At 44.6% G+C, this 71,327-nt stretch overlaps 3 protein-coding genes across 4 annotated transcripts; all 3 read right to left on the bottom strand.

The window, feature by feature from the left end:
- Positions 1-31,280: 31,280 nt before the first annotated feature.
- Positions 31,281-44,533, bottom strand: BUB3 (BUB3 mitotic checkpoint protein). 2 transcript variants are annotated; one of them, XM_074908485.1, is made up of 9 exons: positions 44,470-44,533; positions 44,024-44,188; positions 41,675-41,869; positions 40,477-40,546; positions 38,960-39,111; positions 35,769-35,927; positions 34,189-34,366; positions 33,628-33,844; positions 31,281-31,615 (listed from the first exon to the last, which is right to left on the bottom strand). In XM_074908485.1, the coding sequence occupies exons 2-9, from the start codon at positions 44,030-44,032 to the stop codon at positions 31,606-31,608; spliced, it is 990 nt and encodes a 329-aa protein (XP_074764586.1). In that variant the 5' UTR covers positions 44,033-44,188; positions 44,470-44,533; the 3' UTR covers positions 31,281-31,605. The 2 variants fall into 2 exon arrangements, with proteins under 2 accessions (XP_074764586.1, XP_074764587.1); XM_074908486.1 differs by lacking the exon at positions 31,281-31,615 and having other exon boundaries at positions 33,624-33,844.
- Positions 44,534-45,897: 1,364 nt separating this feature from the next.
- Positions 45,898-48,074, bottom strand: HMX2 (H6 family homeobox 2). Its single transcript, XM_074908483.1, has 3 exons — positions 48,000-48,074; positions 47,322-47,599; positions 45,898-46,644 (listed from the first exon to the last, which is right to left on the bottom strand). The coding sequence occupies exons 2-3, from the start codon at positions 47,596-47,598 to the stop codon at positions 46,097-46,099; spliced, it is 825 nt and encodes a 274-aa protein (XP_074764584.1). The 5' UTR covers position 47,599; positions 48,000-48,074; the 3' UTR covers positions 45,898-46,096.
- Positions 48,075-56,412: 8,338 nt separating this feature from the next.
- Positions 56,413-58,283, bottom strand: HMX3 (H6 family homeobox 3). The gene is made up of 2 exons (XM_074908482.1): positions 57,377-58,283; positions 56,413-57,155 (listed from the first exon to the last, which is right to left on the bottom strand). The coding sequence occupies exons 1-2, from the start codon at positions 57,690-57,692 to the stop codon at positions 56,548-56,550; spliced, it is 924 nt and encodes a 307-aa protein (XP_074764583.1). The 5' UTR covers positions 57,693-58,283; the 3' UTR covers positions 56,413-56,547.
- Between the last annotated feature and the right edge of the window lie 13,044 nt (positions 58,284-71,327).

Raw genomic sequence — 71,327 nt, 5'->3', positions numbered from 1 at the left:
TTTTATGCATTAATAGAATCATCTAACATCTTTAAACTCTTTTTTCCTTTTCTTTCTCAATGGCACAAGATAAGTCAAAGACATTCCAAAACAAAACTCCATGTTTCTCTTCCTTGCAGCCATCACCGTATCTCACGGCATAAGGGATGCTAACTCCAGGGGGCCACCAACACTCATTTACTAAAGACTTTATTATCTTTTTGCTCATGGCTACCTTTCAAAAGCAATGCAAATGTCCATAGGGGCTGTGAAAATTCTGTAATGAGATTCAGTATGAGAGCGGTTTATTTCAGATTATCCCCAAAACTGACAAAGGGCTCCACCTCTCTGGCTATTTTCCAAGACATTGCCTATGTCCTGACAGCAGCTAATATGTCCTCACCTTGAGGAAGAGCACCCACAGTTATTTTCCTCTGTAAATAAAAGAAAGAAACATCTTGGAGCAACAGGCAGCCAGCTAGGACATCCCTTCCAGACCCATGGTTCTCCTGAACATGCTGCCAAACCCAGCAGTGATCTGAAGAACTGTGGCAATGACCTTCAGCACAGAAGTCCTGGGTGTAGAAAAGTCCTTTAAACTACTCCTGCCTCAGTTCCCCTCTCTGATAAAAGAGGAAAAGTGGTATCACTTTTTTTTTTTTTTTTCCAAAGCAATAGGAGTTTTACTTGTGAAAAGTTCCATCACTTCTGATCTTTTCAGCGAAGATCAAATATGCAGAGGTCTCTATACATACAGTGTTAGAAAAAAATGCTTGCTGTATTTACAAAAATGCAAAAACTTTAAGAACAAAACATGCAAATTTTCTGAAGAAATAAAAACCCACCTCTTCTCCCAAATCCACAAAAGATATTGGAAACCTGGGACAAAATTCAGTGAGAAAATTTCAAACCACTGTGTTCTTACTGGCCATTCTGCTTTATTAAATTAGAAAGCACCGAATAAATAGCAAGGAAATCCTACCCGAAATATAAGCATTAAATACACAAGAAGACAATGGGTATTCCCAGATATCTTCTTCATATAGGAATGTTTCCCCTGGCCACTTTGAAACCATGTAACATAACCTTCAAAGCAGGGAAGATGTGTTGTAGAAGTTCTGCTTAGCTAACCGTGAATACTAATTGCAGGAAGAATGATCTGCCCGGGGCCGGAGGGCATGAGCTCAACCAACAGGCACAAAAGTTCCATCATGCTACTGCAGACAATGGAGCAGGGTGCTGCTCGGGAGCATAAAACAGCCTCCCTGAAAGGGGATACCTTCCAAACCTTAACAAAACTCTGAAGGATGGAAAGAAATCTCCTTATCAAAGTAGCCTCGGAAAAGAAAGGATGAGTAATGAGGATTTTCACGTGAGTGTATACATGCTTTTACATGCATTTCTGTATTCCCACATCGCGGACAGCACTTTTATTATTGGGTTTGATTGTGAAAAACACAGTTGGCCCCAGTCCAGCCAAGCATCCTTGTTCCTTTGTTGATGTGAGGGAAGAACCACCCCAGCTGTTCCTCTCGGTTCACCAAGAGCTCAGCAGTCCCACCACCCCATCTCACTCATTTCTTCTTTGTTGGGAAGGTCGTGCACAGGGGTATCCCAGCAAGGGGCAGTGCTGGCACTGAAACAGAGCTTCAGCCACAGCAGCAGAGTCCAAATTTGTATGTGTGCCTGAAGGAAACTGAGTCAAATGTCAACTTTACCACCAATGAAGCACAGCCAATTACCAGCACCAGGTCAAATGAACACCAGAGCTATGATCCCATCTGTCCTGGTTTTGGGTGGGGTAGAGTTAATTTTTCTTCTTAGGAGCTGCGATAGTGCTGTGTTTTGGATTCAGGATGGCATTTGGTATGAGAATGTTGATAATACACCGATATTTTCAGCTGTCGCTGAGATCAAGGCCTCTCCAACTCCCCATGTCCTGCCCATGTGCAGGTGTACGAGAAGCTGGAAGGGAGCAGAGATAGAGCACCGGCCACAAACTGGCCAATGAAATATTCCACATCATGTAACGTCATGCTCAGTATATAAAGGATGGGCAGCTGGGAAGGGAGGGGTGTCTCTCTCACTTCTGGGATTGCGATTTTGGGATCTTGGTTTTTTGGGATCACTAGCCAGGAACGGGCTGGGTATCAGTCAATGGGTGGTGAGGAATCACATTGTGCATTATCCATTTGTACTTATTATTATTGTTTTACTTTATTTCAATTATTAAACTGTTATTATCTCAACCTATGATTCTCCCTTTACCTCTCCAATTACATCTCCCATCCCCCAGGTGGGGGAGGGTGACCAAGTGGCTGTGTGGTGTTTGGCTGCCAGCACACATGTTCCATCAGCCCAACGTTTTGTAAAAAGGACCAAATCTGTGCAAGATCTGCACTGAATGCTCCTCGACTCCTGCCTGCTCCTCTGGCCCAGAGTTTACCAAACCTGGACTACCTCCAGGTAGCCTAAGGTCAGCCTTCTTCCAGCCAGCTTGTTCCCAACTCGGCCAAAGGGAAGTTGCTTCCTTTGTACCCTCCACAGACCCTTTCTCCAGGATAAAGCCTAGGAGCCCGCGTGGGGATGGCCACCTGTAAGCAGGATCTGAGCTGAAACACTTCATCTGAATCCCAGCTGTGGGAGGTGGTATGATACTTTGTTGGAAGTGGTATGATACCTCTTAAGAGGTGGAAAGAGGAGGCCAATGTGAAAATCTGAAGAGGATTTGCAATAAATGTGAGACAAAGGTAGAGCAAACCTAGAAGAATCAGGAGCCAGTGAACTAAAATGGCTCTCGCAGCGTGCAGCACGACAAGTAGGATGAGTGAAGCAAAGCCTTGTGCAGTGAACCGCAAGGATGGCCACCAGGTCCTGTTTGCTCAGTTTACTACAGGTTTGCCTTCAAAACCAACCCATGCTAAAGCTGGTCTGCTTTATGTCATTCTCCTAACGGCAGGTGAGACATCCATCTTTAGTACCTGCTCTCTAAGTGCCTTTTTCAGAAGCTTTCTGTGTCAAGAGCAGAAATGGATATTGTTTGCTTGGTAGCCCAAGTGAAGACACTCTCCCTTTCAACTTGCAAGATGATCTGGTTGGCAGCTGCATTATGCACCTTGAAGTCAATAGATGTCACCGTATCGAATCCTGCCCACTCGTTAAGGGCTCTGCACGCTTCATGCAGGCAGGGCAGGAGATGTAAAATCCATACCCTACAATAACACGGGCAGTCCAGACTCTTAGGTTTGGATGAGGGGAGGAAGATGAGTCGGCTTTCAAACCTGAGGACACCATCTCCACATCACAAAAGCTCTGAGCAGTGAACTCTGAGGGGACGGAAGAGTATTCAGGGCAGGTGGGTCACCATGTCCTTGCACCAGTATACAATATACACTACAGACTGATGATGATGATGGGGATACTGGAATAGGTGGACCTTAGGAAGACAGCATTCATCTTTCTTACACATGACTCGGATACATTTAGTCCTTCCTTGAGACAAGGAATGAGCTTAATGACCTATTTTCTAGAGCTCCATTTATTTGAGAGTGCCAGATGGGAGACAATTTTAAAAGGCTTGATGTTCAAGGAGAGTTGCTGTCATTGTTTCAAAGTCAGATTCTTCCAAGTCCAGTGTTCAAAACTGCAGGACTCAAAAATCACATTTGAAACACGTGGAACACTTTTACCGTTTTCTAATTATTTTAATAATAATAATCCTACTGATAGCAACTCTCCAATGCCTGCCAACCAATACAGAACAGCAATACTATCAGCAAGAAGGAAGCTTCTATTTCTAGATCAGGGAATGTGCAGACAGAAGTAAAAATAATCAGAGGAACTAAGCCTGGAAAGCCAGCCTGTAATTTTTCAAAAGCAATGCAAGTGTTCTCCGGACCTTGTTTTCTAACATAGATTGGGATAGAATTCACTGTGCCCTGGCTAAACCCTGCTCCCACTGAAAGCAAGAACAAACCAATGCTGAGCGCTTTTGGAAAGCGAAGTTATATTTTTTCTTTCCATTTGGGATGTGTGCAATGAGACTCAGGAGAAACCAAAGCCAGACTTTCAGGCAATGACTAGGAAGTGAAGCAAACAAACACATAAACAAACAAAATATCCTGCTTGTCTAAATTCTAAAAGGGGGGGGTGTTCTTTTCCTTTTCTGCAAAGCTGGTGCTTGGGCGGAGAAACAGAAAGGGTGGGAGAAGCTGGGGGGGGGGACACTGTGTGTGGAAAATCATAGAAGTCAGAAGTTTTTGTTGTGTAGGGCTCTTTGTGCTCTTGTAGGTGAATTAACAGACCAAGTCTGGCAGAATACATTTTGTGTTAGAGCTTTCCTGTGAGATAAACAGCAAACTAAGCAGCACGCTGTGATGGCGCTGCTCACCTTCAAAAGAACGGGAAACCTAATTAGAGAAAGAAATGTCCTGGAATAAGTCAATTCCCCTGACAAAACGTCCAGCTGCCTGTGGAAATGATATGCATGAAGGTTAGTGGGATAATATTGTTAACTTAACCTGCTCGAACACATCTTCATAGAAGTTTGCTTTTTATTTGTTATTAAGAAAAATTGCAGCTGAGGTTTTCCCTCGTTCCTTGTAGTACTTGGATCTGTACAACTGAAGTACTTAAAATGACATTTATATGACTGCTAGCAATGGTTGATCAGTTAGTGTGACATGGTACAGATAAAAGCTCCAATTAGGCCTTAACTGTTTACTTAATAGAAAGACCTGTTAGGAGCAAGAAGGATTGCCTGTTAGCAGAAGAACAGAACTTTTTCACATGGCAGATTATCAGTATTCTTTAGATTCACACATAAACAAGGCTGAAATACAATTACATTTTCCACAAGGACCCAAATGCTTTTAACCTTTTCAAGGTAAAAGAGGGGGGGGGGGGGGGGGGGGGAAATAAAAAAATGCTGAAACTGCTGTTGAATTAGGTCCAGCTAGCTTTTTTTTTTTTTTTTTTTAAGTTTTTGTTTCATTTTAATAATGGTTTAGTCTGTTTCACAGCCTGTGGCCTCTTCAGACCTGTTACTTTTAAAGATATAGCAGATGCTTCCTAAATGGAAAGGAAATTGTAATGATGCAAATCCCTATTCACATGATTTTCCAAATAGGTTTGAGCACTACAAGCTGTATAGGGCAGGTGGGGTAGTGTTACTGACAACCAAAAAAGGTAAACTTGAATACAAATAGACAAATCAAGCACACGTGTTTGTTTGAAAGTTTGTAGTCAGCTCCCCAGTCTGAGAAAATAAGCTATTATAGGGACTGAGTGTCCTTGTCAGCCTCAGAAAGCTAGAAATTAACTTAATTGCTGAACTGCACCTAAAATCAGCTGCTTTAAACATTACAATTTGGCTTTTAGTCTCATCAAAATTCCAAATATGTTAAAATTCTAATTTGCAAATGTGCTAAATTAACACTTTGAAACCACAATATTTAACCTGCTGGCTAATCTGATGTCAAGTGAAAACAAGTCAAACAACATGGAAATCATATACTGTACAAAAAAGCCAGAGCAATTTACATAAAAATCTTTAGTATGGGGGTGCCATGAGGCATTCTGAAGTCTGGTTTCATTACAAGCCTTATTATGTCTTTCCTCATTTTAATAATTTATATAGATTAATCTAGATAAAGAGGAAATATTTTTTATTTTTGCGTTTAGGAGTTTGTTGAAATTTTCTTTGCTTTAGAAACATAATTTTGCAAATCCTTGTAGTTTTACATCTGAAAGAAAATTGGCTTCATTTGGCTACGCACACAGACATTGCGCAGCCCTGCAGTGCCACCAAAACTAACTGAGAGATGCGTGCTATTCTGAGTGCTTATTTGTAGGACTGGTCAGAAAACTAAAATAAAAATATCCCCTCAATATCTCCATCCCCGAGTATAATCTGACTTCATACCAACAGGTAAAGATGCTTCGGGGGTGGGGGGGATCAGGGAACAAAAATGACAAACCACATGAAAACACAACCACGCACTGTAGAGTTGGCCAGTAGTGATACTGCCATCAGTGAAAGATCTTCTCACATCAAAAACGAATAAAAATTTAAAAAAAAAAAAAAATCATGGAGCATTAGCCAAAAATGTTGCATTACAGAGGCTGTTTATTATTGCTGTTCCTATGAAGGAAGAGAGCAAGTCGGAAACTTAGCTTAAGGGTTTTGACAAACTTCCTAAAATCACTCAGAAGAGGTTGTTATAAAAGAGAGTGAAAGGTGAGAAATAAAATATCACCATGGATCAGAAAGTAATTTGCACTGATCAAGTTCAGAGAAACTGGTAAGTAGATAAATTGACTCCATGACAGTGGTGACAGCCAATATTGACAAACGCAAGGCGTGAGAAGAGCCATTTGGATTGACACAGAATTGTCTCTAAACACACACCTTATACTGAATTACCTGTGTTTAAAACAAAATAATAATCGATGCAATACCTAATCAACAGTGGTGCTAAAAACTTTTTTGTATAGAAAAAAAATCTCTACTCCTTTCTGTGCAATTTTTCAACTTCCCGTTTGCAAATCGCTGGCACGCCCAGTATCAGCACACTGCAGATGATGGGCAGTAAAGGAATGCTAGAGAAAACACTGAGAATAAAGAGATTATACAAACTGGTGTGTCATCTGTGTTTAAAACCCTGTATAGCTGCCTAATCACGGGCTCTCAATGTAGATTTAGCAGCTACTCGGCGCACTAAAATATGCTTAAACATTTACTAACATCAAGACTGCTGGGGTCTGTGTTCTTCAAGATCCTTATGTGAGCTGGGGCTCAGAAATCATCTCTATTTTGTAATTTTCCAAGGGCCACTGCTGGCTGTGCAGCTCGTCTTTGCTGAGCCATGTGCCTCTGAAGGAAGAGAAACAGCAAAGGCTTCATTTGTTCTTAACGTGAACATGGAATTGGATTATCGGTGTGTGCAATGCGATGACCATTAAAAAATTGTGCAGGCAAATTTGGGGAACTACAGAAACAGCACAACAAATGCCCGTCCTAACTGCTCAAAATGAAGAGTATGTTTCACCCAAAGACCAAGAAAAACTATTTATCACCAAATACTTTAGCAACAAAATTCTTAGCAACAACAAGAGAGCTTTTGTTAACCAAAACTTGGTCTAAACATTTTGTCGTTTTTAAGGTGGAGGTGCCAAGGCAGGCAATTCAAATAACCTCAGAAAATTGCTTTCCTATTCAGTTAGACTACATAATAATGGTAATTAAATACGTAAACACGCTGTAAGGAAAATATAAGCACTTACCTTACTGGTTAGAAACAGGTAAGGATGCCAGTGCTCTGCAAACACAGCAAACAACATCGCTGTGTAGCCAATCATGTTTTCATAGGAAATCTTATTTTTATTTTAATATTCTGGAAACAAAACAGCATCAAAAAGAAGGTCTAATACAAATGCAGATGTCACTGCCGTCTAGCCTCATTCAAACAAATAGCTTCTAGCACATGTGGCATCACTTTGGGCGCACACGTGCACTCAACTGTGTGCAGAATCAGGCTCATTGAAAGGAAATGAGAGTTAAAAAAGAAAAATTCCTGTAAACTATCAGACTGCCACTACAGAAAAGACAATAATCACAACTCATCTTTCTGATCTTGTTCGTTCTTCTAATATCTAACTAAATGTTTTCCAGCTTTTTTTTTTTTTTTAATAGGGTTCTATGAGACTGAATATTTCACTATCAAAGTGATTCTAACAGGAAATTGTTTTCTGGGGAAAATATTTCTGTTTATTTCAAATTTTAATCATTTTTCATTAATCATCCTTAAATAGGAAGCTTACTATACACAGAATTTACACATTTAGAAGGGAATTAATAAAGTTTCCAGTCTCATAACTTATATTGAACTTGTATCAACAGAACATATTAATAGAAAGTATCTATTCTGCTACTTATTTGGGCTTCTGCTTTTCAAACAAATTTTGGACTCCTCCTTATTACGTTATGGCATTTGAACACTGACAAGAGAAATTGCTTTTTGAGTAAAATACAACAGAGGATCTGTAGTTCTAAATACTTCTAATGAGTATCTAACGCAATGGTACCGTTAACAAAAGGATGCTTCCTTAGCCTAAAAACCTCTCCTGAAAAAATTTTCGGCAGAAAGGAACTTACAAAGCCTAGAGCCCTTGTTGAGCTGGGGACCAGCACGGGTTCCCCTCTGGACTGACATGATTCATGATCAGCGGGGCTGGAGAGGCACTGGCCTTCCTCCCGCAGCCCTCACCCTGCTACAATGGGATGCAAAGGGCAAAAATACCCCCATCAGGAAACATGACACCAAACTAATGGTTACAAATGTGTTTTCAAGAAGGAGGAGGGGAAAGGGCTTTAGAAAAGCTTCTATTCTACTGTATGGGAGAGCTTTTGTCTCTTTAAAGCAGCTTTTTTTTTTTTTTTTAAATCATCTCTAAAAACATCCCTGCTCAAGACTACATTTAGAAACGCCAGCTAAAAGAGCATAATTCATTTCTTATGCCAAAATCAACAGCAGCATTTTGCAAGCAGTGGCCAAATAAAACACGGCAAGGATTGAATCAATTTAACACCTTCTAGGGTTTCTACCAAGTGCTCCTAGAGGAAAACATGGTTTTGTTTTCCTGACTGTCTGTTTCCTTCAGTCTCTTTTTAATTTCACCCTGTGTCGTCTTTGCTTGTGAATACTCGGTGTTGTGAGCACAGCTGGGCAGACGCGAGACAACAAAGCACACCCACAGAAACTGGGGGCTGCATCCTCAGAGAGAGCGAAATTGTGCCTGGGCTGGTGCAGAGCTCTGGCCAAGCCAATGCCTGTGCAAGGGTCAAGCAGGACGAGGGTGTCGGGCCCGTGCCCCCCAAGCCCCAGTTCGCTGTGTAACACGTCAGATGTAGGTGGCCGAGGCTGGCGCTAGGGACAGGCTCCTCCTTCCAACCTCCAGTTTCTTCTGCTGTGAATAGAAATGGAAAGGAAGGGTGCTGCTTCACCGCGGCTGCACCAGCTTATAAGAACATCCCGACTTTGTTAGCCACAGAGCGTGCCTGTGCTGGGACCCAGCTATTTTTCTTAGAGCCACGTTTTGATGACAACATCCACTAATTCAACACCAAAAGGCTTTCACCCCACTGAATAGACATCTAATTCAAGTAAGACACTGTTTTCACACACCGCAAACATGGGCACAATCATAGAATTATAGAATCATTTAGGTTGGGAAAGACCTTTAAGATTGAGTCCAACTGATACCTAACACTGCCAAGGCCACCACTAAACCATGTCCCTAAGCACCACATCTACAAACCTTTTAAACACCTCCAGGGACGGGGACTCCACCACTTCCCTGGGCAGCCTGTTCCAGTGCTTGATAACCCTTTTGGTGAAGAAATTTTTCCTAATATCCAATCTAAGCCTCCCCTTGTGCAACTGGAGGCCCTTTCCTCTTGTCCCATCGCTTGTAACATAGAAGAAGAGACCGACACCCGCCTTGCCACAACCTCCTTTCAGGTAGTTGTAGAGAGTGATAACATCTTCCCTGAACCTCCTTTTCTCCAGGTTAAACCCCCCCAGTTCCCTCAGCCTCTCCTCATAAGACTTGTGGAGACTTCTCCACAAGTGGAGACTCCAGACCCTTCACCATCTTCGTTGTCCTTCTCTGGACACGCTCCAGCACCTCAATGTCTTTCTTGCAGTGAGGGGCCCAAAACTGAACCCAATGTTCAAGATGTGGCCTCACCAGTGCTGAGTACAGGGGGAAATCACTGCCCTAGTCCTGCTGGCCACACTATTGCTGACACACGCCAGGATGCCATTGGCCTTCTTGGCCACCTGGGCACACTGCTGGCTCATGTTCAGCTGCTGTCGACCAACACCCCCAGGTCCTTTTCCATCTGGCAGCTTTCCAGCTGCTCTTCCCCAGGTCTGCAGTGTTGTGTGGGGTTGTTGTGACCCAGGTTCAGGACCCGGCACTCAGCCTTGTTGAACCTCAAACAATTGGCCTCAGCCCATTGATCCGGCCTGTCCAGCTCTCCCTGTAGAGCCTTCCCAGCCTCCAGCAGATCAACACTCCCACCCAACCTGGTGTCGTCTGCGGACTTACTGAGGGTGCACTCGATCTCCTCATCCAGATCACTGATAAAAATATTAAACAGAACTGTCCCCAATACTGTGCCACTTGTGACTGGCTGCCAACTGGATTTAACTCCATTCACCATCAGAGAGAGGCTATAATGGCAGAGCACAGCAGTTTACTTCCTTTCACTTGATGCCAAAAGTAAAATTAGCCAGAATTCAGGGCCAAAAATACATGCAGTACCCATAGTTTTCTTTAAATTCCTAGCTATAATAATGTCATTTTCCTTTTCCAAACAAGGAAATTTCCCAATACCATCTCAAACTAGATGCCTGGCTCTGTAAAAGTGGCTTCATGCTGATCCAGTAGCACACAGAGCATTTCAGTGAGAGCGGAGCCACCTGAGGATGTACCTCTGCTTTCATCAAGGTCTGGACCATGTGGTCTCTTGAGGTCTCTTCTAAACTAAATCATGCCATGATTTGATACAAGCTTAACAGCAGGAATGGGCGTCAGCCTTTCCTTTATGCTTACTCAACGCAGAGACCACCAATACACAACATATTCCTGGAAATTAACACTTGCTGGGACACCTGACAAATGAAACTCACTGTTAGACACTTGCACCTAGCACTTAACTCATGTTTACTTCCAGAGTAGCTATGATAAGGTTTCCACTTCTGTTTAAAGTGGTCCTGATTATCTTTCTGCACAGGGGAGTAGATGGTGAAGAGTCTCGCCTAATAATGTGTTGTCTTTCCTTTCACAAACCATTAATTATTTTTTAAAAAATATAATGCTTATCCACATCTTTAATAATCTATTAATAATATATTCTATATATGTTAATTTACTGTTGAAGAAACCATTACCAGTCTTTCATGTTTGCTTCTTTACTGATAACACCTGTGGTTTATATAAATACAAGAATAAATACCAGGTCACTATGAAGTTAGTTCCCAACAGAAATTATGAAATATTCTCTCTCTGGGTACTTATATTGTCTCTGTAAAGTTAGATGGAAGGATTTCACCTGGTAGCTTGTGACTTTCTAAGACATTACGAAGCAAGTCTTCACCAGAAACGCATAGGGAACAGCACCCTGTAGTCAGTGAAGATGGAGCAATTACAGAAGTTGGTGATCTGAAATAGGAGCTAACACTCAATAATAGGTTACTAAAACTGTGATACAGTGGGGAATCACTCCAGCCTAAAGACAGCTCATCTGCTTTCCTCGTTTATATCCTCAGTACAGAGACACACTAAGGACTGTTGACTCTAGATCCCCTGAACACAACACAAAGCTCTCAAGGAAGTGGTTCGGGTGAATCACAGTTGGTTATACACCTAGTGACTAACAGATTGAGGCACAAGAAAAGGGTTTTCCTCCTTTCTTACTAGCTAGATCAAACCTCAAGAAGTCTGCCTGAAAAGGAATGCTACACGCAAACCCGTGCTCCAGGTAGCGTGTTCGCAGTGAGATGTGAAGTGACATCCATCTTAATTTAATGCCGCTCAAGAGCCGTCAGGATGCCAAGCAGCACTTGGACACAATCCAAAGGCGATGACTGTGCATTGCAGGCCTTGGAAACATGTCCCAAGACCACAGCTCTCTCCTTTCCACCAGTAAGGAAAATATATCCTAGAGGCTTCCTTTGTTATACAGCAATCAGGTTCTCCAAATCCATTTGCTGGCTGCAGTGCATCTCATTTCTCTCTTTCTTTCCCTTCCACTGTGCTTGCCGTTTCTATTCAGACCTAACAGCTGCATATCAGTCAAAAATCAAACTTTCTGCAGACAAGTTAGGCCTCAGAGATGAGAAGAAGGCATAAGAAATACCAAAGACAAAAGATAACCAAGCCTTTTACTCCTGCTTCAGCGTGAACACAACAGGTCAGATCCAAGTGCTGCCTGTCACACTTCCCTACGTTTCTTTCCACAAGTAATATTTTGATTAAACTAATTCATATACATCTTCTCATTATTTCCTTTCTTTCAAGCTTTTAGTCTGGCTTTGGGAAAAAAAAAAAAGGGGGGGGGGGGGAGGGGGGTTCTGACAGTTTGAACCAGACAGAGCTGGACATGGGGTAGAACAACTGGACTCTGAATTTCTCACACTGTAAATGTATTTCATAATTGAGTAAGCTTAAGGGAAGGAAGTCACAGGTTTGTGTGCCTCTGTGCGCATGGGTACACATGAACTTTCCTCTCGTCTTAGTTTTAAACTGCTAGAGGAGATCTTCAAAATGGGCAACAGTCACAATGCAATCAGACAGACAGACTGTCTGCAGCAGAACGATTTAATTTGGTCCTGTTGCCCCTTCTGAAAAATGATGTCGACAGAAGATAAGGAGACAGAGAGTTTAAAATTGTTCTATCAGAACCAGTTGCCTGTTAGGAAGCTTATTCAGGGCAATTCAAAATTGTTCCGTTTTTTTACAAGGCGATTGCCCATCAGGAAGACTGTTTGTAACTGAAGTAAAGGCTAAAATGGTTTACATAGCAGGAAGAGGTACTGTGGATTTGTACATATTCTAGACGAGAGACCCTCGTGTGCATATTTCCCTTACCCTGTTTTGCTGTTTCTTCTGTTTGCTGCTGAAGCTTTTTCTTCATGAGAGTCTGTTTATTAGTTGAAAATAACAAGAGCTTTTTCATTTTTATTTTCCGAGACAGGCAATTCAAATAATCTCAGAAAATTGTTTCCCTATTCAGTTAGGCTATATAATAATGCAAGACCAAATCTTGTCATTTACTAATGAGCTGAGATGAATTTAGTAGGGGGAGACTGAGAGATAGATATGGCTCTACCTCATTCTCTTCAACCTCACACAGACCGATGCGCTTTGCATAGGGACTGTGCCCTGCCATCAGCCAAGGATGGGGGCACCTCAGTAGTGACACTGGTTAAGAACTCCTTCCTCACTACTAAATGCAACCATTCCTTTCTAATCCATACCTTATGGTGGCCGTTGTATTGTTTTGCTATTATTTATACAATCATGCTTGTTCATGTTAAAGAAAGTAGACCTGAGATAATCAGTGTATTATTCTGTATATACTGTATATTAGTGCACAAAGCAATGGCATTTGGAAGTGCCTGCATCTGGCCAGTCCAGGTCTCTAACTCTCCGGGATATGTCTCAGCGGATGAAGAAGAGCTGCAAATAACACCAGGCAGCAGAGCCCCGAGGAGCTTTGGCCCCATCAGGAACTGGCCAGACAAAAGGGGTGAAGCCAAAAGTCAGCAATGGCCTTGAACACTTCATCCTTGTCTGTTTTCTGTTATTGTGTTCTCCCTCCCGTCTCTGTCCAGTATTCTTTCAGAGGAACATCACCTCGAAGTTTTGGGGGGCTAACCAAAAAAAAAAAAATTCCTTATTTTCTTAAAAGTAGACTTGGAAAGAGAAAAGTAGTTAATTCCTGATATTAGGAGATGGCATTTCCACCTGCGGGTCATTCATCTGAGGTCCTCCCTCAAGGTCTTAGCAGACAGTAACACCTGGACCCCAAACATCACCATCTGCCTTTGCCATCTAGAGGCAATGTGTCTCTGTTCAGCAAGGGCTGCATAGAAGCTTCTTTCTTTCCAGACCTGTTTTGCACCTGTGCATTAAAGGGAACGTGAAGTGACAGGGCAGCAAGGTAGCACAAGCAGAAGGTGTTTGGTGTGGGTCAGTTTGCTCATGGCTGAGCAGCGAAGGACGCAACAGAGAGCTGCACTACAGGACCCCCCTGCGAGCACCACAGCACCACCCATGTGCCTCGTAGGGTGCTTGAACAGGGCTGGATCCTGCCAACACGCTCCTGCACTGCTGCCATCACCAGTGTTTCCACAATGACTCACAGAAGGATACAAAAACGCTCTTGCCTACCAGCTCTTCCTCCAGAAAATTGACTTCTCAGAGTTAAGCAACTCAGAGAAACCCCTTGCAAGCCAATTTAATCCACATAAACACAGAACACCAGGCACAATACCATCTCTGCTGCCTCATGAAAAATGGCACAGAAATGTATCTGCATAGAAATTCATAACTTCTGCAGAACACATTATGTTAAAGACTAGTTAACCCCACTGGCAGAAAATGCAAAGATCTGTGCTGTCCTGTTGAACTAAGGCTAAGCATCTTCAACTTTAATGGGGCACGATTTATGCTTAAAAAGGATAACAGCTATTAAGTAAAAGACAAATGTTTATCAGCCAGAGTAATTTCTATTGATGCTCATTAGCCATTCAAGGCTATAGGGCCTACCCAGATATATTTTATTGTCTAATGTAATGAAATTTTCTATATCAGATCTTACCATAAAATAAAATTGTTCTTTAAAGAAGATTTATTTTATAAAGTTAGTCCGCAAAAACTGAATAAGGCATGAGACACTGGTGAGGCCATTCAGATTCAGACCAGTTGCAGACCTATAACTCAGTTTATGCGTAGATCATAGACATCAGTTATGAGTTTGATCTATGTATGTTTGGAATATCAGCAGGTAGACCACCTCAAAGACATTATCATAGACACTGTCCCATGTGGACAGGTTCTTAATAAAGGGGGAATCCTGGTCATATTTTGTTACTGTGAATGACACACATGAGAAACATAAGCCCTCAGTACTGAACACCAAGTTTTCCTCATCATTCAGTCATCTCCTACTCATGAAACAAGGGGGACTGTGGTTCCACACACAGGTTTGCTTTTAAGGACCTCATGGTGACGACTGTCTAAGTGCAATCTGTTTCTGGTCAGTATAGCAACACCAAGCCAGAGAACAACCGTTCAGGAAAGCTTACAGCTACAGACCAGCCCCTCCCCGATTTAGGGCAGCCCTGTGTCTGTCTCCCTGCTCGGAGCTGCACCAGAGCCACTTCACCCACCCACAGAGCAGCGCGCAGAAGTGACATCAGCCCTTGGTCACCACTCCTCACGCCTGGATTTAAGGAGGTGAGCACAACGCCCTCTTCACCTCCACATCCCTGAAGTCCTTAAGCAATTCTCTTCTCTGCCAAAAGGCTGAGTGCTGAAGGCTGTTTTATGACAGAGCATAAAGCAGTGCCAGAATGAGGAAAGTGCAAAGGTGGCTCTCATAGACTCATGGAAACAAACATTATTAGATCACCAAGTCTGCCCTTCTTCAGAAGGCAACATGGAATTTTATACAGCAAACACTTCACCGAGGCTAATAATTTGTGTTTGTCTCCCAGCAAGAAACTGAAGCCAGATCCATCCACGTTTGAAGGGTGAGCCTGGTTAGCTGCTGATGACAAAAATTTGTGGTGGATTCCCTGGCTCTTAGTGTTTCAAAGCATGTCTGAACATCTCTGAAAGGCTGGCATTAACCAAACACAAGTCATTTGTTCAAAACAGGGCGAAGTTCTCCATAACCTATATTCCACAAGATGACCTAATCGACAAGAAAACCTCTTTCTGCACCTTTACAAATATCACCAGCTATTCCCATGACAAAAGCTGCCACTAACTAGTGCAGTGTTCAGGGCCTGAGCATGGAACAGCTCAGGGTCTGATCCTGCATCTCACAAGGTCAAGGGGTGCTTTTGTCATTGAATTCAATGTGAGCAGAAATGACACTAAGATTTTTCCAGTTCAGATGTCAGCTATTAATTTAGATGATGGTTATTTGATTCCAAGAAAAGTCAGTGGAATCAAGTTAAAAAGACAGAGATATATTCATATATCCTTAAACTGGGAGACACCGCAACTCACTGATAACCTAAATTAGATTGAGCTAGTGCTATCTCTAATTAGGATCTTTCACTATGAACAAGGAAAGAGGACAAAGTGAATTAGCAAAGGAAACAGTACATACATCGGCTCAAAACAATAACCAGAAATGTTAGCTTCCATGTCAAGATGTCACGTACAAAGAAAAAACGTTTCAAAAATTATTTTGCTAAGGAAAAATCTGAAACTCTTCAGAATTAGAGTGGCTCACTAGAATGTTGGTGATATTTATTAACTAATTAGCTAAATGACCTTTGCGTCATTTTTATACACAGTTTTCTTTCATAAATATTTCATGAATTACATGTAATTATTAGTAACATCAACTTTAGTGAATTAATTACTGCCAATTCCTATTAATAAAATGCATCTTGTAATAAATAATGTTAGTTTATTACAGAGTATTGGTCTCGGAGGTATTCACATCTGTCAGTTCCCTTCTACTTCAGGCTAAAAGAAAGGTAATCAAATAACTGCAATTATTGTACTAAATATATCACCGTTTGTTTAAAATGTCAATGGGAATGGATAAAGGCATTTGTAACAATCTGAACTGAGCATCCTAATCTGCAGTGGTGTAAGTGCATATGACAGAGCCACATTGCCATTGGGATACCAGCTGATGTCTGGGACTAACAGACAGAAATGTCAACAAATGGCTACTTCTCTGATTTACTAACAGGTTTTTTGCCTATAGGCTTAGGGCTACTCGAATAAAGTAACAGTGAATTTAATCTGATGGCTCCTAATTGCCCCTTGTGAAAGGAGTGTTGGAGTTCGTCTAGTCTTGGCAGACAGGTTTCCACATACTGATTGATGCTACCATGACTGAGACTGTTGGACCACGTACTACAGGAGAGCAAAAACCAGCGAAATCCACCTTCCTTCTGCCTTACAAACAACCACCAGGCTTTTTGCCAAGTTTGCATGCAATCTATGACTTGCCAGGCTAAGGCCAGGCTGAAAAGCTCACTGTTGCTGCTCCTTTATGCTGCGCTTGGAGGGTGGACCCTTCTCCAAACAGCTGTTCCTAGTCTCACATCTGGCAGGCATGAAGAGCAACCATCCCAGCGGTCTGCTCAGCTGCAACAGAGAGCCAAAAAACAAAACGGGGGAGCTTTAGTCTATTTATCACCATTTTAACACAAGAACAGCGAATAACTCTCCCTCACTATACTGTTCAAAACTGCTTGTCATACCTATCCGAATGCTTAAACACTGGCAAGCAAGACAAGCTTAAATGTTGACAGAGGTCGCTGAGTTAAGCCCTGAAATAAAACACAAATTACCATGAATTTTCAGGGTTTTATACGGAAGCCTCTCAAAATGGGATTATCTAAAAAGGACAATATGAAGAATTTGTATAGACTGGGTTTCCTATTCTCCACTCCCACCCTCTTTTACTTTATTCCTTCATCAGATGCAGAAATTTCTAGAGCAAAATTAAAAAGAAGACTAAGATGGAGATGAAAATGGAAAATCCAAACATTGAACCTCAGGAAAAATAGTATTTGAAAAATAGCAAATCAGGTACTGATAAGCCCAGGCTCATGTGTCAGCCTAATTTACCTTTACTCCTCCTCTACTCCCCAGCCACTTTACAGTGGTTGCACACACACCCTCACCCTGCTGCCACGTGGTGACTGTAATGTTTGCTTTCATCATCAGCAGCCAGCTACATGACGGAGCAGTTGTAATCCTTCAGACTTCTACTGGGAGGAAATACTAAACAGCGAAAACTGCAAAGACAACAGCAGAACTTCAAAATTCTCTGGATTTGGCTTCTGGTGCAGGGATATCTGCAATGCCAGCACTTTCACGGCAAACCTGGGCCTGTCCCTGGAGTCTAGAGCTTCACAGGAGTCTCTGCCAAATCCATATTATTTGTTTTTGCTCTCTCCTTGGGCTGCTCACCATTTATTCTGGCCGAATCATGTAATATTGCAGAAGAGGAAGGGATAATCACTGCTCAGACAGGAAAGCCTGCTGCCTTGGATTCTTGTTTCCTCCCTTTTGCTTAAAGAGGCTGTGGCACTCTGCACCCCGCGGGCATCCTGCACACAGCCTGCCCCATCTTCAGCCCTCCTGCCGACCTGCCTGCAGCTGGCCTTGCAGGCAGCGACTGCAGGAAGCACAGATGATGGCTCCTTTGCCCTGGGACCATCATAGAATCATAGAGTAGTTTGGGTTGGGAGGGACCTCAAAGATCATCTAGTTCCAAACCCCATGCTGTGGCAGGGACACCTTCCACTAGATCAGGTTGCTCAAGGCTCCATCCAACATGCCCATCGTGGCCTCTGCCCTCAGACCACCATCAGGTGGCTGGGCATTGAAAGCATGTGCTTGGGAGTCCTCTGCTCCCAGAAAAAGATTGACGTACCCAAATGCCTGGGACTCCACTCCTGAGGCACAGGGATGTGCCTGGCTTAGCTCTGTTTGGGTACCAGCTCCTTCAACAGTGACAGTCCAAGAATATTCGAGTGGACTATGGCCACCTAAGAAAGCTGTTAATGACCTGGTGGCATGTGCGGGAGATCTTCTGGACCCTGGGAAAAACTGGCAGACAGGTACCCTTGCTCCATGGTCTACAGCTCAGAAGACATCAGGCAACACAGGAAGTGCCTGCAGATTTGCAGCAGCGTGAAACAGTAGCAAAATAAGCCTAATTATTTTCACTTAATTTAAATACGGAAGTGAATCAGTTGTGGTGCTGATCCTGCATCACACCCGCTATCTCAAAACAGCTCTGCACACCCCAACAGTTGTGGCAGCATCCTAGACAGAAGCTGGAATTCCTTCTAGCAGGGTTCACCTGTATGTGGGTGACCACAGCTGAGATGGGCACTCTCTCCACTAGAAGCTTGCTGTTGTTGTTGTTTTAAGAGAAAATTGCATATATTAGACAGGCTTTGAAGTTAGTACCAGCCTGTGACAACTGAAAGACATGAGAAGAACATTACAGTTGGTTTTAAAGATGAGGGAAGTGTTGACCTGCTCATGTCTACCATGGAGCTTTGGTTTTCAGAAACTTAGAGAAACTTAAGAGAAAGTAAAGCACCAATCACGTTTAGGTACCTTCCAAAGTATGGCAGCAGTTAAGAGGGTGGTTACATTCCTCATAAATACCACTTAACACAAGCGCATTAATAAAAGAGAAGGCACTTTCTCCGAGTGTTACTTTTGAGACTGACTGGTAAGAATAATTCCCATCACCGGTGTCATTTGCTTTGAGCGTAAATTCCTCTGGGTGGGTGCTGCCTCTGTAGCTCTCTGGATAACAGAGCACAGATCTCCACCGGGACTTCCCAAACTCTGTTGTTGCAAAAACAACAGTAGATGGATAAGCCCTGTAAAGTCTGATTTTGTATTTTGAAATGGATCTCATTGAACCTCTCTATTATAAGGCTGTGGTTGTCTCATTTGTTTAATCCCAATAAGCACTTAATGAATGCATGTCCTGCCTTCCTAATAATATTGAGGAAATGTTTTTACTCAGAGTTTGCACCCACACGGTATAACCACCAGGTAGCAGGTTCTCCTTCTTAGCAGGACAAGTATTTGCTTTGGGTTGCAGCAGACTGGAGGTAACCAGCCATAGCCAGACAGCTTTAAAATCACGTAACATGAATGTACCAAGCTTGTTTCATTTACCTGTCAACCTCACTAGGGCAGTATCTGAATGCTCAAGTTTCATTCATTCCTTATTCTTTGATGTAGTCTTCCTCTAGATTTATATACTGAGTTGCAGACAAGAAAAGGAGATTTTACCACTGTGTGGTAAAGAATTTTTTCAGGAGCTTCCTTAATTTTCCCGCACATTGTGGAATAGTACACTGCAAAATTGAGAGGCACATTTCTGAAAGTTTGAAGGAAGGAACTAGGAAGAAAATGGAGAAAATCTAGCTTAACGACTCTTTCAATTTTGAAAATTGCAATTTGACAGCAATCCTGTGGGCTGGGAAATAAACGTTCATGCCTTTGCCTCTATAGTCATTTGATTGATATCAAATTGCTTAAGATGAAATAAAGAGTGAGATGCAGTCATATTTTTCCAGCTTCTTTCTACAGAATTGGGGTCACAGTATTTGGGATCAAAAAGTTATTTATGACATTTATTTTCTACCGCTGATTGCACTTTAGCCTCTCAAAATCTTGGTTTTATCATGAAGATGTGCCTTTATATTTAGAACGTTGCAGCACCATGGTTTCTTCGACAGAAAAAGTACACTTCTCATACAGGAGCCCACCATTTTCAAGACATAATCCTTTGATCACTACAGATTCTGGTGCTGACCCTACAAAGCCTTTAAATTAATATATTTTAAAGCATGTAGGTAGTCTCATTGACTTCAAAGGGCGTAAATGCAGTATACTCACATGTAGAAATACATATCTTCATATTGATAAACATTCTGCCATGGCCTTCTCTTACCAATACACTCATGCTGTTGCCATGATGAGCAGGTCAAGCCTTCCCAACCGACCACAAAAAAAAAATCATCTCTTCCAGAGAGCACGTGAGAAAGTCACACAAGACTTTGGTAACAAACGTCGTCTTCCTTTCTCCCGTTCCCTCTCCAGCCACCCCTGCTAGACAATAAGGTTTCCCCCCGTACAACTGGATCTGGATTTTATTTCATTTCCTCCTGCAAGGTGAGTGCACAGAGTAGATGCATCCTGATCGTACGGCCAGGAGTAACATTTGTTGTAAAGGTGTTAGAAAGCTACAAAAATGCTGGGTCTGGCTGCTATACAATAATTTCAGCCTGTAGCTTTCATAGGGCTTTGCAGAGGAGATGGCTGTCATTAACACCATTATTGATGGACACCGATGTGGAGAAGGTAAAGTGACTTGCCCAAAGTCCACCCACAAACCAGATTCTCCCAGAACCCAGGTTTTGCTCATTGCCAGGCATCAAAAGCTGTAAATCCTATCTCAAGCCACAGCAGAGAAAATAAATTAATTAGCAGAGACGCTGTGACCAACAGACCTCACACTTCGTATAAGTTTCTTGCACAAACAGGTGTTATTTTACAATGCTTCAAAAACTAGAAACAGGGGAGCCTAGGTGGCTTCCTCATTTAGACTAAAAACCTTGCTTTTAGATAGCTTAAAGCAGGTGAGATAGATCCATCTCTATTTCTATAAGAATTAGACAACTAAATGTCTTTTTAAAATGGCAATTCAACTCCAAGTTTATTCTCAGATGCTATCCCATTCATAATTTTTACAGTATTTTGAATTTCAAAACAAAAAAGCAGACAAGAGTCACCTTATCAGAATAACAGGAAGAAAATTGCATTGACGAAAGGTAGGAAATTCAAAGTAATTAAAATTACTGTTAATTCTATTTTTACTGAAGTTAAATGCTGCATTACTGTTGTTAGCTTCATGTATCCTACAGCTTTTTATTCATTCCAATACCCCAAATGTTATTCAGATGTAAGAAATTTAGAAAAAAACACCATCCAGAATTGAAAACAAAAAGCCCCCAGCATTTAATATTACAACATGCATAAAAATAAATTTAATTAGTCACCAAGGTGGGAGGAAGTGTTACTAAAACTTTATAAAGATAATTACTTGATATAAAAAGCAACTAACAAGACCATTCTGCATTGGTTATTATCCAGAAAAAAAAAAATTAAACCTATGTTGCTGCTTCAATACCATCTAATACTAGGAATTGGCAGAAAAACATCTATTCTATGAATAATAGCTCAATAGTCCCAAAGGACTTCAATACATGAATAAGAAAAAAAAAAATCTCAAGCCTTTCCAAAATGGTGCTAATGCTCCACTGAAACTTAATTTTATAATTTACTGGCAGTCAAGATGGCAGGAAATAAAATAATTTGCTATATATTCTGCACAACAAACCCCCTGCTTTTCCTGGGAAGGGTAATTATCCCTAAAAAAAAAAAAAAAAAGAAAAAATACGACATCTCATATTAAGCTAAAGTCTCATCAAGAAGAGAAAGAGTGCCTCATTACATGTAATTACCAGGGAATTAGAAACATCATTTAACTAAATGAGCGAATAATGCTCAGGATATTGAAGAAACTTGCCTGCACTTCTGCAGAGCACTCTAAGTCCCATTACAAAAATTGCACCTCTTTAATGGAATAATTTTAGGCCTTGTCTGCCTTGCTTTAAAAATAAAGAGCCTCAGAGAGGCAGAAAGAGGCTGAAACTACCATAAACAACTGTTGAAAAGAGCTGCAGAGTAGGAGTAGTCTCTACTGGATACCATGATTTAAAATGACTCATAATCTAACATAATCATGAAAATTAAACCTAAGGACTTGGGTGGGAGGATGGGAGAGAGGGAGGGAAACGAATTACCCTTTTTAATTGTACTTACTCAAGACTACAATGTATTTATAATTATACATTATAGATAACGGGTGAAAGATTCTAGGTTAAAGGTAAATCTTATATAGAGGGATGAAAGACTGCTGCATTAGAAGTCAGCATAAAAAAAAAGCATACCTGCTGATAGACTTACTGCTCTGCAATGCAATTTTTTTAAATAGTAAAGAGTTACTAGGGGAATTAATAATGGCCATGATAATGCATTACATGCAAATGACATAAAGCACCATTTCTATTTTAGGAATACTATATCTGCCTGTAAAGGTGATTCTGATGCCGCAGTAACAAATAAAATCTGGAAAACATTATTTGCCACCATTTTGACACGGAGGTTGATCCTGTGCCAAGAGAAACAAGGTTTTCCTCATCTGATTTTAGCCAGAGGAATTATCTCCAAGCCTTATAGCAAGTCACTAAATTGAAAAGATCAGCCCTGAGTTCAAAAGGTTTTGGTCAGGGTTTGAATCCTGGTTCCACATCACTCGGTGAGGAACTAAATAACTGAAGTGACACTATGACAAAGTCCCACCAAAGTTGATGCACAGGAAAAGCATCACTTTTTTTTTTAAATAAAACATCCTTAGGGAAATGAAAAATATAGAGAAATAAAACCAGAAATAAGAGGACATATATAATGCATCGCCTGAAACATGTACACTTCATCTATTAACATTTTTATCCTTCATTTCCTTCTCTCCACAAAAAAACAACCCTCACCATAGAGATTCTAGGCAAGTAAGGGCAGCTTTTTCTTTACTGTAAACAGTTCCACAGCAGAACAAGATGTTAGCATAACAAAGACTGAAATAAGAGGAAGAAAAAGGAACTACAGCCCCAAAGTGTTGAATCTGGACATCTCTGTTGGGTAAAGCAGGATATCAGAAAATTGATGATTTTTGTTGCTTTCGAGATCATAAACATTTCAGACCGCTCACATAGGCTTGGGTTGCAATCAGAACAGCAAAAAAACCCGTTTGCTTGGGGGTGGTTTTGATTTAGTTTGGGATTTTGATAATGATTTAGAAAACAGTCCAGAAAAGGGCTTGTGAAAATGGTAGAGTTTTATTTAATATCTCGATACATCTGCCACTTAGAAGTTACGTTTGAATTATTTCTGAATGTAGGAAGAGAGGCTTAATGAAACGTTAAATATTTAAACAAAAAATTGTCAGTGACGTGAGGAGGGAGGATAAACAGAATTATCTGGAAACCAGTGAAATTTCCAGAATGTGAAAGAAAGCAGATAACCACTCACAACAAGAGAGAAGGAATTGGATAGTAAGCAGCAAGGTTATTCGTTGCCGACACAAAAGCACAGGTGGGACCATGTGTCTTTGGAGTGGTGCAGCTTGTAGGGAGCTCCTGATGCTGGAAGAGGCACGTGAGGAGCTGCTCTAAGCAGCCCCCTTGCTCTCCCTCGCAGCTCCATGGGCCTAAGCCCTGGTGCAACGTCCCCACATACTTGAGACACACGCCGTTATCTTCTGCCCCCAGAGATGAAGTGACCACGCAGCGGTTTCCCTTGGGGTGAAGGTCATGAAAAGGCTTTTCAGGTGCAGCCTAAACCAGCAGCACCTGAAATTTCAGTTGCTATTTGAATGTCACAAAGAACAAAGCACTGGCGAACACAGCCCTGAAGCACACGACGGGTGTTGGAGACACAGGCGTTACGCTCACGGATGGGAATAAAAAGGGTGGGTTGTGTCCTTTTGAACCTACATGATCCAACTGCAACCTGCAGCGGCTGAATCCTGACGCTCCCAAAGGCCCTGCAACCTCAGCTACTGTTTACAGAAAAGCCAGGTTTTTATCCTGTATTTGGACACTTGCAAACAACTGCCAAAATAGGTTTCATCCTAGGCTGGACAGATGAAGATATTGTATATCATGGATAGTTCAGCAAAAGGCATTATTCTTACAAAGTAATTGAAGAAGGGTACTGGAGGGTCTTAACCTTAATTGATTTTTTTTTTTTTTTATTCCAGTTCCCTAAGGAAATGAGATTCATGCAATGAAATTGTCTGTGTCTTTCTGCCCGTCCCCTTCTCCTCTCATTCCCCCTAATAACTTTGGAACTGATTGACCAATTACAACTGACTTTGACAGAGGAAGGAGGTCTCAAAGATATCAAATTCCTGTATCCCTCATGAAAGCAGGCAGCCAAGCAGAGGAGACAGACTTTAATAATGTGCCCTGGACGGAAGGGCTGGGAAATCTACCTGGGAAAAGTTTCCTCTTGATTGTGGAAGAGTTTAAGTCTACACTTGATTTCTCAGAAGGAACAACCACAAAACCCAACTATGTAGAAAATCAGACCTTGTTCTGTGACTCACTGAATTACTTGTTTGCTGTCTAGATAAATTCTGGTTTTGTACAGACAATCTCAAGACCAATGCAAGACAGACGACACATGTGGAGACCAGGGAAGAAATACGACTTTGATTTGCAGCCTCCGTATTGATATCCACCACCATCAAAAAAAAAAAAAAAAATATCCAAAAATTTCCTTCCCCACCCCATCCTTAAAAATCTCACTTCTAACCCCATTATCTGCCTAATTAAATTTTGGATGTATAAAACTGTTATACCCATCTTTCGTGAGACTGTACGCTTTAATCGCAATTACATGCTGCATATTTCATGATATATATCTTTTGCGTATAATTAGGAATAAAAAATGTAATCCCAAAAAGATGTTTAATAATTTAAATCCTGAGGATTTGATTAAAAGCATTCGAGGATTGCAGATGACAGGGAAAGAACAGTGACTCCATTATAACCCAGGGAAAAATTCAAGGATTTAAGCACTTCTTTTATTTTTCAAACCAAGCACTATGATCTTAAAAACAAAGATTTTGAACAGAACAGACAGATACATTTCCCCAGATATATTCCTGGTATTTAATTGATAGTATAGGACGGAGGTTTTTTGCACAAAAGGCCAGATGTTTCGTATGAAAAGTTTTTCTATTTCTCACAATGTTTCCCTCCACAATCTCATTAGCAGAAATTAATGTACTCTGACAGAAACAGGGCACTTATCTTACCACTCAGGCATCATCACCTTTTGGCAGTCGTGTGTTTGCAGGCCACTACACAAAGCCTTTGCACGGAGAATCAAATGATCTCAACATAAAGTATATAGGTGGAAGAGAAAAAGCCAAAGTCATGTTCTCAAAACATGTAGTTTACAAATACAAGAGCTATTTATACTATCTTACTGCAGTCTCTGTCACCAGTTGACAAGTTTAAATGATGCAGAGGATGGTATGGATTATCACCAGCAGGTAAAAAATTAAAAATAGTGACGTTATATATAAAAGCAAACATCAAAGAATAGGCTCTGTGCTGTCACGGGACTGGGAACAGGGAGGCCTCTCCCACTGACAAATACCCACCATGTTTGCTTCCAGGGAAAACGTACCTGCAGCTTCTCAACAGCTTTGTAGCAACGGAGGAGCATCCTACAAGGCACAGAGCTGCACATGTAGCACTGCAGTAATCGACTCCCCAGCAGAACATGAACTGTCTATGTGGGACAAGAAAACCGATTCATCAATAAGAGACATCAGAAACTGAGGGTGTGGAACATGGTAAATAAAATCTATACATATTCTTGATGCCTCCACTCTTTTATCTGTTGTATAGGCTACAGTTATGGAAATTTTTTTTTTTTTTTGCTTTACAAAGCAGATAAATTCTGTCTTTGATTTGCAGGGAATGAATTATACATTTTTTTTCCTGTCTAGAAAATACTATGTAGAAACATGATGGCACATTTTGTTATTATTTTTAAAAAGCACAACCTCTAAAAATGCTTGCACTTTCTACTTTTATCCTGTTACATCTGTCCTTCACTATAGTAGTAAAGTCAATCTTTGTATTCTATTGGAAGCGCTTTGAGCCATTTAGCAGTACTATGTCTCAACACACTAGTGTATTCTATATCATCATATGAGAAAAATTTGCATTTAAGAAGATTCATCTAAGGATCTTAACCCTCCCTTAACAATTTGGTCTCATTTACCTTTACACGGAAGCAGTGTTTGTTTGATTGACGAAAAAAATTACATCACAGGAATAAAAAAGATTAACTCAAATAACTCCCCACTGTAAGTCTACAGCAGAGACAAAAAATTAAACCAATTACACGAGCTAGGAATCAAGAAATCCGTTCAAATCCTGCCTTTGCTCTGTGACGAGGAAATTCGCTTCCTTATTCTGTGCCTTTGTTGACATCTGTGGAATATTTCTTCTCTCTCAACCTTTGGCTGTCTTATCTATTTAGGGAACAAATTCTCAAGCCAGAATCATTTCTTACAATGCATCTGTGCAGCACTGAGAATAAGGCAATTGTTGTCTTTGTTGCATTGTTGTCACTGCAGAACAGCAGTGGTTTGCAGAAAACCAGCAAGCAAAAGCAACCCTTGCTTATTTTCATTTAATCATTAGGAACTCTTTGGCCTAAGTGAATAAATTGTTTTTACTTGATGCTGCCTTGCTCTGGTTTTACCAAAAGAGAATATAGGGGGATACTTTAAGTGGGGAATTGATTAAAATATACAACTACATGCTACGCTGGTACAAGCATTGTTTAGTGCCAGCTAAGGGTGAAGCTCGCTGCAAGCCCAAACTACAATTATTGTAAGACTGATGTAAACGAAATATTTATCTAGCCAATAAGAATCAGGTCCTCTACTTTATTAACCTTACACAAATTCAGAAATGCCTACAGAATGAATACGTACATGGAATTTAAGAAGTAGGATGGTCTTTTTTAAGCAGACAGCTCTGCAGAGCTTGCTCCCAGGCAGAGGGAGCTCCCCAGCAGCTCTGGTGTGCCAGGGCACGCTGGTAGGCACGGGCCAATTCAAAGCTGAACCAAGTTTGTCTGTTAATGGTGGTGTGGGCCATGGAGGAAAACAAAAGCCTGTTTAAGAATTTAGAAGTTTTAAATAATAGGAATCCCAGCCTCAGTTACAAAGAATACTAGTTTGCTGTAACAGGAGCAATGCCAGGTGAAGGAACGATCAGAGACAAACCTGGTGGTGTAACAACGACAGGTGCAATCAGTACTAATGTATCTTTCCTGCCCAGAGACAGAACCAGTTAAACCCACACCATTCCTGGCAGGTGCTTGTCTAACCCGTGCTTGAGAAATTCCACAGATGGAGACACTGCAGCTTCCCCAGGCCATTTATTCCTGGGTTTAACCATCCTTACACCGAGAAAGTTTTTCCTTATGTCTACACTAATCTCTGCTGCAATTTAGGCTCATTATGCCTCCTCCCAGTCCCAGCGGACATGGAGAACAGTTTATTCCCTTCCACTTTGCAGGTAATCACGGGAGACTCTGAAGACCTATTACATCCCCCATGTTGCTATCATGTGTTAGCACATTTGTATCTTTTCATGCTATAGGAAAATGCATGATATAGTCAAAGTGCCACACAGAGCCTTACGAAATAAGACATATTTCACAGGAAGCGCCTTTAGCATATTAGTTATAAGAATATCTGGGCGAGTCCTGTATTTGACTTTTCATTTCTAAATTCTACATATCTAAATGTATTACAAAGTATCACTTAAATACTATTTTGAACAAAGAAGCCTGACACATTTCAGAGCAAATGTCACGTTGCTGGAGGACAAGAAGTTGTATCAGTTGCATATTGACGAAAAAAAATTACTAGCGTTGTGGTTATGATTATACTAAACAACATAAAAGCAGCTTAATGGTGTAATCACCAGAACAGATGTCTGCTAGTCAGAAGAAATAGGTTCTGCTCCAGACCACTAATACCAATCACTGACAGTGGATGTGTCATTTAGGCCAACATTTGCACAACTATCCAATAGTAGAGACACCCAGCTTTTGGGCCACTATCTTAACAGGTGCACCAGCTGAATTACTGCTGAACTTAAGTGACTGCACAGCTCCAGCTACAAAAAAATCCTTAATTTTCAAGGCAGTAAAAACTACTGGACAGTTACAAAGGTGTGAGACAGTTAAAGAAGGTGGAGCTAGCCATACCTGCACAGCTTTGTAGAGGTCATTCTCAACAGCATCGCTGAAGTCTCTGTGCTCAGGGCTCAGAGCAGGGATTGGTTTTGCTTGGGAAAACGTCCATCTAAAGGCCACGCTTTTTAAACATCTAATTGCAGCAGTAGCACAAAACACCATGTCTGAGATAGGGCAGAGCTCCAAACCTGTATGTCGTAACCATACACTGATTACCTTGAAGTACTGGCCAACAGGAAAAAGTACACTCACCATCATGCTTTTGTAACACTCAGGGCACAGATGCCACTTGGCTTCTAATACCACAGTGTTATGAGCCTCTTGTGAGAGACAACCCGTGATATTTTTTCCTGCAAGCAGTCAACTGTGATTGATGACTCTATTAGAATGACGGCTATGACTCCATGTTTTCTGTACAGCCCTCCACACTGTCCGAAAAGCAATGACTTAAGGAGCTTTTTTAGATCTCAATTCCTCTGATCAAGAGACAGTATATCCTCTTTGTTCAGCTGCTTGTTAGAGTCAGAAAAGGCTTGTTTCATGATTTCTCCGGCTTATGAACCTCCCTCTGCCTTGACCTGCATTTCTAGAAGAATGCTAACGAAAGGAAGATTAATCTTGTAAAAGAAATATTCATATTCCAACCGCACATATTTATATCTAACAGACACAGCTGCAGCCCTGACCAACCAACATAACTCTTCTCCTCCATTACACCCCATTTTTCTCAATATTTTCTACTGACTCGTTTGGTTCAAGCATTTATATAAAACACCAACATACCACAAGGATTTTTCCCACCATTTTGAAGCCAAAATAGAACTACTAAATCCAATCCATTTCCTTCAACACATCTTGGGCTACCTTTGTCCACTGCAGCATGCAGATCTCAGTACATCAAGCACCAACAGGTATTTTTTGCCTGATATTTACCAAAATTTGCACAAGTGGCATCGTTTCCAGTTGGGTTGTGTGTCTACTTTGTTAACCAGTTTGGAACTCCCCTAATTCTTTGTTTCCCCCTACATTCTCTAGCTCTTATTTCATTTTGTTCCCCCCAGTTTTACCTCTGTGACTCCCTGCTCCATCTTCTCTCCATTTCACATGGTCCTTTCTCCACATCATCACTTTTTCATTAGTGCCAGCTTATTTCTGCTTTCACACATTATTTATTTGGACCCATCCTCACTTCAGGTCTCACTTCTCCACCAGCAGGGTAACTACTGTACTTTCAGGTTAACAACAGCTTATTTGTGGGCTCAATCCTCTATTTTGTAATATTATAAACTCTCAGCTGAGAAGAGATGGAGACACAACAGATACTGTGTACGTTTGCTCTGCAAATATGTGTATTTACACCTGCACACACACATTGAGGTATGAGATCCTGGAATGTCTGACAGTGTGCTTAACAGAAAGCGTGCTGTTTCAGCCTACACTTACCCCCAAATTAGGATTTTTGCTTACTATTTCTTTGCTAGTCATTCTCACAGAAACCCCTGGTTCCCAGGGTTAGGCCCCAGAGCCTACGTATCAGTGTGTTCCTCAAACAAAAATAATAAAAAGCCCAAACACCAGTATGTCATCACTTCCTAAGCTGATATCAAAAATTCAACCTTCGCCCAATATCAGTCATGTACCCTCAATGCAGAAAAGCCAATTCAAACTGGAAGAAATAGGGATGGGGCACATCAGAACAGAGTCTGGATGCTACTGCAGTGAGGGCATTATTCATATTTAATTTAGGAAGGTTTGAAAAAAATAAAGCTCTATCAAAAACAGTTTATATTATTGAAGAATCCGTATCTAGCTCATGACAAACTGTAAAATATTCCATGTACAATTCATTTAGTATGTCCACCTGGTAACAGCTCAAGCTTGTTAGCTTTCTGCACACACAGAGCCCAGCTTCCTCTCCATCACCACCTTCTTTGGAACAATAGGTTACTACTTCTGTTGTCAGCAAGTTTGTTTTCTTAAAGGTAATGAAGTACTCCCACTGGCTACACAGATAAAACTCAGAAGAGAAGGTGGAAGAATGAATCCAATCACCACTCCAAAATACCAACACCTTAATCATCTTTGATAAGCCTCATATGAGTTTTGTTCCATCCCTCCTTACTATTCACTTAGTGAATGCTTCATACTTAAGTAAATACTTAAGTACTTCCCAAACACCTGATACAAGCTATTATGTCAGCAGTTTGACAGTCTGTTCTGCAAACAGAGTTGGATGAGATAGTACCACCTATAAAAGCTACTCAAAAAACATTTATATTTATTTCCACAAACACAATCTATTCCTTTCAGCAGATGGATCTGCAGGTTTAATCTCTTGAGGAAATCTACGTTCCCATTTAGAAAACACACACACAGCATCTAAGTTGGTTTTCTAATACCACTTTCTGAAGAAATTTTTAATTTGTCCAAGTTCAAGCATTTTCTCACACCCACCCCCCGCTCCAAAACCCTCAAGAGGCTGACACAAAATTTGAGAATAGATTAGACTTATTACCAACTGACTAAAGAGGACGTTCAGAGAAACAGCATATTTTCATGGGGTTTTGCGGCCAGAAAGACATTTCTACTCTGGGGAAACTCCTCTTTCTTGCATTTCCACTCATGTTCCTCCATAAACCCTGGGCTACCCGGTCAGAGCTGCAGACTTGGAACAGACCACTCAGGTCTAGGCTGAATACATTTTCTCCCCTCTACCCTCAATTCTTCCCCGGCATCGTTAATTTTTGGGTTTTTCCACATACTGCATAAAAGCCTAAGTACTACATGTACAAGTTCTTTCCTCCAGAAACAGTTAATGATTCTTCAGTAATGTTCAAGTCACTGAGATAAACCTAATACAACTTTAGGCTTTCACAGCCCTGTGAAAACATTGCCTGGAGAGCCAAGGTCCCAGGGTAATGAAGAGATTCCTAGTTCAGCTCATTGAAAAAAGAAAACACTTCAGAAATTTCCCATCAGGAAGATCTAGAACTCAAGAATTCTTGCAACTCAGAAGTTTTTGTCTTAACATTTGTTTCACAAACAGTAACAGCTGTTACACAACGTATTTGTTTTCAAAAAACCTGTGGGTATTTATTGAACAATTATGAGGCCACTGGAAGTTTTCATAATTAGATACTACAAAATGTCATAAGCTTTTATAAAGGTATATGCAAAGTTTTCTACAGGACTGAACTGATTTAGCTACAGACAGCACAAAGAAAACAGTTTCACTAACATTATAAGCAGGTAAGTAATGACAGATTAAGACATACAACAAAAATATTTCTTAGTTAAAAACATCAGTACAAAGATTGTTCTTCTCACTTCTATTGTTCTAGTTTAGTCTTGTTAGGAACAGGTGGGCACCTCTTGTAGAGAAGTATCATCACCAGAAGTCTAAGTAGACCTGAAATAAATAACTGTATTTCAGCAAGCAATATTTAATCATAAGCAGGTAAAGTATTCAACATTCTATAAAAACAGAAATGTGTAGAAAGACTGCTTTCACTTGTATCAAGATGCAATATATAACAATGTAATGATCAAAAAGCTGATCTTACATAAAAATATTAGGTAATATGGCACCATTTTGATGCATTTAACAATGCACTGTGCAGAAATGCTAAGCAATTCAAACATGCAAAAAGATCACTATGAAACAACTTAAGTCTTCTATCCTAAGTAACTTATTCTTAGAATAAACCAGAGATGACTCACACTACGGTAACATTAAAATATACACATCATTCTTAGTGCCCTAAGGTTGGCACGAGCAACTTGTAAATGTCAGAAAAGCATATAAACCTTGTTAATGTTTTCAGAAATTCATTTAAAGATAGAAACAGGTCCAAAAAGATGCCTGTCTAAATGCATTGCAATTACGTTACAATTATTTTCCAAATACACAGATATGCTCTGTTTTTTCTCAGCTCATTACTGACTCAAACAATTTGCCCTTCTGGGATCAATTGTTTGCTAATAAATAATTGTTTACAGTCACAAAATGATATTAAGGAGTATTCTTATTAGTTTTCCTTCTACAGCCTAATAAGATTCAAAACTAGCTGATTCCCAAGAGTCTAACCTTAACCTTGCTGTGTTTAACAGCCCAGGAAATGATGAACCATCTGTTTCAGAAAATAATGGAGGGCCAAGAGGAAATATTGTTTAATTGTAGATTAACCTCCTCATACAGCAGAATGAAGCATCTACAGAATTAGCAATCATAACTAGCAATGAACAAAAATAACTGAATGCAACTCTTACAACAGCAGCAAGTATTCTTTTATCACCTTTTTTTTTTTAAACCCTCCCAAATGTATGTAACAAGTACAATCTGATTTTGAAAAAAGTTTGAATTATCATCTGATTTATGATTATTTTTTTTTTTTTTTTTACACTTGAGAGTGCCCCAGAAATACATACTGAAATAGTTCTGGTTTTACTCTTCCAGAAGTATCAAAATTATTGTAAAACAAACATCTCGAAGTGAGAGATGGTTCATTTATTCCTCTGTAACTTCCACCTCACATCTCCACAGCGATAAAATGGCTGCTCTGAATCAATATACAAGTCACTAAGCAGGGGGTCAGTCCTTGAGGTTTTAAACTCAAGAACTTTTATTCACTTATATGTCTAATTTACATAACCACTTAGATACTAAATAATGGAGACAACTAAATAAAGTCTAAGACAGTTTGAGTACTAGAAAAAAAAAATATCCATGACAAACCACAGGAATTTGAAAATAAAAACAACTGCTCCTGTGCTAGCATAATGAAGAGTAGTGCAATTCTGCACTGTGATGGCAATTTTTCTATGTAACATTCACGCCAAAGCCAGCTTAACTGAAATCTTTTACCTCCATCCATCAGTTTACCTCATTTTGACAGCAACAATGATAGAAAAGTGTGTTATCAGGGGGCTGCAGCAAACTCCAACCCATGGGAACTGACAAAGCTTTTCCTTGATTTTACACAACCTTCCCAGAGCGGTGTCTAGACTCACTTCTGATTGTGACAGCTGGGTGTAGACTCAGTGTGGAAAGATTTCATTAATTCTAAGTTTTAAATACCCAAACACAGTAACATTTACTCAAATTTTTCTTGAATTCTTCGCTTAATTCTTGAAGCAATGAGCTAGCAATAAGTCCACAGCTTCATATAATAGCACCTATTCAAAAAGGATAAGAGTTTGACATTCTTCTCCTACTAAACAACTAGACACAATTTTATCCATCAGACGTCTATCAACCTACGGATATTGAAAGCTTGGGCAAACAAGATAAAATCAAAACCAACCCTACTGTCAAGCTGCACTATCTACTGGCATCAATAATGCTATTCATGAATTTAGGAAAATTAATAAATCTTGGGATGAATGCTCAGAAAGTCTCAAATACAGGTGAAGCATACTCACTTAGGTTTTGTTTCTGCATCTGTCACTTGGCGAATATAGATACCATCTTCAGGATGTTCAATGTCATCCATTTCATACATATATGAAGAAGCTATTGCAAGGGTAGTTCCATCATTGCTGAAGGCAAGTGATGCTATGCTTGTGGGATACCGATGGAACTGACACAGACGCTTTTTATTAAATGGATCCCAAATATTTACAAATCCATCGGAACCTCCTGAAAATTAATTTTTAAAAACTGATTGTAAATTATATTGGAGAGAACAGCAAGACTGAAAACATACACCAAAGGGAAAAAACTACCTGGAATAACTTTGTCAGTAAAAAACAGGATTATACTGAGTTGCATAATTCAGTAAAGAGCACAAAAACTATTTCCCAAAATCCCCATTAAAGCAATTAACTCTCACTGCATAAAATAATTTTAAAACCCTGCTCATTGCAAGGAGTACAATTTAAAAGCTTAAAAAGGGCGGGCACATGAAGTAAAGGCTAACCTGTTTAAATCAAAACTAAAGGAACTGATGCAAGTGTTACAAAAAAAACAAGTATCCACTCTACCTGTAGCAAACGTGTTGTGGACATTATGGAAAGAAATAGCATTAACTGGATAAATCTGCTCAATGTTATTTTCCTTCAAACGGTGACATTTGAATGCGTATTTCTTCTTCTGGATTTCTGGACTTGGATCCAAATATTCCACCGCAACACGACCTTCAATAGAACTTAACACATAACCCTACCAAAAAAATTTGGAGATATGCATTTTAGAAGTTCACAACTGGAGAATAGATTGCAATACAATTTATCCAATACCCCTCTGAACTCAAATAAAAAACGTGAAGAGTCTTAAATTGTGTGCAACCAGAAATTTTTTGTTACCACAGATCCATGGCATCATCAATAAAATCTGTTTCTAAGAAAACAGTAATGCAGAAAAAAACTTTCCGAGAGAGATTCTCATTGCACCATGGTTTTAAGCTGAGTGTGAGACTTTTAATTACCCCTGCAGGTCCAAACACAAGTTGATTTGGGGGGGGAATGTTAAGAGTAAAGAACCCCTTGTATGTCTGAAATATTAGAGATACTCACAGGACTATTTAGTTTCAGAATTACATTAAAATTAGTTCAGAGCTTTATACTAGCAACTAAACACTCAAGTAGAAATAGTATTTTCAGTGAAACTTGATTATAAGTGGTGCCCACTTATCCAGTTAATTACAGTCCTGACTTAGAGCAATCTGAGATGCTTTTATTATAACTTCTGAGTTAAGCCCATAATAGACCTTTTCAGAAATAGGATTGTAATGATATCTAGCTATAGCAAGGTTCTTTAAAATCCATAATACAATACTATCTGGAAGATCAGCTTGTTTTACTATAACTAGAACTGAAAATGGACAAAGTGTTCATGTCAGTTCAGGAACAAGCAACTAGGTCTTGCAATTCCTGTACTATTGCTACGTACACGGGAAAATTCCCTCCCAAATTAGTTTGCCAGAAAAAGCTAATCTTCTTGCTTTACTTCAGAAAGAGAAATACCACAGATACACTACGTTAACCTATGTGGAACAGCTGTATAATCATCTAAATTGTACAATTCCCCCTAGATAATGGATCATGGGTTCTTGAGTGCATGACACGGACTCAGAGTTTAAAAAAAAGAAAAATATATAAATGACATTCATCTAGCTCTAATCCTGCCTCTGTTCACAGTCTATTGAAGAACCTAGGGCTAAAATGCATAAAGGCTGCTGAGCAACCACCAATTCTGTCTTCCTCTTCTACTGCAACTTGGCAGGTGGGGGGCAGGTTTGTTTTGTTTTTTAATTACATGTCAGCATTGTGATGCATTAAATAGGGTACTTGGAAAAAAAAAAAGGAGACAAAACTGAGGAAAAAAAAAATGAAAACATCATACACTGGTAAGTCAGGGCAAACTTTCCTAAGCTGCAGTATTAAAAAGAGTTAACCTGGAACAAGAAGCCTCATTTCCCATCCCCCTCCCCGAGTTTGATTACAGAACTTCAAAGGCCAGAAGTTTTTTAAAATGAAAAATGCAGAAGACTTGAAAAATAAGCCACCATTTTCCATTAAAGAATATTCAACAGAAAAGATGATTACTGACATGGATCCCATACCTGTTTATTTGGAAATGCTCTGATACAGCGGGTCTGGTATTTCAGACTGGATTCTCTTCGCTGCTGAACGTAACCCATGTTCCGCAAATCCCACACCAGCACTCTCCGACCTGCTGTCCCCACAATCAGTCTATCTCCAGACACAGAAAGAGTGTAGACCTTTAAAAAAAAATTAGAACATTAGCCTGGATATCCATTGCTCTTTGTACAAAATAGAATGTCAGCAAGATGCAATAACAAAACAGGTGACATCTACAATAGTCTGTAGCTATACGATTTCCTTTAGCTTTAATTTATAACTCAAATTTAGTATAAACAGCAGTAGTGTGCAGATAGTTATTGATGACACTGATGTAGCATTTCAAAAGCTCACCCTTAGTTCTGTACCCTAGCACACAGCTAAAGAAAAAAAAAAAAAAAAAAATCAAGCCCAGCACAGTCCCATACTACATCTGATTTAGGGAAAAAAAATTACTATGCAGTTGTACAATTCTAAATTTCAAGCACATTTGCTCAGTTCCCAGTCTCCAGATCTCAGTGATTTCTAAATAATCTTCCACACACGAGATTTCTTCCTTTTGCTGGTATTACCCATGTTTTAAATGCTATGCATGTACAGAGGTATTTACACATAATTCAAAGGGGAAATCAGTATTATTCAAGTTTTCCTCAAAAATCATTTCAGGCATTAAATTTATTGGACGTTTCAAGGCAAGAGGAAAAGTAACAGGGAGGGGAAATAGCATGGATATTGGAACTCATCTTTGCTTGGTATGCATAGCTTGCATTCGCCACAATCAATTCATGATCCTGCAGTTTAGGCCTGCAATGCCACATTACATGTTTTCCTCTCAGTTTTCCCCTATCTGGTAATCATGTGTTTTTCTTTTTAAAGAGAATACTTCAACTGAGCTTTATGTTAATAAATGGAAATAAATTACCAAGAAATCATTACAAAAAAACCCAGTACTTTGTGTACTTTAATAGAACTAAGCGAAATTGAAGAAGCAATACACTTGGCATCATTAAAAGGGACTGTGGCTTGGAATTCCAACTCCAAAAATTGGCTGAGGTTCTAATTTTTGTTTATCAAATTTCTCATTAAAATATCCAGCACATAAATCATTCTGTTTGCAACTATTACCATTATTAATCTGGAAATATGTTAGGAAAAAAAAAAAATGTTCAGTCAAAGGCTGTGCTGTCAAATGAATTGCAAGTTGTGGATACACACACAAGATGGAAAGCAGCTGACTATAGCTGTCCTGTCATGGAGTTGCTAACAAGAGCAAACTGTAAGAATGAGCTTTTTCAAAAGTGATCTAATGCAGCTAAAATACTTAGGAAACAGATACCGTATAAAACTCAGATCAAGAATCAGAAGTGTCAGAAATCTGGTATCCTGCCAGAAGGATTCAATTTACTTTTGGCACGTGCTTATACAATTTCACTCAAGCATCCAGTTTCACTTTCTGGTTCTCTGATAAAGCCCAGTAAAGCTATTTGGTTCTGGTAAAACTGTACTGAAATAGCAGACAAAACAACTTTCCTCTTCATTTGCCATGAACAATTCTGAACAAATTACGCTTACAAAAAGTTCATTTTTAACAAAAAACTAAGCAGACAGGTGCGTGTACATACACACACAAAACTGCCCTTAACCAATCCACATTCATTCAGCTTGCATTGTTGCTCTAAAATGTGATTATTGAACTTCCCTCTTAAGACAGAGGTGTAATCATGGGAAGCATCTTAAATGTTCACATAGGAGTTGCCTAAAATTTCTGATTATCCCAATTGCCAAACCCCGCTTACATATAAAAAGGGCAAGAAAACTTTAAGCCAACAGCAGTTACACACCTTAACAAGACCGTTTTTCATATTTCCCTTCGTTATTGATGTAAAAATTGATCCAACAATATTAATAAATATTATATAAATGTGTTTGTATATGTGTATGGAAACAGAGGTGTAAAGAACATTAAATATCTTAAATCTTCTTTACAAACTGATGTCACACCTGTATAGTAAGTATTCTTTCTCCACCACACAATCATAAATCAAATGAAACCATTGTCATGCAGTTGAGTCGGTGGACACATTTATCAAAGACGGTATTAAAAAAAATGACATAATGAACCTTGCTGAACCAATAAGCAGCTTGATTCACTGTGGCTGTCCATTATATGATATTCTGTCAGCAATTTATCACAGTTCTTTACATGCTACATACAACTATAAATCAAAACTAGAAATAATGCAATTATTTGATTCTGAACAAAGGTCTTCTCAGAAGTAGATTCAGCCATGTTGTAACAAAAGTAACAGCTATTTAGATGCAATAGGGAACATAATGATGGCTCATAATTATGACTTGACAATACAATGTGACAGAGCTAAATGAAATTTAGGAAAGGTATAGGCAAAAAAAAAAATGTGTAAAATTATCTAGCCATCCCCACCTGTTTTTAGGAGTCTATGAAAAAAGAGAAATTACTGCTCTATAATTCTTTCAATGACAACTGTAAGCAGTATAAAGATTAACACATATAACATTGGAAAAAGCTTAAGACGTGCCATTGTATATTATTTCTCTTGATCTCATTAGCACAGAGGATTTTACTATTAGGAGAATGTCTGAATTTACTAGGCATTAGTACAATGACAGGTAAATTACAATACAAGCAATTCTGTTCAATCTTTTCATACAAAAAACAAAATATTCTTTCAGGCAACGTAAATGGCCTCTTGCTATATCTCTATGCACATTTCAAAACAATCAGACTTTATGACTGCCAGGATCCAACATATCTAAAATCTTAACCTTTAAGGAAATCAATAGCACGTATTAAAATTAAGCCAAGGACTATTAACAATTGGGTGAATTTCACATGCTGTTTTTGTTAGGTTTTCCTTAGTCAAGTTTGTTTTAAGTTATAAGAATTCAGTCCACCGCGAGTTTTAAGAATTAAATTATGCTCTCCTACTGATAAAAGCTCAAAGCCTTAACCTAAAATGATAATATATTCTTAATATCAGTATTTTAAAACACATTTTCACAGCTTAAAAACCATTAAACATAACTCTTCAAAGTCAATTCAGTTTAAGACAGTGTCCGGTATGGTGATGTTTAACTACTAAGTGGATGTATTATTTAACGTATCACCTGGAATACAGCATCCAGCACATACCTTTTCAGGTTGAGAAAAAGTTCCTGCATTACAGGGAGTTCTGGGATCCCACAGTTTAACTGTTTGATCCCAGCTTCCAGTCACCATGACATTCACTTCTGGGCAATACTCAACGCACCTGATCGGAGCATCATGAGCACCAACAAGGTTTTCTGTAAGAAAATACAATCTCTTTAACTTTACTGGCTCTACAAACAGTCAGAACGTGCTGAACAGAGACCAAGAAAAGGACACACTACTGCAGTACAAACACTATTTTCTGACATTGCCACAGGGGTACTGATGTGGCAGGAGTCCCTTTAAGGACAGTTCAGTCTTCAGAAGCATCACTTTTGAAAAAATCAGGATTGTTAAATTTAAACCTTATGTCTCCTGAGATTATGAATGGAAGTTAAGAATTTTAAGCAGCCAGAGAGATGTTCAGAGGTATAAAGAAGTGTTCAGCATCACATGGTATCACCACCTTTGACACAGGCACTAATACAGAAAGCAACATATATATTAACATTACATATCCAGCTTGTGTCCATTAACATTATGACAAAATGAATTAATATTACATATTAAAGTATTAACAAACACTTTTAGGAAGTCATCTTTAACAGAATTACTTGACATTTTCATAACATTACTATGCACACAAGTTTGTCGAGCCTTGGCTATGGGCTGGTTCTAGTGACCACATTCGTGTCAGGCTGAGATTCATTTTTCTCTTTAACACACGTACAAACACACAGAAAGTTAGACAAACTAGCTCCAAGTTTTGCACCCATGAGGCACTGGAACTGTTCCTTTCAAGCAATGTTTTGTTAGAAAAAAAAAAATAGTAGTACAAGGTCATGACGTTTGACAAAGCAAAAGCTTTATATACATTCTGCCACACGTGAGAGATCAGTCTAAATATGCCTAAACCACAAACCTTTGAAAAATAACATGTTCAGTTTTAGTTCATCTTAGTTAATTCCCCCTAATTAAGACACAGTAGCCTATGGCAGAGCAGGATTATCATCAGAAATCCGATTCAAGGCATGCCACAAGCAGCTACCAAGCTTTCTGGCAAACTGCCAAATGCTTCCCTGCTTTTAGGTGGCACTTAGTAGGGCCACTAGTTGTTCTGCTAAAGGCACACACGATGTGAACCTCAGTCAGCGTGATGAGTATATAGCCATTTCCTTTCCTTCCATTTTCACCTTAAAACAATAAAAATGAAATACACGCATAAAATACATCATGATCATCACATGAAAAGTTTAAACTCTCAATTCAGCAGCAACAGATTTGGCCCTTCTGTTAAAGACATTATAGCACAATCTTAATTACACAGCAATTGAATCAGTAGTGCCTCGGTGACCAGAAAGGCTGCACAGCAAAGAAACCTGCTGAGCACTGACAACTTAAATCAACAGAGGCTACTACTTAAAGCAAATATCCCCCTTCTAAAAAACTTGAAAGATATTCTGCTCACCTAAGTATATAAATCTGAAGTTTAGGCCAGTTACAGAATTCAACCTGCTTACCTTGGTCCGTGTTTAGATCGTGCATTTTCAACTGCTGATCTAATCCTCCACTCCAGGCATGGGTAGGATCCTACAAAGAAAAATATTTCACTTTATGATATGTATTAAGTTTCTCTGGCTGCTATACATTTAACCTTCTAGGCTCGTAACACAGGACTTGCTTTCAGGAGTTTGGGGAAGATGGGAATTAAGACACAAGGCTCAAGATCTTGTACAGATCTAAAAAGGCAGATGACAGAAGCTTTGCAAAATAAGTTGAAGTAAAGCGCTTTGAGCAATACGATTTTTATTTAATTTAAAACTAGAAAGAAACAAAAGCAGTTAGAGGCTATATCAAATCAATTCTATAACAGCAAACACATAATGCTTATTTTTAAATGACTGCCAACTTAAGCCAGTTAGACTTAATAAAAGTCTATTCCCTCTAAAATTAATTTAGAAACTAGAAACTATTTGAGAAGTTGTGTGTTGATCCACAGTACAGTATCAGCTATGGGACAAAACATCCAGTGAAAAAAGCACAAGCAGAATTAAAAATTTAAACCGATCTTTAAAACATTCAGTAATACATCGAGATCAAGTCACTGGAGGACATGCCAGAATACAGTGCAAAGAAGCTAACTGAAACCTTCTATTAAAAAAAAAAAAAAAGTAAAACAAAAAAGTGGCACCAATAAACTTAAAACTATTCATATTTCAAATTTATTACATTAGAAAAACAAAAATCAAGTATCTGGTAAATGGCTCACTTGGAACTCTGGAACAATGCCGTGCTTCCAAAACAACCCAGTATGAGAAGGTTAAAAAGAAAAGAATAATTGGCTATGGGCACTTACTGTGAATAATGACTTCTGGCTGTATTCTACCAGTACGACTCTTTCTTACAAAGACACACACAATTTACCGTAACATTGCAGAAACAGAACAAACCAGCTCAAATTACTTTTCCCTACCACTTCTACCAGAAGTAAATTAGTTGCGTGCCTGCACCCTTCACAGAAAATACTAATATTCCGGACTAGAACAATGTTCATTAAAAGAAGAATCATTGGCAGAAGCTTTTTTTTTAGAAAAAAAAAAACTGGAATTCAGGTGGATTTCACTATCCCTTTAATTTCAGTGACTGACAATTTCTCATGTACCTTGGCCATTACACGTCTATAAAATAATAATTGCAAAAACCACCTCACACGCTTACATAAAAAGCACAGTCAAGGACAGCTCCTGAATGTTGGTATTTGAGTCTCATGGTGTTGGCAGGAACATCGTAGAGGCGGACAGTTGTGTCCCAGGACGAAACAAGCAGAAACTGAGATGTATTTGGACTAAACTTTACTGATGAAATACCATCATCTGGAGTTTGATTTAGTTTGAATTCGTTTGATCCTGTCATCTGAAAAGACAACAATGCACAGATACAATTTTAAAAATAACAAGAACATAAGCACAGTAAGTTAGCTAGCTACCTGATCCATCCTAAAGGTAGCTTAAAGTAGACCTGAGAAGTTTACTAGTTTTTACGCAGGAAAAAGTTCAGATTTCTGACAAACTCTCTAAAATACTAATACCTGTCCAAAACCTCAGTAAATTCCTCACCCTAAAGAGAGCTTTTACACTTAAATATCAAATATAACATGGAATAATACTTTTTGTACGGTTTATTAATAATATCATCTATAAGCTTAGATATTGTTACTTACAAATGTATTTGTCCTCACTCTGTATAGGGTTGTATTTTTTAAAGTATTTCTAAATTACTGTGAGCACCAAGAAGTTACTTTAAAATAAACACAAACAAGCAGAAAGGAATCCAATTTGAAAACTCCAACAAGAAATGCTGATCTGTTCCTGATTTGGTATGACTGCCATATACTTCTGAGAATCACAACTGGATCATCTTTTAAACAGTTTCAGGCTCCCTGCAAGTTTCCAATCCTTAGGCTTCCATAAGTGTCCTAAAATATTTCAATGAAACGGCTTTAAGATTTTTTTTTCCCTCTTAAGAGTCTAAAGAAAGTCAGGTAAAAAAGGAAAGTTATGCTCTGTGGAGTACTGAAATATAAAGCAAACATGTAAACGCAACGTGGCTAGAAAAAAATCAACAACTCAGTGACAGATCAATGACTCTGAAGGCGACTGCAGCACTCACTTCACAGGACTAGTTAGTTGTATATACAAAAATTCAAAGAAAGAGAGCAGAAGCTATGAACAGCAAATTCCACCTGGGAACACAGTGCAGACCTAACAAACACTCTGAAAGAAGAAACCCCTCGTTATATGTACACCAACAAAACCACCAAAACTTCAGAAAACCTTAACAGCACATTTCCTTTCTGCTAACGGGACAGAGAAATAAATTAGCACAGATTTTCTATAATACTATCATTCCTGAATTTGTATGTACAACTGCAGAGGTAAGATTAGACCTCTGAAAATAAATCAAGAGAGAACGAGTACATGAACTAGGACAAAGTTCAAGTTTAATGCACAGTTATTCTAGTTCAACACTTGTCAGCAACTAAATCATCAAGTTGTGTAACAATGTAAGCACTACACATTCTTACACTGGAAAAAAATTCTTAACTGGGAGCTTTGGTAGGTGTTCTGCAACACATCCTTCAAAAAAATCAACCTACTATGTAAATATAAAGTGCTATTTCTGCTATTTAAACATGAAGTGGGAAAAAAACTTTTAAGAATAGTAAATTAAAACTTCTTCACCTCCTTTTTCAGCTCTGCTTTGGGAATACTTGGGCAAAAGACAGATAGACTCGAGAATCTGCTAACACGTATTTCTTTGTGAATACGAGACAGAATTCAGCAGCACCTCCATCACAATGTGCCTCAATAAGTATTTCAGGGGGATGTACAAAAACAGAAAATCTAAAGGAATTCAGAACAACTACAAAAATTAGATTGGACATGCTAATTGCCTTGTCTACTTGTGGCAGAAAACTCAACACACATGAGGGTTTAAGGCACCTGGTACACCAGTGACTAACCAGCCCAAAAGCAATTAACAAGGAAGAAGTTACTTATATCAGAAACCTAGAAGGATCTCCTAAAGTTATTTTTAATCCAGAAAAACATATAAAACATCAGAATTCAAGTATATCCTTCCCTTCACATACATTACCAAAAAAACCCCCACAACCACACAGAGCTCTGCACATTTTCACAAATGCAACTGCTTCACAACCGGAATTGCCAAACAACAATAATTGTCGCGCCCACCTCGAACTACAAATTCCAGGTAAAATGTTCAAGCACCACAAGAGATAACTCATAAAGAAGACGTTACAGGGAAGATGCACGCTGCTGAAACTGCGATGCTGACTTAAACTACAGGGTGCACCTTTGCAATTCCATCATTCCCAAAAGCTCACTGACACTGAGCGGATAAATCGGTGCTGTTACAGCTCCCCTTAACACAGCATGCTCTATCACTTAGGCAGCCGGTAAGCGCTTCGCCAACAAAGCGGGCCGCTTAGCTGGAAGCGTCAGGCCGACCAGCCTCTCTTTCTCGTTAAGAGGACATTAACAGTACCGTTTTCATATTGCACGAGTTCTTCTCGCTGCTCCACGCAACGCAAAGGAAAAACTTTCTTCCTGCAGCAGAGGCGGGTTACGGAAGCCCCGCGGCGCCAGAGGCACAGTCGCTCTCGCAGTCCGGTCCCGGAGAAGCACGTCGGGATGAGGGAGATGATGCCGGCTGCGGCGGGAAGAGAAAACAGTGAGAGAAGGGCCCGAGAACCGCAGGAAGGCCGAGGCTCCAGCACTCGCGGCCCCGCCGGGGAAGGGACACGAAACGGGGGCGCCTCGGTGAGGCGGCGGGAAAGGCCTCGGCGCCTGACGCGGCGGAGGGGAGGCGGCCGCCAGCCCGAGGCGCCCGCTCCCGCTGAGGCGCTGCCCCGCCACGCAGGCCCGGCCATACTACGGAGGCCTCCGCACCCCCTCCCGCGGGCACCGGCGGGGAACCCGGCCCGGCCTCACCTCCGCGCTCCGCCCGCTGCCCACGGCCTCACCGCCAACCGCCCGCGCACGCGCACTGCCACCGACCCCGCCCCCCCGCGCCGCGCCGCCTCCCCATTGGCCGGTTCGAAAAGGCGGAACGGTGCGTCCCGGCGTGCCCCGCGCGCCCGGCGTACTGCCGCGGGGCATGCCGGGATGTGGAGTCCGCCGACGCCGGCGAGGCTGCGGAGGAGCGGCGGAGGGCGGCGGGGGAGCGGCCTCTCCCCGTCGCTCCCGTCATCAGCAGCAGCTGCTAACGGGGGTTCCCGGGTGGGGGCGGCGTCGTGGCCCCCCGGGGGAGCTACACGGGTCCCAGCCAGGCCGTAGCGCCAGGCCCGTGCCGCGGGGGCAGGCACAGCTACTGCTGGGCGTTCGTAGCGTTCACGGGCAAACCCGAAATACGAATTATTCCCCCCAAAAGAAGAGTCCGAAAAGCGGCGTCCCCGCCGGCAGCGGGGCTGAGCTCACCCTGGCCTGCCGCTATCGCCGGGCAAGGGCAGCACTGGGCTGAAAACCGGCATCTCCGCGTTCACGTAACCGGCTGGGAGGCGCTGGGGGAGCCTTTTCCTTCCCACACATTGAAAATCACCTTATTTGCCCCTTCGCATCTTTTATTTATCTCTTTTTTTTTTTTTTTTTCGTTACTTCGTGACGGCACCCTCGTTATTCCCGCTGTAAACATCCCCCCGCGCTCGGTACCGGCGGTACCCGCAGAGTCGGTGGTCGCGGTTTAAATACCACTTGCTGCGGGATTTACTTTTTTTTTATGTGTGAACGATCGACTCCGTCCTCCGTGGGGAGGCACCCGTGGGTGCCCCGGGGCGGGGAGAGGAGCCGCCGAGCGCCGGGGTCGATCACCGGGAGCTGCGAGCCCGCTGCCTGTCACCTCGGCTTTTAGCAAAAAACGCCGCAAACCAGAAAAACGGCCCCCGTTTCCGAAACCGCTTCTGAACGATTGAGAAAAGCCCTTCTTCATCTTCCAGCCAAGCTTAGGGGACCGACCCCCCGCCCGTCCCGCGGGGCCACGGGCAAGGGTACGGACAGGCCCGTCTGGGATTCCCTGCAGGAAACGAGATAACGAGCAGGAGGCAGGAAAAAAAGAACAAAACAAAACAAAAAATTCTCGGTGTTACATCTCGGTTTCGTTCTCCCGTGTATCGGTCCCAGGCTCTTCCCGCAGCGGCGGCTCCCCGCCGGGCCCGGCCCGGCTGCGGGGCACCCCCCGGTCCCGGGGTACCCCTCCGGGCAGGGACCCGGGACCACGCGATCGAGCTGGTAAATTTACAAACGAGGCTTAAAACGGTTTATTTTCTTTCTTTCTTTCTTTCTTTAAAAATATTTACAGATCTGAAATAACGCTTTTTTTAATTTTTTTTTTTTTTTCAAGTGGCAGGATAGCAGGAGGGGATGGACGGGGGGGAGGAGGCTGTCCCCGGCGCCCCGGGCTCTCCGTTTGCCCGTCCTTCCCATCAGTCTCGTTCCTCTGTCCCCGCCGCGGAGGAGGGCCGAGATCCCGCACGGAGCCCCCGCGGCGGCCCCGGTCCCGGTCCCGGCCCCGGTCCCAGCCCTGGCCCCGACGGGGCGGCCGCGGGGAGGGGAGTGCGGCGACTCAGTAGTCGATCTTGTTGTAGAGGTTGTAGAGCGGTAAGGCCGAGAGGTTGCTGCCGGGGTAGTAGAGAGGAGCAGGGAAGGCGATGGACCGGGGCACCGGCACTCGGAGGAGGGAATTGTCTCTGAACACCAGCGGCATCCCCACCAGAGTCTGCGCCGAGGCGTGGGCCATGTTGGCCGCCTCCAGCTCGGCCGAGAGCTGCCGTTTCCACTTGTTCCTGCGGTTTTGGAACCAGGTCTTCACCTGGGTCTCGGTGAGCTGCAGGCTGGAGGCCAGGCAGGCCCGCTCCGAGCTGCTCAGGTACCGCTTCATGTCGAAGGTGGATTCCAGCTGATAGACCTGGCTGCGGCTGAACACCGTGCGCGTCTTCTTCTTGGCGGCCCCGGCCTGCCGGTCCCCGCCGTCGCGCTGCCGGTCCCCGCAGGAGGGCGAGGGGGGTCCCAGCGGCTTCTCCTTCTCCTCTTTACAGTCCTGCTGGGGGGGCGAGAGGAAAGGCCCCCGTTCCCCGCTGCCCGCCGCCGCCGCTCCGCTCCCCTTGACGCTGCCTGTAACAGAGGGACAGAGCGGGGGTCGCACGGCGACCGGCACCCCCCGACGGCCGAACTCCCCGCTCCCTCCACCGCACCGGTTGGGGGAAGCACCGGAGCGAACCCCCCGGACAAGCACCCGCCGCCTCAACCACAACCGACGCCGGGGGAAGCCATCCCCTTCTGGGCTGTCCCCGTCCCTCCATCCCACGGACGGACAGACGGACATGAGCACGCCTCGGCGGAGGCAGCCGAGTGCCAGGCTGGGGCTGCCTCCCTTTCCGACACGAGCCGGCAGATTTTGCTTTAGGGCATCAGATTTCACAGACCGTTTAAGCCAGAATTCAGGCTAAAAAATAAACAGCTCTCTTCCCCTTGCCCGAACGCTGTTAATAAGCAGAATCTAAGAAAACGAGCGTTATCTCTCGCGTCGCGCCCCTTCGGGGGAATCAACCCCGGGTGGGGTGGGAAGGGGGTAAAAAAAAAAAACAAACGAACAACCACCCTGGTTTGGACCGAGTTCCTTCCTCCCCCCTTCAGCCACGGACGACGCAAATACGCTGCGCCCCGAAAGCAGGGGGGTGCCACACGCTCCCCCCCCGCCAACCCCGGCGGGGGCCGGGCCGGGCCCGAGCCCTCCGCGGCCCTTCCCGGCGGGCCCCGTCCGCCCCGTCCAGTCCGGTGCCGGTACTCACCGAGACAGGTGAAGGTGAGGGGCTGGTGTTTGTGGCACGGTTCGGCGGAGCCCCGAGCTTCGGGGCAGAAGCAGCCGCGGTGCTTCCAGCTCTCCTCCGGTTCCTCGTCCTCCGAGGAGAGGGAGAGGGTCCGGCCGCGGGCGGGCCAGGCTGCCGCCCTGCCGCCGGCCTCCCGGGGGGGCTCGGTGCTGCCGCTGCCCAGGATGGACTGGATGGTGAAACTGGAGATGGGAGCAGCCGCCGGACAGCCCTTGCTCGGGTCTTCTTTGCTGCTCATCCTGGGTTCATAAGAAAGCAGAGGAGGGAAGCTCCCGCTTTAGAGGCGCTCGGGGGGCCGGGGTGTGCGGGAGGAGGGGGGCAGGGAGCCCGCGGTCAGCCGGCGGGGTGTTTGTTTTGGGGGGTGTTTTCGGCGTGTGGCTGCCGGCTCTCCCCACGCCTGCCCAGGCGGACTGCATGCTCCTTCCCCCGCGTCCCTATTGATCTGCGGGCGGCGGGCGGCGGGGCTTCATTTGCATGGAGGTGGCCTCCGCCGCGCCAATCACGGCGGCGGCGGCCACGGAAAGTTTGGAAACCCGCGGGCTTCGGGGAGGATGGGGAGAGAAAGAAGGAGGGGGGGGGGGAGGCCGCCGCCGTTGCAAGGCACCGAGGTCGGGGGGGAGCCCCCCGCGGGGTCCTCACCACGGTCCCCGGGGCTCCAGGGGTTGCTGTGACCCCCCGCGCCCCCGGGGGAGGGATGCGGAGCGTGTCCTCTCCCTCCTCCGCCTCGAGTGGGTGAGAGGGGACGTGGGCTGAATGTCTTATGCGGGCGGGGGGGGGGGGTGTTGGGATAAACATCTTGTGCGTATCCGGGGATCTTTACCCGTTAGAGGAGGGGGGGGGGACGGCGGACTGTCGCGGTGTGTTGCCTGCTCGGCAGCGCTGGGAAAACCTTGGGGAAAGCGGGTTTTGCGCCGCAGCCGGGAACAAATCTCTCACGAAATGCCTCCTGCGTTTTCTTCCCCGGGTCTGCCAGCCGGGGGGAGCGGGGAGGGAGGGGCCGTCCTCCTGCATTTCCAAATAAACTTTGTCAGGAATCAGGGGGTTTTTCCCCTCGAGGGGAATAAATTACAGCGATCGCGGCTCTTGCCCGGCCGCTCCTTCCCTGGGAAGGGGAAATCCGCGGGCGGCAGCCGCTGTGTCACATCTGCCCCCAAGGGAACAGGGAGGGGGGGGCAAGGGGCCGAGGGCAGGGACCTCACCGCTGTCCCCCACCTTCCCGGGAGGGCACGGAGCGGCGGCTGGGCCCGAGGGACACCCCAGCCCCGCGTTTGCAGGGCCCAGGAACCCCCTTCCCCCGGGCCTGCCGACCCCCGACGGCTGTCAGGGGCGGTGGGGGCTTGAGCCTCGCCCCCCCCACCCCCCCCACCCCTCTCCGCCCGACGTGTGCCCGGCGGCTGCTTCCCCCCTCCCCGGGAGGACGCAGAAAGGAGCCCCGGTAACGAGGCCGGTGTGGGAGGCATCAGCCCGGTCACTGCTGCTCTGGGTGCCCCCAGGCTCCCGCTGCCCCCCGGGCAGAGCAGCCCGCCTCCATTTCCCCGCTCTGAAGGGATGTGCCCCCTCCCTTGACCACCCTCCCCGCTGAGCCCACCCGTGTCCATGGGCGGGGGCTGCCCCCGAGCACGCAGCCAGCCCTGGCCAGGGCTGCCCCCCAGCCACTCCGGGAAATATCGTTGATTAATGAAGATGGGGCGAGTTTTGTGGCTGGTTGGGCCAGTGCCCCCGACTCCGCGGGTCAGGGGACAACAGCTCCGGGAAAACAACCCCGGGGGGCGGGGGGCTGGGGACGCATCCCTCGGAGAGGGGCCGGTGGCAAACGCTGCTGCAGCTAGGAAATCCCGGTGGTTTTGATGGCGTCCGTGCCCAGGTACGACACCCTTGGCCTTGGCGGGGGCCTCGGCCCCTGGTTTTTAACCCCGAGTTGCCCGAGCGGCGTGGGGCGGGGGTCCCCGCCGACGGGGACCGATTCCTCCCCCTGTGCCGTCGCTCGGTCTCTCCAAAATAAAACAACACCATCACCACCACCACCACCCCCAAAAAAAAAAAAAAAAAATCAGATGAAAAGCAAAGAATGAGATGGAAATATACAAATCAATAGAGACAAATGTCAAGACGTTTTAAAATGACATTTTCATTAACTCCGAGTCACCATATTATGTCTGGTATATTGAATAAAGTACTTATAATATAATTAGGTATAGCGAGATGACGACTGTTACCCAGACCAGCGGCATAATCTTTAACTACTTAACTACTTGATAGACTCATTAATGGACTAATTGATTAGGAAAAGTGTTCCAGCTCCTCCTCTCCCTGTGAGGGGCAGGTGCTGTCCTGTTTTACCACATTAACCTTTTCAGTGCTTTTCAACAGGGTCGCGACACATTACAAATGGTCAGCTTTAATCATGATGTCAGCTCATTAACCCGGAAAGACCCCGCACTGAAATACAATTTAAGAAATCGTCCTTCATCCCGCTCTGCTGCCCCGGCTGGCCCCGCACCCAGACCCCAGCATCCCACCCGCGGGCGAGGAGCGGGGCAAGGGGGTTCCAGGCAAAAGCCGTCCAGGGGATCAGCCTGGCCCGGGCAGAGCCCCCGGGGGCTGCTAGCCCTCGGCTTCTTCGCGGGGGCGAGCCCGGAGCGAGGAGGGAGAGCGACCAAAGAGCGGCGCCTCTCCCCCAGCAGCCCCCCGACGTGACACCACTGGCCTCCAGCTGCCACACTCGCCAGCGCTCCTTCCCTTCAGAGCCCTTCAAAGCAGACCCGTGTGCCCCTGGAGGGGTCCTCCCTTCCCCACGGAGGGGGTCGTGCCCATGCGAGCGTCCCGGGGGGATGCGGCCGGGCCGGGGGGATGCTCCCGGGTGGGGGAGATGGATGCTGGCCGGGGCGGGGTGCACAAGGGCTGCGGGCAGGCGTCAGCTCTGCCCCGCCACAGCGAGAAAACGACCAGATTTCCCTGAAATGAACATTTCAGGCGAAACTTGGGAAACGGCCGCTCCGCTCGGGAGGGAGAGAAGCCGAGGCAGCCTCTGTGGGATGCTCGCCGTCGCTGTCGGGACGGGGGGACCGGCGGGATGGGACGGCCCCGGCGCCGCTCCCGCGGGGGGGAAAGCAACCCAGTCAGGCGCTCATTACCATCTGATCAAATATTCATCAGGGCAGGGGCTGGCGGCCACGGAAAGGGTTTTGCGTGGGAGCAACCCGCGGCTGGTCGCTCCCCGCCCTCCCCCTCCGCCCCCCGCCCCGCAGCCCGTCCCGTCGGGGCACAGATGATCAAACGCCGCGGCAAAGATAAACTTTGAAAGACAGAGCGAACGCTTAAAGTTTAGATCTCCAGATTATTACAATGCTCGATATTAAAGTGGCCCTGAGCAAGCTTTCAAAGGGAGCCTAATAAAAATTGATCTCCGCTGCTTTTGCAGCACTCGGAAAATAGGCTTGTTGAGCGGCGGTAATATCGGGAGAAGGTTCCCTCTGAAATGACAGATGAAGTCATAAACAAGTTTGATCTTGGAATCAAGCTTCGATAAATATTAAACACAGTCCCCTTTACACGTGTGGATTATGATATATGGCGCGTCCAAACTTTAAAATAAGGAAATACCAGAGAAAATGATCTCAATAAATTTTCTAAGTATAAACGTTGATTATGTTTCGATTTTCATTCAAGAGCCTCTGCTGCTCGTTTTTTGGTGCAAATGACATCTCGCAATAGGCTTTTGGGGAAAAGGGCTCCCTATTTGAAAAAGAGAGCCCTAGAGGTGTACAATTTATGTAATCTGTGGCTGGAAAATGAATCGTGTAATTTATTGGAAAACAGAAAGTCATGAAGATTGGATCAGCATAGCCTATCCAAGGCCCCCTATCCATCAAGTTCCAATTAACAACCTAACCAGAGAGCTTTAATGTGTTTCCAATCTAGTGGCCTGATAGACTCATCAATTCCTCTGGGAGAAATTAAGAAAATCGACCGCCCCTTGGCGTTGTAGTGTCATTCCTTTCTGCAACTATATGTCAAATTAAAAACACAATTAAAATTTAAACTGTTTCAATCAGAGGGTGCCCTGCAACCTATGTTTCACTTAATAGAACTTTGATGAAAATCTGATGGTTCCACTCCATCATGAAGGCGAATAGAGCTGAGGAGAGCAAGAGATTCTTTATATTTATTTAAAATATCGGAGCTCAGGAGAGCCAAGACCAGGTGACCAAACCTGAGAGAAGCGGAGGTTTTATTCCCGTCGAGCTGCCGCTTCCCACGCCCGCGGGAGCGGCTCCGCACGCTGCCCGGGCGACACGCGTGTCCCCGCGGGGGGAGGTGGGCGTCCCACGGCCCCTTCTACCGCGGCGGGGAGTGGGGCGAGGGAATTTTAAATCGGAAGCATCGCGCCGATCGAGAGGGATTGGCTGATTTGGGCTGTAAAATACACACGACCGGCTCGGGAGAGTCACGGCGGGGCCAGGCGCGGAGCCCGCTCCCCGCTGGTCCCCTGAGCCCCGCGGCAGCCCCGGGGGCTGGGGGGGTATGGAGGGGGGGCTGCCTGGGGAAAGGATCTACCCCACCTTCGACTTGATGTTGCTGTAAACAGGTTTAGATCTCTCCGGTGGACAACTTCGCAGGCTTAACCCTGGGATGCGGTCCCGGGGAGGCGGTTTGTTTTAACTGCCTTTTGCCTTTTTTTTTTTTTTTTTTTTCTCCACATTTTTGAGGTGGTCTCGACCCCTCAGACTACGCTTTGGGACAGGCACCGGGCAGCCCGGAGCGGCGGGGACGGGGCGGCGGGTCCCGTTGCCCGGTTCCCAATGAGCTGGGAGCGGCGAGAGGATAATTTGGATGTGCGAGAACAAACCAAGGTCATCAACACCGCCGAAAGAGCGCAGGAACAATAGATTCATTTGAAACAATATTTTACAGACGTTTCGCGATCAATATGAACTGAAGCATTATGCTGTACCAATCTGTTAATGCTCTTAATGGTCTTCTCATTCCGTTAGCACACTATACCAAGTCGATAGAGTAAAGTGATTATTACAGAGACACTTGCAGCATATTTGGGGAAAAAAAAAAAAAAAAAAACAACAACCAAAACAACAATAAAAAAATCCCCCCCAAAACCAAACCCACGTCTTTCCCCCACTGTTTTAAAGCGAGATTATTCCCTCGGAGCGGGGAGCGGCTCCCTGTGTCCCCACCTCTGCCACCCGTCCGGCACGTCTCAGCCCCTGCCAGCAGAAGCAAACATTTCCCACCAGCCCGTACCAGAAAATTTGCAAGTCTTCGGATGCAGAGAAAGAAAAAAAAAAAAAAAAAAAAGTAATAATAATATTTAAAAAAATACCAACCTCCCAAACTCGCTGGCTGGGAGCGTGCGGCTGCTCCGCTCCGCGCACCCCCGTCCCCACTTCAGCCCTCCAGGAGGCAAAACTCTTCTGAATCCCTAAATCTGGTGGCAGGGAAGTTTATATCTCTCCCTCCGCTGTTTGCTATACACACCAAGCCTCTATTTACTACCAAATAAAAGAAATACATGTATGTTTCGACCACAAACAAGCGAGCTAGTTCTGTTCAGCCAAGCTCAAAACAGTGGCCGAGAAGAACCGTGTTATCTCTTGAATTGCAAACAAAGGCAGAGATTTGCCGAGCAGTAAACACAAGTGGCCGCGGAGTTGCTAACAGCTTAGAGGAATGAGGCAACTTTTTTTGAATCGCACCAACCTCCCTGCCAAACAGTTTTTGTCTCTGGGAAAAAAAAAAAAAAAAAAAAAAATCCCATTGCTTAGAGCGATTGCTTTCACTCCAGCAGTTGGTGAGGGATCTCCAGAAACTTTAGGCAGGGCTGGGGGGGCGGTGGGGGTGTGGTGGGGGTGATGTTTACCTTGGGAGCAGCTCGGGGAAAGCCGGGGATGGAGCAGAGCTCTCGCTTCGTGGGCGCCCACCGCGAAACGGTATCTCGTCCCTCGACGGGAGAGATGAAAGCCCTCGCTTCCCCTTTGGCCGAACGTTTGTGGACAGGATGGAGTGTGGGGTGACTTTGTGAAGGCCTGAGAAAAACCTGAGAGACAGACCCCTGCGGGCTGTGGGTGGGGAAGGGAAGGAGCATCCAGCTCCGGCGGGTGCGGGGCACGAGTGGGGTTCACACGCTCTCACCCCACTGCCCGTGTCCAACTTTATTGTGCCACTTCACAGCCTGTTGTCTGCTGCCGACCCCGCGGTGTGCAAGGGCAGCAAGAAGCAGAAAGCCTGGGCTCCGGTTTTCTTTTTTTCCCTTAATTTTCCCATTAATTGATTAAAAAAAAAAAAAAAACAACCCACCAAACAAACCTCTTACCCCATCACACCCCACTAAGATCAAACCTGCCCCTGGGAAACGCCCCTGGCGGCGCTGGGACGTGGGGACGGGCCAGTGCTTGCTGTTCGCGCCGGGCCCGGCGGTCTCCGCACCCGCGTAAGGGCCGCGCTGCGGGGCGGGCGGCGGGGACGGAGCCGCACAAGCCGGGGGCGACGGCGTTGGCCTCCAACTGCTCGTCCCTCGGCCGGGCCGGGCCGGAATCGTTTTCTGAGCAGCGACCACAAATAAACGAGGTGGTTTTTGTTGTTTTTTTTTGTTGGGGTTTGGTGTTTTTTTTTTTTTTGGTGTGGGTTTTTTTGGGTTTTTTGTTTTTTTTTCTTTGCCGTTTGATAACATCGTGCTACCGCGCTGTAAAATGGAAAGCCGTATTTGCTATTACAACAATATTTTTAGTGAGCCGCAAGCGACTTGTCCCAAAGTTAGTACTGCAAACAGCAAAGGCATCGCTCTGTTTGTAGGCGACACAGCGGGCAGCGTATTTTGACTCCGAAACTCTGTTTATTTTCTTCATTTACGACCCATTGCCGGGGTTTTTATCCCAAACGAAAAGAAAACGCAGGGTTATCTTTTCGCAACGCTGAGCTTTATTTTGATTTCTTTGGCCCCAAATCCTGCCCTCGGCGCTATAAACACGTCGATTCGGGCCGATCTGCGGGAAGCGGAGAGCGATTCTATCTCGAAATAACCCTGAGCGGGTCTGGGAACACGAGTGAACACGAGTGACGGCTCCGGCCGTGTGGTTGCGGGGGGGCCATGACACAGACTCCCTGGGGTGCCTTTGGACAAGCCCCCTGAGGCTGCCCCCCCCCCCCCCCCCCCCTCCCCCGAGAAGGGAGGAGAAGGGGAAGGGCAGCGCCGGGAGGCGAAGGAGCCGCCGGGGGTAGAGGAAGGGGGCGGCCAGAAGTTCAAGGGAAGCCCCCGGGGAGGCGGCCCCGGTGTGGGAAAGGAGATCTCCCCCCCCTCGCCTCTCCCCGCCCGGCTCGGGGAGCTCCCCGGGCGCCTGGGACCCCTCTCTCGGGGTTACCGAGCCGCGATGCCCCCGGCTGCGGCGGAGCTGGGAAAGGGCACCCCCCGCTCCGCCCCCCCCCCCCGCTTCCCGCCCCGTCGGGGGGGCTCTCCGGACACCCGCTCCCGGGAGCCCCGGCGGGGCGGCTCCGTGCCCGCGGCCCCCCGCCCCGGCCAGCAGCCCCGGCCGAGCAGGGCGGCCGCGCTCCCAGCCAGCGCTTGTTTCCTTTTTTTTTTTTTTTTTTTTTTCTTTTAATTTTATTTTTTTTTCTCCGAAGCCACACTTAAAAAAATGATAAGGAACGGGTTTTATTGATTTTTTTTTTCCACTACAACATTGTTTATAACAATATAGGCTGTTTTAAAAATAGGACCGATCCCTAACAGAAAGCGAGAGGGCAGAGAGTACAACCGAAAGGGGGAGGGAAGGAATTAAAATAAAATAAAGAAACCAACCCAAACCCTTGGGAAGACAGCAAACAATTGTCAGACAACAGGTGAGCAGACACTAAGACAGAGAGAGACTAGAGGTGTCCACTCCTCGCTTGATTTCCGCCTATTAAAATCCACACACTCGATGGACTTTAGAAGAAAACTGTACATCATATCAAATAAATTAAAATTATCCTAAAGTTGATTGTCCTTCACTTAAAGCGCCCAGCTCACCGAATCTCCCTTATTTATTCGCATAAGCCGGGCTCATGCTTATTCCCATGCCCTGCTCCTCTCTTCTCACTTCCTTCGCTTTTATTCTTTTTTTTTTAAATTTTATTTTGCACAACATGAACGAACGCAATTATACAATGCTAAAAACCCTTTCCTCACCATTCAAATAAAAGCAGTGCTTTAAGAATCGTCGTACAATATTGCACAGTTCAAAAGTACAATAATAATAATAATAATAATTAGTATTACAAAAGAAAGCAAAAGAGTACAGAATTTTTTTTCCCTCCAAAATACCGAAATAACTTTACAAGGGAAAAAAAAAACCAAACCCAAACAAAACAAAACAAAACCAAAACCAACCCAACAACCCAACAACTAGGAAAACAGGAATTATAAACAGGAATTAAAAATATCTAATTAAACAATAATAAATAAGAGTCACTCAAAGCGTGAGGGTGTATTTAACCGTTCACTTTGAGGCTGTATTTCTTGCTCGTTATAAAGTCCCATGACAGAAACCGAAAGGTACAAAATATGGGAAAGCAAAGAGGCAAATCGGTACCGAGGGCTGCTTAAATGAAAAGCCGCGGTCGATGAAGTTTTAGCCACGACAGGATCAGGAGCCTGCACAATTTGGAGGCAGAAGGAGAGGTCCAAAAGGAACAGAAATTCAGCTTCCCGTTAGCATTTGGCAAATTTCGAGGAGTGGCCTGGGATCATTCAATTTTTTACCATTTTTTTTTCTTTTTTTTTACCATTTTTTTTCTTTTTTTTTTTTTTTTTTTTTTTTTTTACAAAAATAAAACTAAAGCCACAGAGACCATCGCGGGTTTTGTCCACGTTTACAAAAGATGTGACAGCTCCAGGGTTCTCTACAAGTTCCCGCTTTCATTTTCCTTATTTTCCTTTCCCTCCCCTCGCTTTTATTTTTGTTTTGTTGATTTTTTTTTTCCTAAATTTTCGCGACTTTCCTCCTAGCACCACCCGCCGAGGGGTCCCCGCACCCCTCTCCCCCCCCCCCCCCCTTCTCCCCCCCCCCCTCCCTCCCCAGCTCCGCAGACGCCGGCCGGGTGAATCGCACGAGTGGCTGAAGTACTTACAAGCGGGCCGGTGACTTGCGCGCCTCTCCGCGCCCCTCCGCGCAGCAGCGGCGGCGGACGGGCGGGCTCAGACGGGCCGCAGGAGCGGCACGGAGGTGACCACGGGGTGGGAATAGTAGACGGGGTGAGGAAAGGTGAGAAGGGGTTGGGTGCCGGGGGCTCCGCCGCCCCCCGCGGACCCTTCCGCGCCCGAGTTCTCGTGGTAGAGGATGGGGACGCGGACGATGCGCTGCGCGGCGGCGTGGCTGAGGTTGGCCGCCTCTAGCTCGGCTGCTAGTTGCCTCTTCCACTTGTTGCGACGGTTTTGGAACCAAATCTTCACCTGGGTCTCTGTCAGGTGGAGGGAGGCGGCCAGGCCGGCCCGCTCCGAGCTGCTCAGGTACCGCTTCATGTCGAAGGTGGATTCCAGCTGGAAAACCTGGCTGCGGCTGAACACCGTGCGCGTCTTCTTCTTGCGGCAGGGTTTCTTCTCCGGGCTCTCCTCCCGTTTCTTCCAGTCCTCGGAACCTCCTTCTTTCTTCGCCTCCTCCGAATCGCTTTCCTCCAGGACGATCTCGTCGGTGCTCTTGGAGTCCAGCTCCTTCTGCTCCCCCTCCGCCTTCAGCAGCGGCTCCGGGGAGTCCCGGTCGGTGCCCGAGGCGGGGGACGAGTCCCTCAGCAGGGATTTCTCCGCGGCTGGAAGGGGAAGGACGAGGGAGGGGGGGTGGGGGGGATATAAACACAAAGAGACACCTTCACTGCCCGGCCCCCCCCTCCCCGCGTCCCGTCGGGGGAAGCGGGACGAGCCGGCCGGACACCCCCCCTCCCCGCTCCGTCCCCCGCCGCCAGCTTCCCGGTGCCCCCCGCCGCCCCGTCGGGGATGGAATTTGGGGGGGGTTGGAGGGGGGGAGCGGTACCTTCCGTGCGGGGCAGGTGGGCTCCGGCCGGCGTCAGGGCGTAGGGGTACCACCAGGTCTGGGCGCGCTCCAGGCAGTGGGCGCTCAGGGCGAAGCGGGGCGCCGGGATCTCGAAGCGGGGGAAAGCGAGGTCGCCCACCTGCGAGAGGGCGAAGCCGCCGCCGTCCACCGTCGCCTTTCCCGAGGGGGCGAACAGAGCCCGCGGCTGCTTGGGAGGCGCCTTGGGGGGGCCGCCGTTGAGCAGGTTTTTGATGTAGAAAGATTCCTTGGGGGGCGGCGGCGGGGCGCTGGGCGGCTCCTGCCCGGTCTCCGGCATCCTCCGGTGCCCGCCCGGTTCCTGCCCGCCGCTGGCCCCGCAGCCCGCGCCCGGCGCGCAGGTGGCGGCTCCCGGCGGCGCGGGGGAGAGGCGCGGAGGGGCGGCGTGGGACCGCGGCGGCGGCGGGGCCGGCCGGGGCCCCCTCGCATGGGGGGGCGGCAGGGCCGTGGGGCTGAGAGGACCCGCGCAGCCCGCGATACCGGGGGGCTGCTGCGGGCAGGCGGGAGAGCCGGGGGTCGTCGCTACCGCCGCCGCCTCCCGCCGCCGCCTCCTCCCGCCGCCGCCGCCGCCGCTGCTGCTGCGTCAACCTGGCGCCGGGATGCTAATGATGAAATCAAAATGTCATCCAAGTTAAACGCGGGGAGCACGCCGCGATTGGGCACGCACAATGGCAAATGGGATTAGGCGGGGAGGCAGCCGGGAGGAGAAGGCTCCGCGCAGCCCCTGCCCGCCGCCGCCGCGGCCCCGGCCCCCCCCCGCCACCCCCCCACCCCCCCGCGAAGTGCTGCTGAGGCTACGAGCGCCCGCCCGTTATTGGCTTTATATAGTCCAATTAGGCAGCAAATGAGGACGGGGCCATTAGCACAAAGGGATCCCGGCTGGGCTGGGGCACCGCGGGAGCGGCGGAGGCGAATGGCACGGACCGCGCGGCTCCTGCCACAAAACCTCCCCCCGCCCCGCCGCAACGCCTCCCCCCGCCCCGTCGGTAACAAAAGCCGCCGGCGTCGGAAAAGGGAGGGGGGGTGGGGTGGGCAGCGGGCTAAGCCGGGCTACCGGGCCCCGGGGCCGGCGGCGCCGCCGCTCTCGGACCGCGCTGGGCTCCGCCTCGGGGCAGAAACGAGTTTGCGGGAGGCTGCGGGGCGGGGGGGGCTCTGCCCGGGCCTCGCCGCCTCTCCCGCCGCGCTCTCCCCACGCAGCCCCTTCTGCCTCCCGGTGCCGGTGTCTCCCCCGCGCCTTTCCCCGCTCCCCTCAGCCGCTGAGGAGCGGTGGGACACGTGGAGCGGAGAGGAGAGGGGCAGCACCTCCCGGCATCGCGGGGGGCTCCGGGGCGCGACACCCCCCCCCCCCCCAGCCATCCCGCCGCCGGGCGCAGGGCGCCCCCTGCCGGGACCCGACGCGTCCCGGGACCGGGATGGGGACGGGGCTCCCGGCCCCGGGAGCGGTAACGGAGCGTCCCTCCGCACCGCGAAATAAATCCCGGGAGTCCGGGAAAGGCGGCGGCGGGGCCGGGCCCTGAGGGCCGCGAGGTGACCGCCGGTAGAGCCGTGACAGCGCGTACGGCCCGCGGGGGAAAGGGGGATGGAGAGGAGAGGGAGAGGGAGAAGGAGAGGGAGAGGGAGAGGGAGAAGGAGAGGGAGAGGGAGAGGGAGAGGGAGAGGGAGAGGGAGAGGGAGAGGGAGAGGGAGAAGGAGAGGGAGAGGGAGAGGGAGAGGGAGAGGGAGAAGGAGGGAGAAGGGAAGGGAACGAGGAAAGGAAAAGGAGCAAGGAAAGAAGGAAAGTAAAGAGAGATCAGAGAGCATACCAGACTCTCAGTTCTGGCGTGCAGAAACATTTGGAACACACGTGAGCATGCACTGCAAAAATCTGTCCTGGCATACGCAGAGCTACAGACTCAGGAGTGTGCGCATGTGCATAGGGGGGCAACAATCTCTACGTTCAAATGTTTTAATGCCCTGATCAAATATAGCTGATTTCTCTTGCTATTCCCTTCTGAGGGCACCCACCTGGCAATCTGGAATAAGATATTTTTTATCTGAATCAGACTGCTCAGTGTTAAGTCTTGCAAGCTATCCCGGGAGTTCTGCTTCCCCCTGAACTTTTGAGGTTATAAATCTAGGGAAAATTGACACAGATCGAGTCATGTAATATTTATGGCTGCAACAAGACTAATATTTCATATACCTTCAGCACGCATGACTTTTTTTTTTCAGAGCACCATCTCTCATGTGACCATTTCCAAACTGTTAGTGGCATCGTGAGGAGCAGTTCAGCTACACAGGGAGGTGCAGAAATGAAAAGTTGGCAAAACACATCTTGGATACGAGGTCTCAGCAATTTGTGGGAGTTTACAGAAATATTCTGCTCTTGTTAACAGCTGTGTCACTTAAAGGCATCAGGCAAAGTAAAGCTCATCAGGATTTTTTCGAAGACATGCTATTTTAGTTGAAGTACTCCTCACCTCTGGGGTAAAACCTATAGAAAAAATGAGACAGGAAAGAGTTTCTATACAGAAAACAGCCAACACTCACCTACCTAGTGACTTGTTACACTCTCCCCTAATACATGAGGACCTGGGCTAAAGCTCTATTTTATCTGCTTGCAGCTCTTACCTGAAAAGCAAGGTGCAAAGTTCTTAGAGAAGACCCCAGAGTGTTTCTCCATCTCAGAGAAGATTTTGATTTAGGTACAAGTCACCAAAATCATTCTGTATTGAAACTCCCACCCTTTTCCATCCACCTTTCACTGCTTTGGTAACTACGAGGTCCTAATCTCTCTGGAGTCTCACAGGGTAAACAACTGCTCGTGGTAGAAAGCCAAGCAAAATTCCAAGCCAACCTCTGAAAATGTTAAAAGAAATTTCCACTTTGCAATTTTTTGTAACAAAAAGAAAAGCAAGTGGTGTTCTAAAAGAGCCTTTCTACATCTTTGTCATTTGCAGCCTATAGGTTTCTCACATATTTATGTATTTTATTTATGCCCCCCCAGCAACATCTGGACATTCAAGACTGGTATTGACCATCCCCCCCATGCCCAGTGGTGATGGAGCTCAGTGGATTTTGCTGCAGTCTTTCTTTATTTCTGTTTCTAGACCTTCACTCATACAATTCCATTGTAAACAGATAATTATTATTTCATTAGTGTTCCAATTCAGAATTAATTGGCTAATTTACACATGGATCAATTGTATAAATGTGATGTTTGTGATAGGTGCTTGATATGATTTAAAGTAATTGTTTATTTTCAGGTTTTGGCTTGCATTGTATTGCAAAGTGATTTATCTCCTTATTTATCCTGTCTCAGCACTGCCTCTTCTTTTTCATTATTTTTCTAAAGAGCTACACTCTTGCTACGCTGAAGCGTGGCACGATGCTGTGGTGCTCCACTTATATCAGCTCCGAAATGCCCTGCCTTACAGCCTGCTGATGTTATGTGCTCACAGAGCGCCGTGCTAAGAGCCCTCTTTGCCTGGCAGAAGTTACCCGCTGCAGCCTGCAATCACTGCATTTCACACAGATTCCTCCACCATCTTTATAGCTGTCATCCCTGAGTGTCTCCCACTGGAACCACAGGTGACAAACATCTGTCACTTCGGGTTCAGTTCTCTCTTTTCCATCTCGAGGGGGTTGAGGAAAGTGCAGTGCTTAGTTTCCTCGCTTTTTTGTTCATCCAGCTGGGAGGATGCCTGACAGCCCAGCCGTGGGAGGACGGCAGACAGGATTTTCAGGGCAGAAGTGGAGAAGTTTGCATCTGCTCCGGCTCTGACAGAAGGTTTTTGACAGCAGCAGGACCTCCTCCCGCACAGCCTGCCATGTCTTTGCAGAAGAAGGCACTGGCCAGCCAGGAGTCCCTCCCTAGACTAGCCCGGTGCTCTCCTGTAGCTGTTTACAGCATTTGGCCTTACGGCAGCTGTAGGGAGACAGTAATCCATCAAGACACTACTTGATTTCATGATTTGAACAGTTTCTTCCACGGAGAAGTGCTGAAGTACCTCCTTGCATCATGGTTTTGGTGTTCAGAGGGAGAAGAAAGAAGGGGTAGAACAGTTAACAGCTTGCCCCACGCAGAGACCCTCCTTTCCCAGGCAATCAAAATGAATTCTTCCACCATCAGATTTTAGAGCTGCTGTTATGCTGTCCAGGCGGCTAAAAACTACTTTGTGAATGCCAAAGATTAATTACCGTAGAGTTCGAGCCACTGTCAATGGCTCTCCCCTTCCTACTGCAAAGCATCACATACTCCCAGGGCCTTTGTAAAATCTGAGTTATTCAGAAACATTGCATTTCTCTGTCATTCTTTCAATTGCTTCTTCAGAAACGCATGATTGGAAACAAACAGAGGTTACCCAGAAAGGGATGCTACCTTCTCATCAAAAGGAATGTCTCTTGCAGGATGTATTTGATAAGGATGTTTTATTCAAGACTAGAAGAATTACAAGCGAGTTATGCTTTGTAGCCTATCTCAGGTTTCACTCAGTTGAATGTACCGGGGTGTGTGTGATGTGTGTGGGTTGAGAGGTATGTTGGAACAGTTAAAGTTGTTCCCTTATTGTGCCTTACAATGGCATTTTTGTACCTTTAAATGGAAGGCTTTGTAAGTCTCTGTTTTCCAGCAGCTTCCTGGCAAGCTGAGAGTCTTTCCTGACAAATATTAGAACCCTAGAGCACTGCAAGAAAGCAGGTTGTTTAATTTATGAGACTTTTATTTCTGAGGCTCATCACAGTCCTGTGTCTGACTCGCGGAGATATCATTTTTACAGGAAAGAGGAAAAATTTCTAGGTTGTGATGTTTTTGTAGAAAAAAGTGCTGTTGCAAATTCCATGTAATTTGAAATAAATCCATGGGGACAGAATGGATGGGCAAATGAGGTGATCTAAGTACAATCTTCATCTCACATAGCACTACACACATGCTCTGGATAACATGATACGATGCTCTGAAGTCATCACAAACTCGTACAACACATCCTTTGCTTTTGTCATTGTGACCTGCCCACAGTCTGATTTCTAGAAAGTATAATCACCTTTGTGTTGATATTAGTCACGTGTGTGCAATTTATCATTTTCACAAGCGAACTCACAGAATAGAGGTCAGCTAAATATACTGGAGGAAATATCTCATGAAGAGTATCATTGGAGGATTTCAAGGCAGAACAAGTGTTGTCCTTTAACACCTCATCCAAATGTAAGCCTTACTGTAACTCGTCTAACCTGTTTCAAAATATATCAGGAGAGAAACACCCAAAGAACATTGGATAGATGGTAGACTTGTAGCTTTAAATCTGAAGACTGGTGCTTATAGACCAAGTTGTAAACTCTGACATATCCTGTAGAATGTAAAAGAAAAAAAAAAAAAAAAAAGAAAAAAGAAAAAAAAACCCAAAACTGTGTAAACATCAGCACTGGTAAAATCCTAAATAATCAGATCTCTTCGTGGCCACAAATAGCTTATTTATGAAAATCCATGAGTGCTGTGGAACCACACCTGAAGAATATATGTAGCTCCTACTGAAACGAAAATATTACTGCAGAGCTGTATGGTGAATGTTTTACCGGCCTGGTTAGAGAGGAGGTGTTATAATCCACAGCCAGCCTTCAGACTGCAGGTCCAAATTATCCATTTGCAGAGAGCCAGAAGAGAGCAGAGTAGATCCAATGTTTGTGTGCACAATGTTTGTAGCTGCTGCTAGACAATGTACAGTTTTAGGAGTTCTTAAATAATCATTGATTTCAGAAGTGTTACAGCCCATTGACTCAAAAATCAGCTGCTTATAAAGACTCTCATGTTCGTATCAGAGATCCTTGGCAATTGTGCAAGAGTTATGCTGAACGTACATACCGAACATGAGCTGTATTTTGAATTTTATTAAAAGATCCTGAAGTCACCCTGATTTCCCTAAGAACTTTTGTTATAAATGACATGACAATGTGAACCAGCTTGTTCTGAGTCAGCAGATCCCCAAAATAGCTTGTGGGTTTGCAAAATAAATGAATGAGGGGGCCATTTTGTGCTTCCACAAGAGCTTCTTTGTCAAGACCTCAGTGTGCTTTGCACTTATTAATGACTCTGTCTCGCCTGCCAGTCCCCAGGGAAGGCTACTCCTCAGGCTAGCTCGATGTTTCAGGAATCCCAAGAAGCCCAAGTGATGTGCACCCCGCAGAAGGGTCCTTCTACATCTTTTGGCTGGGCATCAACAGGACATCTTGTCTTCAGATGTGCAGACAGCTCAGGTGCTCACATCACTCCCATGCTGCACAGACTTTGTTCTGCCAGTTCTGCAAAACAGAACAGAGAAATGAAGGTTTCTGGGCTTCCTTCCACATAAAGTTTCTGTACGTTCCGGGGAAAACCTTATCCTAGATAACAGTTTCTCATTTTCTCTCTCTCTCTCTCTCTCTCTCTCTCTCTCTCTCTCTCTCTCTTATAATAAGTGCTCAAACCCACATTATAAAGATAAAAGGTCAGAGGCCAAGCAATGACTGCACTGGGGTAAGAGTTCTTTCCTCCAAAGCCAAACCCCAAATCATCCTTCTCTGAGTCTCAGTTTTACATGTATGTAGCATGCATTGCTTCTTTTTTTTCACGTGCCTGAAAAATTAGAAATCTATTAGAAAGGCAGGCACTATGCAGAAAATATTTTTAAAATATTTTAGTTAAACACTAGCAATAAGTATCAGAAATTCATTGGTAATTAACTTGGTTAAAGCAATGCTGGTGGGGAGCAGAAGGACTAAACGCACTGTTGTGCAAAACTTCCAATACTCAGCTTCATCCATCGCAGCCATCATAGTTACACCACTGTTATCTACATAACACAAGATCGTCTTTGACATTAAGTCACAGGGACCCAACCATTTCAGCCTTGCAGTCCAGAATGGTGACTTGAAACTCCTTCCTCATATAGAAATATGAAAATCAACGAGATAGCACAAAGGAACCAAGGATTACTTTTTTACCTTATTTTACATTAGGTAGATTTTGAGCACATCATTAAGAATCCATGAATAATGCCAGAAAAAATCATGGAACGGGACTGCGTATAATTTAGTATCTTGTTCAAGGTGGCAGATAGGAATAATAATAATAATAATAATAATATGACAGAAAGTGGAACAATTTCAGCTTGGCATATGCCTGAAATATAATTAATTTTAATACTGTTTGTCTACAGAGCAATAGAATTGACAAAAATAACAATCCTAGCATATTAAGCAAATGTTAGCTGTTTCTCCTCAGCAGCCCGATGCGTGTTCTCCCCATGTGTTGTCATTCCCAGAGTACGAGATCTGTTAGTTGTGTAGTGCTGCTGTAAAAAAAATAAATTAAAAACAAACAAACAAACAAACAAAACAACACCACTGAAAGACTTTTAATATACTTCTATTTGCTCTAAATCACTGTTGTCTCAAATATTCCAGTCAGGAAATTTGTATACAGTACACAACATGATGCTGTGAAGGGTTTATTATGTATTGCTGTGCCTGAGAGCTGCAGGAGTGTGAGAATAGAGGATATGCTAAAAGTCTCTGGGGCAAAGGTGCAGATGATACCTCTGCTTTTTGTTTGTTTGTTTGTTTGCTGGCAGCAAGGGTTGGTATGAATGAGAGGATAAGGCACTGTCTCTCTAGTTAGAGATTCTGATTTTGTTCTGTAGCAGAGACTATGCTTCTAAAGCACTGAAGCTGATCAGACATTGCAGAACACTGATCAGAATTTCCAGATGTCCTTGATAACGCCCTTCACCTTCATAATCAAGCTCTGAAATGATAATATATCGATCGGGATGCTTCGCAGCGGTATGACACACAGAGGATTATTGATAAGCAGCTCTGAAATTTTCAGGTGACAAACAAGGGCGGGGGAGGCGATTACAACAGGAACGCAAAGCTGCCTCGGTAATCTTCGCCTGGGAAACTTGGGCTGGGAATGATAGTCTTACCAAAATGCTTTCGCTTCTGTCTGGGAGGAGATTTCCGTCTTAATTTGTGGAGAATTGTTGCTGATGTTGTTATCCGATCAGTACTAATGCTAATGCTCATACTAATACCCATACTAATACTAATGATTCCAACAATGGCTGGGTGTCCCACCGCCCGCTCGCCCACGCCCCCCGCGGCGCGGCCCCCCTTCAGCACCACGGCCAGCGCCGGGAGGCGCGGAGCGCTGCGCGGACACGGGCTGCGCGGGACGTTGCGCGGACACGGAGGGGTGCGGAGCGTCTTCCCGCAGTCTGAGGGGAGGCGGGTCCCATCCTGCACCCCCTGCTCTGAGCAGGCTGCCGGGCCCGAGCTCCTCCTGTGGGTGCGTGAGAGAGAAATAAGGTAGTAAATTGCTGTGAACCGAGGGGCAAAAAGAAGGAGCATTAGAGGCTTACTGCTGTTGTAAAGGCTCCTGAACAACAAAATAATTAACTGTACATAAACCCTGAGATTACAAGCTAAAACCAAGACCCTTTGTCTACTATGCCCTGAGCCTTCACAGGCAAATTCAACAGAATTACATCTTGGTTTATTTTAATATCAAAGCATTTTATAAGGAGACAGGGAAATCGTTTCCCTTTCCAATAGTGTTGGCACATTGCCCTGTTTATTCTCCAGTTGGTATTTTTTGTACTTCTTAGAGATATATCAAAGTTTATGCAGTATGTGTAACGTGGAGGAGATGGAAAAGACATTGACAATATTAATTGTTTCATAAATAGCGTCAGATAGGATATGCTTTTTATATCTTTGGTTTAAACCTTGTTATTGAAAAACCAATACCCTGCCATTTGTTTATACTTTTCTTGGCATACAAGGCAGATATATTAGAGTGAGTGAAACTAATAAAAGGCTACAGGCAGCATTTTCCACACTCAACTTTTAGGCATGGCCTCTTTTTCAAAGGAAAACTGTCTTATTTTGGAACATTATAACCATTCCACCTGTCCGTAAAAAGGTATGAAGAACCAGAAATTACAAAGGACCAACTAGAAAAGACCCTTTGCTTTTAGGTGAGCACTTCTTCACACAAACAATTTCACTGACTCCGCAGACCTGCTTACATGAGTCACCGCTGACGCAGAGGGACGAAGGGCTCCACCAGCCAACCCGGAGGTGCCTGGGTCTTTGGGGCAAAGCTGCCTCGGAGACAGAGCCTCAGCATGAAAAATTTGTCCTCCCTGCAGTGGTCTTACTTGGATCCAAGAAGTTAGTTGCTGAGCAAGGAGTCCCGAGCGTGGAAAGAGGAGCTGCAACCTCTCCCAAAGGCAGTGCATGACTGATAGTTTCAGACAAGGAAAATGCAAGTTCATTACTGGAGATCTTACAGAAGTTTTTCATCCAAGCAAAGGTAAAAGAAATTCTTGAGAAATCTGTTTACATTGCAAGCATTTTACTCTTTGCAGTCCTTTGTTTTTATTCAGAATTTTACTCCCTGCAGGAAGGAACAAGGAGGTGGGTTATGGTGGGTTTACCTATGCTTTCATTTTTAAAAATATTTTTATCATGTTCCATGCAGTGTCACATGCAAAAGAAATACAACGCTTGCACATCTCTTAAACAAGAGTTTCAGTGATCGTGTTCTGCTAAATTAATGTGACGGTGTTAGGAAGATAAATAGCATAGCAGAAACTGAGGACTGGAGTATGGAAACTCAAGCAAGGAAAGAAGGAAAAAAATGAGACCTCACCATTCACTATTCCTGGAAATTTCATAGAAATTTGTGAAAATATGCTATGTATATTTTTTCATAGCATGAAATGGCTCCACTGCAGTCTTGAGTCACTGCTGCAGGACACCAAGAGCAACGGTGATCCATAAAACATTTGTCATAGGGGGTCCCCGGGTTTTACCCTGATCTGTGCACGAGGAATGCAAAGCCTAGTTTTCGAAGCAGTTCTGCATGGATCATCTTCTAGAACTTCGGGAACTTTCTGTGAAGATACAAAGGTCTGATCCTGTGGCAAAGGCATAAAATTCATTATGAGAGGGAAGACCAAGGCATGGTCCTTTCTCTATTTCATTTTAGCTCCAGAGTGGAGGAGGCTTTTGCTCAGCAGTTGTATTTATTCCATACCTGTCCCTTGCTTGGACTACAGTAAATCAGGATTATCTGACTTCTTCAGCATCCCTCAGGCCCAAAAGATTTCTAAGGACATGTTGTAGAAAAGTAGAAGTGAGCTGAAGAACACAAGAGAAAGAAAAGCTATAGCCAGGGGCATGGGTGGAGGCCTGTGTGGCACCACATGTCAAAGCCAAGCAGAGCCCAGACTTTTTATTTTCCTCCAAGGTAGAGAATCTGGGGAGAGTCTCTGCACACCCAGACTTCAGAGGTAGCTGAAGCAGACTGTCAGTCACCTTCACTCATGAAGGAAGCAGTAAGAATCGATGTTGGCTGGAAGGTGCTTTCACTCATTGCCAGTTGTTGTAGTTTAGCCTGGTGATGTGTGTAGCAGTTGTACTTGGGGCAGGACAAAAAAAGACCACCTTGATTTCAGGGGCTGGTGTAGATGTTCTCCACCCTAAATCTTCTTGTGATCAGCAGGAAGGGAAGAGCATTTGGGCCAGAAATAGTACATTTTCAAGAGACACACTTCACTGCAATTTCAGTCCCAGGAGTGCCACAGGAAGTGATGCTCAAAGCGTGGCCTTTTCCAGTTGCTCTGGAAGGCCTAGAGAGAAACTAAGGCAGAATTTTTCTTCATCAGTGCAAAAGCAAATGTGATAACTGGCAGCCTCTGTGTAAAAGTATTTATCTTAGTCATGTTAATCTTGCCATTAGACTCTAATTTCCAGCTCCAGTGTTGGAGAACAAAGCGCATGCCATCCATGGCAGCAAGGCTGACACAGCAATACGCTTTTGCCACTCACAACATCTGTTGAGCTAATCTGAAACACCACAACCAAATCCCATTTCCAGCAACGCATGTGTTTGCCTTTCTCCTCAACCTGCCAATTCTAATGACCCACAATTAAATAAAAGCCTTCCTTATGCTCCGGGTCTCCCTGCCCATCCTCCTTACGAGGCTACGGCTTTAATTTCGCCCTATTGCATTTTCACGGCAGCAGACTGTTATGGCAGGCAGCAGGATTATGACTCATCATGTACTGTGGGAAGTAATGATGATCCAAAAAGCAAACGGAGGTGGGAAGTGAAGGAGAAATCACTTATGCAAATAGAAATATTTTCAATAATGATCAACAGCATGAGAAAGAATAGAGGAAAAATTACATTAGGCAGAGTAGCTTCATTTTTAAAATGTTCCCTAAGTGCTAGAAATCTTCCCATCTTCATTTTTCCCTTTAAACTCTGTCATTTGTACAGCCTATTAACCTTTAACTTTATGACTATCCTAACGTGAAATACTGGCAGCATTTAAGTCTGAGAATACTAGAGACCTACCTTCCTGGTTGGCAACAGAGGTGAAGCACTTTCTTTTAAATCAGTCATTTTTAATATCAGTCATATACACACAGCATCCGAGACACTATTTTTAGATTCACGTGCTGGCGTTGCTTATAATAAATGCTCTACGGACTCCAGTTATCTTTCCTCAGAGGTCTTAAAGTTTCCTTCTTGTCTGTCCTCTCCCAGTTCGTCACCCTAATTGTAGTCTTCAGTTCTGGTCAAAAGTAAAAGAGCAAATCAAATTAAATCACTTCCTTCAAACTCCTGTTCTTAAAAAGACAACGTAAAATTAATTATTTGTGTTTACAAGAGCTCTGGGGAGTCGAGCCGAGGCTGGGACTTCATTGTCTGAAGCACTAAACTACTGTTACTCTGTCCATTTCTGCCCTGAAGACCTGGCAGTCTGGATGGGGCAGGGGAAGGGTGGGTGATTAAGTGACTTCCAAAAGGTGGGAAAGACGAAGTGGCTCATCTGGACGGAGTGTGCTGGGGCCGTATCGATCACACCTGCGGCAGGGGATGTAAGCGGTTTAATGTGGAGCTTGTGTGGGTTTAATTGTTATCATTATTTCAAACCATAAGAGTGACAAGGGCTGCTCAGACCCGAGGACAGGATCTTCTGTTGTTTATATCTAAATCTCAGCAATTACATAGCACCTGGGGATGACAGGGGATGATCTGGTGGGAAGTTCCCCCCACGGCTGCCCCTCTGTCAGTGGGTGCCTTCCTCCAGGGTTGGACATGGTCTTACCATGGGGCATCGCCGTGGCCTGGAAGACCTCCCAAAATGAGGTCTCAGTTGGAAAGAAAAGCCAAAGCCGTTACACCAACGGCTGAGAAAATGTTGCCTCAGAACTGAACCACCAGACTTTATTTACACAAAGTCTTTCCCTTTTCCCTTGCTCTTTGAGACTCGTCAAACCTTCAAAAAGCTCAGCAGGGAGTTCTGAAACAACACTTAAAAGCGATTTTGCCAGGCAGACGCACGTGCCTCTCTCCTTAATCAGAAAATATCCAGCCCCAAGGAGCAAAACGGGGACCACAGCGGCCCCAGCTGCCCGACCCTGCCCTGCTGGGTGGCTCAGATGCAGGAGGAAGAAACATCCCTTACAGTGCTCCATTCTTGACTGAAGGACACGGGCAGGGGACTTGGAGCAGTGGTAGTGCTGGCATATCTTGTCTGCACCAAAAGTTTGGACCTGGTTTTACTCTGATGCAAACTCTTTTCTGAGCTTTCACTCCTAAGAAGAGATAGCTAGAAAACCAGATCTCTTGGCAGGGTCTTCTGCTCTCAGGAGAGTTCTCCTGAACCTGAAAAAGGTCTGGTTTCTTCCCCTCTTACACTGAAACTGCAGGCTCGCTCTTTGTGATCAACCACCAGCCCAGGCTGAGCAGAGGTTTTGGCAGGCTTTTTGGCCATGGATCAAATTCAATCAAGGAAAATCAATATGTGGGACATTCAAGGATTTAAGCAAGACTTGGTCAAAGGAGGAAAAGAGTTAAATTTGCTCTTGCATCCGATGTGTACCCCATCTTACAGCCTGTCCCTTCTACTCACATGAATGGATTTGTAGGGTGGCAGAGGAAGCAGGCAGCATTCATGTTGGTGTCTACAGACACGTCTAGATTTTGCAACAGACTCCATCCAAGGCACCCATGAGATGGAGCCCAGCACACTACGCTGGCAGGCTGCACAGCACAGGGATTCCCCCCCGGTGACAGCTCAGATCGCCGCAGGGACAGCTGACACATGCCACCACACTCCACACAGCCAGCTCTGCTCTCAGGACCCATGCCACCTCCTGTTCTCACGGGGCCCAAAGAAGGTCCCCAAAACTTCAGCAGGATTTAGGCATCTCATCATGGAGCTGCTTTTCTAAACTCCAGCTGGGCTTAGAAACACGTTTAATTTAGGCGCGCTCTTGGGCCCTATTGATTTTAATGCAACAATCATATGTTTAAAACTTAGCATGTGTTTAATTGCTCTGGTGAATAACAGCAGACTGATGCTGGTGCTTACACACCTTGCTGACCTGGTGCCTGGGAAAGCAATGCTGCATCAGCCCCATGGCAAGGGAGTCAAGGGGACGGCATTTGTCCCAAACCTGAAACCAGATGATCTCAAATTCTTGTTTTTATTTTGGAAGTAGATATACTTTCCTAAAAGTAAAGGAAGTAAGAACAAATTTGGAAGGGAAACTACGTAAAGCTTCTTGCTCATTTAGCTCCTACTCTCAGTTATTTCGTTTTTGGCATTTACCTAAAGTTTTCATCTTTCCAAGTCTTGTTTTATGGTTAGTATAAGGCCAGCCTGAAAGATAATATATTGTGACTGTTATATTATTTATTTCAAAGCCAAGTTATTGATTATTGCACGCTGAAAATGACAAATGGCATCTGAGAAAGGCACGGTCAGCGAGTTCTATTAAAGAAATGATAGTATTGCTCATGGATTGTTAAAAGGTTCAGTTTAGGTACTTTATAGGTTTATATCCATCACTATTTAATGACCAAATGATGAAAAATATG

Source organism: Athene noctua, chromosome 5 (genome assembly GCF_965140245.1).
Source record: "Athene noctua chromosome 5, bAthNoc1.hap1.1, whole genome shotgun sequence".
In the NCBI taxonomy this organism is placed as follows: Eukaryota; Metazoa; Chordata; class Aves; order Strigiformes; family Strigidae; genus Athene; species Athene noctua.
This window is presented reverse-complemented; position numbering and strand designations above follow the sequence as displayed.

What these genes read in the sequence shown, in the direction of transcription:
- HMX2 (XM_074908483.1), bottom strand. Translation starts at nt 47,598, where the DNA reads ATGAGCAGCAAAGAAGACCCGAGCAAGGGCTGTCCGGCGGCTGCTCCC. An exon ending in CCTCACCTTCACCTGTCTCG is followed by an intron (nt 46,645 to 47,321) that starts GTGAGTACCGGC and finishes CCTCTGTTACAG; the next exon opens with GCAGCGTCAAGGGGAGCGGA.
- BUB3 (XM_074908485.1), bottom strand. An exon ending in CGATCTAAACACGGACCAAG is followed by an intron (nt 39,112 to 40,476) that starts GTAAGCAGGTTG and finishes ATTTTCTTACAG; the next exon opens with AAAACCTTGTTGGTGCTCAT. An exon ending in CTTTTTCTCAACCTGAAAAG is followed by an intron (nt 35,928 to 38,959) that starts GTATGTGCTGGA and finishes TTTTTTTTAAAG; the next exon opens with GTCTACACTCTTTCTGTGTC.
- HMX3 (XM_074908482.1), bottom strand. Translation starts at nt 57,692, where the DNA reads ATGCCGGAGACCGGGCAGGAGCCGCCCAGCGCCCCGCCGCCGCCCCCC. An exon ending in CCACCTGCCCCGCACGGAAG is followed by an intron (nt 57,156 to 57,376) that starts GTACCGCTCCCC and finishes TTCCCCTTCCAG; the next exon opens with CCGCGGAGAAATCCCTGCTG.